Source organism: Ailuropoda melanoleuca, chromosome 8, assembly GCF_002007445.2.
Source record: "Ailuropoda melanoleuca isolate Jingjing chromosome 8, ASM200744v2, whole genome shotgun sequence".
Taxonomy (NCBI): Eukaryota; Metazoa; Chordata; class Mammalia; order Carnivora; family Ursidae; genus Ailuropoda; species Ailuropoda melanoleuca.
This window is the reverse complement of record NC_048225.1, coordinates 64,352,252-64,422,490: the sequence shown is the minus strand read 5'-3', so window position 1 is coordinate 64,422,490 and position 70,239 is coordinate 64,352,252. Positions and strand designations below refer to the sequence as shown.

The following is a 70,239-nucleotide window of genomic DNA, read 5'->3' as shown; positions in this document are numbered from 1 at the left end:
TTTATTTATTCGACAGAGATAGAGACAGCCAGCGAGAGAGGGAACAAGCAGGGGGAATGGGAGAGGAAGAAGCAGGCTCACAGCGGAGGAGCCTGATGTGGGGCTCGATCCCATAACGCCGGGATCACACCCTGAGCCGAAGGCAGACGCTTAACTGCTGTGCCACCCAGGCGCCCCTAAACCTGGTGTTTTAATCAATTATTTGAAGCATCAGCTGGGTCTGTGAGGTGTTTAAGACAACAGCAGTTTCAGCCCTTCTCTCCATTTTACCCCCACCCCCCATTCTCCTGAAAGAGTAAAAACCAGGTTTAACCCTTCTAGTGGATTCTTTTTATATTTGTGTATTTACGTTTGTTTCTTTTTTTCCCACTCACATCTCAGGCACTGAGATGGCTGAAGACATCAATGGATACGGAAATTAGCTCTTTCTTCAACTGACGTCACTCCATGGACTCCCTTCCTCCCCCCAGCCCCAAATAGTTTTAGTGGTATCATTATTCAGTGTTTTCAGTGTTCCGAAGGCAATTCAGCGCTAATCTAGAGAACTATGATTAATTTTCTTTTCCTGTTTAACATGTTTCCCTAACATTAATATTTTGAATGTTGCATAATTTTTCCCTGTGGATCAGCCCCTACTTAAAACACCAACCCCTCAATAGTAAATTCATTCATGTTGGATTTCCTTCGAGTTCATTTTTTTAAAGTGCCTCCGGAGACTTCTGACCTGCCTCATCTGGTCTGGTTGCTCCACGCCTGGGCCACCACCGCGGCCGGGCTCCCCTTCACCCCTCCTGGGGATCCTTTCGGGGCTCTCCTGTTAGGTGTCTGCTTCCTGCACCCCCGTTCTCCAGAACTCTTCCTTGGCTCACCCCGTTAAGGTTTTGGAGGAGTGCATCCCTGATTGATTCTTGTAAAATTTGAGACATCGTGTAGGTTTCTGTTCTCAGGGATTCCTGCCTTTTGCTTGGTGACCTCCAGGGAGTGCCTCCCCGCAGATGAATGTAATCCCCCAGGTCACTGACGGGGCTTGGACATGCGGCTTGCTCCGATCATAGAATACGACAGGACATCTGAGCAGAGGCTTTGAGAGCTGTTGTGAGATTTTGCTCTTTCCTCCTCGATGCTGGAGTCAAGACACTGTGAGCAGGAGCAGGAGCGTGGAGCCACAGCTGCAATTTGAGCAAAAAAATTCAACTGTTTTCAAGGTACTGAGATTGGGGGGTTGTTACTTCAGTAAAACATAATCTAAGTGTGTCTGGAAAGCATCTTTATTCTAGGTTTCCCATTAATTAATGCAACATTCCAGAATGGAAAGAGTTTTCCTTCAGAAGTGTGATGGCCTTGTTCCGTGATCTCCTGGTTTCTAGGACCGCCACTGACAAGTCCAAAGCCATTTTTTTAAAAAGTTTATTTATTTAAGTAATCTCAGGACCCCAAGAGTAAGAGTCGCTCCGTCTTCCAAATGAGCCAGCCAGGCCCCCCAAGTCCAAAGCATTCTGATGCTAGAGCCTTTTCAAAGAACCCCTCTTTCCCTCTAGGATCTTTTCTTTGCCCGCACAGTTCTGAAATTCCAGCATCACTGGTTTTGATACTTGGTTGACTTTCACGCTCCATACAAGGCACTAGGAGGGCCCTTCCAGTCTGGACACTCACGTCCTTTAATTCCCCAAACATTTCTTGGGTCACCTTATTGATAATTTCTTTGACTTCATTTTCCGTTTTCTGGAACTCCTGTATTCCAAATCTTGAATTGCTTTTCTTATCCTTTCTCTCCCCCTCTTTTTTTCTGCCTCATTTTTTTTCTTCTTGGCTCCAATTTCTAAGATAGTTCTGTAATTTTTTCTCTTCACATTTTTGTGTTTTCATTTCAGTGATCATGTTCTTAATTTCCAAAGAGCTTTTTGTTGTTGTTCTAATCTACGCTCCCCTGGAAGCAGAGTGTAAGACAAGGGTTTGCATGTAAGGAACTTATTCGGGACATCATCCCAGGGACAGGAGTAAGGACGGGGAGGTGAAAATGTAAAGGAGGGGGGCGCCTGGGTGGCACAGCGGTTAAGCGTCTGCCTTCGGCTCAGGGCGTGATCCCAGCGTTCTGGGANAAATCATGTTCTTAATTTCCAAAGAGCTTTTTGTTGTTGTTCTAATCTATGCTCCCCTGGAAGCAGAGTGTAAGACAAGGGTTTGCGTGTAAGGAACTTATTCGGGACATCATCCCAGGGACAGGAGTAAGGACGGGGAGGTGAAAATGTAAAGGAGTAAAAGACGATATGAGGGCGTTTTTTCTTTTCTGGGGGGAGGAGAGTGCAGAAGGAGAGGGAAAGAGAGAATCTCAAGCAGACTCCCTGTTGAATGTAGAGCCTGATAATGGTGTTCAATCCCACAACACTGAGATCATGACCTGAGCTGAAATCAAGAGTAGGACGCTCAACCGACTGAGCCACCCAGGCGCCCCACGAGGATGTTTTCGACTTGGCCACTGCTCTGGGCGGCCGGTGCTTGCTCCTGTGGAACCTTCTGAGGAGCTTTCTAAAACCAGTCCCAGAGCTGTCCACCCAGGGGACAAAAAGTGGGAGCGAGAGCTCCCATCCCTCACTGGCCCAGGGTGACCTCACAGGCTTTGGCTCCCCAGTACTTGTGAGTCGTGTGTGCATGGATGCCAAGAAGAGTGATGTCAGACCCCATCCATAAAGGGGTGGAGTAGGAGGGTGAGTGGCTATCATCCAAATTTGAAACTTGTGTCTGATAAAAGCTTATCTGGAGCAGGCTGAGTAATGGCTCCCCCAAAGATACCCATGCCCTAACCCCCAGAACCTGTGAATTTGCTGCCTTATGTGGCAAAAGCGACTCTCCAAATATGATTGACCTGGAGACACGATCCCGGGCTAGGTGGGTGGGCATTAGTCACAGTGTCTTCACAAGAGGGAGGCAAGGAGGTCAGAGGAGGCAGAGGTGACGGGGCAGAAACAAGGTAGGAAGGTGATGTAACGTGGAGCCATGAGGCAGGGAAGGAGGCCAGCCCCCCTGGGGACCGGCAAAGGCAGAGAAATGGATTTTCCCCCAGAGGCTCCCAAAGGAACAAACCCTACTGACACCTTCACTTCCGCTCTTGAAGATCTGTTCCAGACTTCTGATCCCGTAAGAGAATACGTTCGTGTTGTCTTAAGCCACTGAACTTGTGGCTTCCTCACGTTTCACTGCAATCCCTTCTGTTCATGGGCCCCTTGTCCCCAAGGAAAGCACTCATCTACCTGCAGTCACTTAGAGATTATTTTGCAGTTTTTGCAGCTGGAAATTCACCAAAGTTAAATCATTCAGTATGTGCTCAGAGGCCTGGCTCCTTGCACTGAGCATATTTTGAGATTCGCCCACTTTGTCGTATGTATTGGTAGTTATTCCTCCTTTTCATCACTGAGCAGTATTGCTATGTATGGATATACCACAATTTGTTCATCCAAACACTTGACTTACTGATGGACTACTGAGTTGTTCCCAGTTCAGGGCTATTAATGAATAAAGCCACTATTAACATCCATGTACAAGTGGAGGCACCTGGGGGGCTCATTCAGTAAAGCGTGCAACTCTCGATCTCAAGGTTGTGAGTTTGAGCCCCAGGTTGGGTGTAGAGATTACCTTAAAAAAGTATCTTTTAAAAAATTTATTTATTTGAGAGAGAGCATGAGTGGGGGGGCGGGGGGCAGGGCAGAGGGAGAGAGAAAAGCAGACTCCCTGCTGAGCAGGATCCGGCTGCAGGGCTCAATCCCAGGACCCTGAGATCATGAACTCAGCCTAGGACATCTTCTTAACCAACGGCTTAACCCAGGTGCCCTAAAAATAGTATCTTTAAAAAAAATTCATGTGCAGGTCTTTGTGTGGACGGTAGATGTATGCACAATTTTTAAAGAAACTGCCTGTTTTCCCAATGGTTGTACCAGTTCACATTCCTACCAGCGGTTCATGAGAGGTCTGGTTGCACCTCATCCCTGTCAGCTTTTGGTAGAGTCAAGGTTTTAAATTTTAGTCGTTCTAATAGGTGCATAGTGGTATCTCATGATTTTAAATTGCATCTCCTTAACAACTAATAATGTTGAACATCTTTTCATGTGCTTATTGGCCACATGTACTTCTTCTTCAGGGAAGTGTCTTCTGTGTACTTTTTTGGGGGAGAGGGTTTATTGAGTTTTGAGAGTCCTTTAAATGAGAGTTCTTATAAATGTATTACATATATATGCTTTACAAATAATTTTTGATATGTGGCTTGTCATTGTCTTAACGGTGTTTCTGGAAGAACAAAAGATTTTAATTTTGAAGTCCAATCTTTTTTATAGATCGCATACAGATTAAGAAATATTTGCCTAACCAAGGTCATGATTCCCTCCTCTTTTCTTCCAGAAGTTTCGTACTTTAGGGGAGCCTGGGTGGCTTAGTTGGTTAAGCATCTGACTCTTGATTTCTGCTCGGGTCATGATTTCGGGATCCTGGGATCAAGCCCCACATGGGGCTCTGTGCCTAGCGGGGAGTCTGCTTGGATTCTCTCTCTCCTTCTCCCTTTGCCCCTCCCCCTTCTCTCTCTAAAACGAATAATCTTTATTTTTTATTTTTTTTTTAAAGATTTTATTTATTTATTTGGCAGAGAGAGACAGCCAGCGAGAGAGGGAACACAAGCAGGGGGAGTGGGAGAGGAAGGCAGGCTTCTAGCGGAGAAGCCTAATGTGGGGCTCGATCCCAGAATGCCGGGATCACGCCCTGAGCCGAAGGCAGATGCTTAATGACTGTGCCACCCAGGCGCCCCTAAAACAAATAATCCTCAAAAAAGTTTTGTGGTTTTATATTTAGGTCCATGGTTCATCTTTTAAATTAATATTTGCATATGGTGCAAGGTAGAAGTTTGAATTTTTTAAACATAGGAATATCGAATCATCCCAGCACCATTTGCTAAATAGACTGTCCTTTCTCCATGACTTGCTTTTATAACTTTGTAAATTAATAGTTACCCACATACATGTGGGTCTGTTTCTGGACTCTATTCTGTCCCACTGATCTTACGTTGGTGTGGTCTTGAAGAACTGTGGCTTTACAAGACATGAAAGAAGGTGGTTTTAGTTCTGTACTTCAGCTCATCTTTTGCAAAGATCTTTTAGCTCTTCCCGCCCAGGTCTTTCGCTTTCCCATGTGAATTTCAGAATCAGAATATCAGTTTCTACAAAAAAGCATGCTGGGATTTTAACTGGGGATACATTGAATCTATATATCAATTTCAGGGAAAATGATATTTTAATAATACTGATTCTTCTGACCTGTGAATAAGATCACTCACTTAAGTCTTAATTTCTCTCAGCAATGTTTTCTAGCTTTCAGTATGTATCTTTTAATATTAAAAATGTATTTGTCAATTTAACTTCCATGTTTGTTGCAAGTATATAGAAATAAAGTTGTATATATTATATACATTAATCTTGTAACCTGCAACCTTATTAGTTTCAGTAGCTTTTTTTGTAGATTCCATAGGATTCTCTATGTAGGCCATCACGTTGTCTACAAAGAGTTACTTCTTTCTCTTCAGTTTGGATGCCTTTTCTTTCTTTTTCTTGCCTTACTGCACTGGTTAGTTTCCTGTATGACATCAGTGAATGTTTTACTAAGAGATTGTAAAGAATTTTTCTGGTCTCTGTTCCAGGAAACCAGGGTTCCTGGGAATTAACCTCCAAATCTTTGAAATCTCCTGAGTGATAGAAGTACCTTTGTTATTCATGGTGGGTCCCTGGGACCACCTCTGAGTTTATGCTAATGAGGTAACTCAGGAAGGGGCTAGCCATGCCAGAAAGACCAACCATGTGATTAGAGGGTTGGGGCTTTAAGGAGGGTTTTAGCCCATCCTCTGGGGAGGGGAAGGGTGGCTGAAGACTGAGCTCTAGTGCATGGCCAGTGATTCAATCATTCCTACGTAATGGAACATAACGGACAGCCAAAGCTTGGGTCAGTGTCCCTGGTGGGTAATCATTCATGAATGCACCAGGAGGGTAATTTGTCCTAAGGACATGGAAGCTTTACGCTTTGTCTTATCCTATGTCTTTTCCTTTGACCAATTCTGATTTATATCTTTTATAATACAATTGTTACATATAGTTGGTTCTAGTTTTTTTTTTTTTTTCATTTTGACAATTTCTGTGTGTTTAGACTATTGGTATTTAATGTAAGTATTGATGTGTTTGCATTTAGGTCCATTGTTTTATGTTTGTTTCCTGTTTTGTTGTTGTTATTCCTGACCCCTTTCTTGCCTTTTTTGGGGTCATTTAAATTTTTTCCCAGTATTTCATTTATCTATCTACTAAAAGAACTATTTGTAGCTCTTTTGGTGGTTGCTTCAGAGATGAGAATACACACGTTTTTCAGTCCACTTGGAATCAAGATTTCACCACTTTGAGTGGACTGTCGAAACTTTACTATCATATAGGTTCCGTCATCCCTCTCCTTTGTTCTGATGCCTTACATATTCCATCAGTGAAAACACCATCGGTGCCATATTTTATTTCTATCATCAAATGTATTTTAAGAACTCAAGAGAATTGTTTAATTCTTTTAACCCAGATCATGACTATTTCCGTTGCCCTTCCTTCTTTCCTGATTTTCTTATGACATCATCTCCTTTTGGTCTGAAGAACTTCCTTTAATGATTTTAGACAGGCCTGCTGGGAATGAATTTTCTGTTTTTCTTCAACCAAGAGTGACTTTTCATTTAGTGCCTGAAGGCTATTTTCATTGGATATAGAATTCTGGGTTGTCCGTTCTTTCCTTTTAGCCTTTTAGAAATGCTATGCTCCTTCCTCCTGGCTTCCACTTCTGATGTGAGATCTAGTCATCCAAATCATTATTTCCCATAGATCATTGCTGTTTTTCACCAGCTGCTTTCAAGAGTGTAGTCCAGTTTTCATTATGATTTGTGTTGGGTGTGGGTATCTTGGGAGTTTCCTGAATCCATAGGTTTCAGTTTTTCACCAAATTGGGAAGTTTCTAGCCAGTATTTCTTCAAGGTAGAAGAAAGTAGATAGATAAATGAAATACTTTTAGTAGATAGATAAATGAAATACTCTTTTTTTCCAGCAGCATGCTTTCTCCTCTCCTTCTGGGATTCTGATGGCACAAATGTTAGACCTTTTATCATTGTCCTGCAGATCTCTGGAGCTCTGCTCGTGGTTTTGCTTTCTTGTTTCTCAACCTTTTTCTCTAGTCTTCAGATTAAATTCCCTTGGTTTGGTTCATTTTCAAGTTCACTGTTTCCTCCATTATGCTAGACTATTCAGGGAATTTTAGTTTTGGTTACTGTGTATTTCAGTTCTAAAATTTCCATTTCATTCTTTTTATATACATATCTTCTTCTTCTTTGAAGAGACACCCCCCCCCATTGGCTGCAAGAGTGTTCTTGATGATTTGCTGGAGCACTTTTACAATAGTTGCTTTTTTTTTTTTTTTAATAGATTTTATTTATTCGACAGAGATAGAGCCAGCCAGCGAGACAGGGAACACAAGCAGGGGGAGCGGGAGAGGAAGAAGCAGGCTCATAGCAGAGGAGCCTGATGTGGGGCTCGATCCCACAACGCTGGGATCACGCCCTGAGCCGAAGGCAGATGCTTAACTGCTGTGCCACCCAGGCACCCCTACAATAGTTGCTTTAACGTCTTTATCAGATGATTCCAACATCTGGTATCTCAGTGCTGGGATCGCTTGCCTGTCTTTTTCTAGGAGTTGAGATTTTCCCCATTTCCTGGTGTGCCAGGTAATTCTGGATCATATCCTTGACATTCTGAATGTTGTCATTAAACTCTAACTCTTGTTTATTAAAATTCTGACCAAATAGACATAAAACATTGCATGAGTTTCAGGTGTGTAAGATCAGGCAAAGGTTTTGAAAGCTAAACTGACACTGGAATGATAGCCTTCAGAAGGCAGTTTGGGACGTCAGTTCAACTTTCAAAATCATTGCCACGCATGTGAATGCCTCCCAATTGCCAGGCTAGGATTTGGGCAGTGGTCTCCTTATTAAGAGTCTTCGGTCTGCTGAAACGGATCAGATGTACACATACATACAGCTTGGCAGTGGACTCAGGGGTTCATCAACTTAATGAGGTCCCTTCCTGAATTCCTTCCTTTCTGTGATCTCTTTGGTACTTTCTGGTTCCTTCTATTTTCAGTTCTCTGGCCAGAAGACTAGTTTTGCCACTGTGTCTGCATCCAGGGCCAAGTGGATGGAGGGCAGAGAGAAAAATGCAATGAGGATTGGTTCTACCCTCTTGGAGACAAAGCTATATGGGAGAGGGTCATCTCCCCAAGTTTTGACTCCTGCAGGCTCCCACTTCCAGTAGTGGATGCTGTCACCATGATGGGATTGCTGGGGTGGGAGTGGGGGGGGGCCAGGTAAGAGAACACAAAAGAGTAAAATAAACAAAGGATTTCTACACTCTCTTGGGTGTATTAGAAGTTCCCCCTCCTTGAGCCAGATTAAAAGGGCTTGTGGCCTGTCTGCACCCCAGTATCTAATTCTAGTTTTCCAACGTGCTGAGTTCACGCTGGGGGATACCAGAGGGGGAAAATGGTGGACTCATCGCTGGTTCAGTGGTATTTCAACTTCTCTACCTCTTTCCTAATCTACCTGCTGTTTTCTTCCGGCGCTCCACGCACTCACAGCTGTCCCTGGTGGAATAGCCATGGGGGCACGTGCTTGCTCCACCTTATCTGGAACCAGTCCAACTGATGCTTTTAAAGTTTATTCTCTACACCCAATGTGGGCCTCAAACTCACGACTCTGAAATCCAAGAGCCACACACTCCTCCAACTGAGCCAGCCAGGTGCCCCCCAACTAGTGCTTTTAATGTAAGAAAGAGGAATGAAATCATTTGACTTTCTTCTCACATTATCATACATTTCAACTGCAGTACTAAAGGAACATTTTCCCTGTTTGAAGAGAAATACTACTAAATACGATGATACTGCCATTCCCACAAGGCATTTTTGACTAAGAGGAACAATAGGAGTGCGATAAAGGTAGGGACCTGGCTTTCAGTTTCATTTTCAGTAGGCAGAAAGGATAGGACCTCTTACTGTTCTTGGGCAATTAATTTCACATTTCGCTCATTCTGAATTTGTTTTAGAATACTTTGAAGACTATTACCATCATACAATTGTTAATGTTAGATTTTCGGGGCGCCTGGGTGGCTCAGTGGTTAAGCATCTGCCTTCGGCTCAGGGCGTGATCCCGGCGTTATGGGATCGAGCCCCACATCAGGCTCCTCCGCTAGGAGCCTGCTTCTTCCTCTCCCACTCCCCCTGCTTGTGTTCCCTCTCTCGCTGACTGTCTCTATCTCTGTCAAATAATAAATAAATTTAAAAAAAAATAAAAATCTTTAAAAAAAACAAAACAAAACAAAAAAAAACAATTGTTAATGTTAGATTTTCAAGGGTAACAGAAGAATCAACTATAAAATGCTGCCAACACTGCCTCTAATCAATGACTTAAAGCTGTGGCTGAGAAAGAGACTTTATATATATATATTATACACACAGACACACACTTTTTTTTTTTTTTTTTTGGGNNNNTTTTTTTTTTTTTTTTTGGTGAGCAACCCGGGTGGGGGGGGGCACAAAGAGAGGAAGAGAATCTTAAGCAGGTTCCAAGTTCAGCACGGAGCCCAAAGCAGGGCTCAATCTGAGGACCGAGATCATGACCTGAGCTGAAATCAAGAGTGGTACACTTAACCAACTGAGCAACCCAGGTGCCACGAGACTTTAGATTTTTAAGACAGAAAGTTGGCAGAGTAGGTACCCCAAGAGAGAAAAATCCAACCTTTTACAGTAGAGAACATATATAGCCTAATAGCAATGTTTAATGAACTCTGTGTTCCAAGGAGAGTGGGTCCTTGTAAGAGAAGAACAAAATGAAATTATTTTAGCTGCTAACTATACCTAGAATCTCAATTACTACAGTGACTTCACGTGGATGACCTTAGAGTCAGCAGTGTTTGATCAAAAACATCACAAACATGTTTGTTAAAAATTAACCCAGGGAAGTGTGATTATGGTGTCTAGAAATACTTCATGATTAAAAAAAACTGGGAGGGGCGCCTGGGTGGCTCAGTTGTTAAGCGTCTGCCTTCCACTCAGGGCGTGATCCCAAGATCCTGGGTTCGAGCCCCACATTGGGCTCCTTGCTCTGCTGGGAGCCTGCTTCTTCCTCTCCCACTCCCCCTGCTTGTGTTCCCTCTCACAGGCTGTCTCTCTCTCTGTCAAATAAATAAATACCATCTTTAAAATAAATAAATAAAATTGGGAGTACACAGCACTGCAATTTTAAGAATATATAATGATTTGGTGTTTTGTTATTTATATGGTCTTTAAGAAATTCGATACATTTACCAATTAATTATCTTAATAATTTTATTTTGTGCAGACACATACAGAAGTGTTAGATTTAAGGATTTCAGTTTCTTCCCACACTCTCTCTGGGGACAGTCTTGTTCTGCTCTCCCACTGCCAAAAATGGCATTTAATAAAGACACAGCTGTCAGCAGAAAAGGCAGACGTTACCTCTAAATAATACTTCAATTAAAGTTATGAAATAAACTTTAAGAGCCAGGTATACCTTTTTCCCTAAAAAATACAACCAGGTATTTTTCCCTAAAAAAGTACTTTCCCTAAAAGTACTGCCAGCAGCTACCATTTATTGAGCTTTATTATGTTCCGAGCACCGTACTAAGGGCTAACAATAGGTTCCACCATTTGATCCTCCTCAAGTCCTAGGAGTACTGGTGTCAGCCCAACTTCCAGAGAAGGAAACAGGGGCTCAGAGAAGTATCCTAAGACCACAGAGTGAGGAAGCAGTGGAGACCAAGTACCCAGGCCATCTGCCTTGCAACCTCCGCTCTCCACTCTCTGCTATAAGCTACAAGGACCCAAGGAACCCAAATCCCAGTCCTTCCCTTCCAGGTTATTTTTATAAAGCAGTGTTAAAAAGCAGAAGGTGTAAATGAGAAAGAAAAAGGCCAAAAAAATCCTCCAGTGATCCCACTGATCAGGGGAGGGGGGACCCCAAACCCTAAACACCCTTTACTATTTGATGTTACTTTTCTTTTCTTTTTTTTTTTTTTTTTTTTAATTTTTTTTTTTTTTTTTGAAAGANGAGACAGCCAGCGAGAGAGGGAACACAAGCAGGGGGAGTGGGAGAGGAAGAAGCAGGCTCATAGCAGAGGAGCCTGATGTGGGGCTCGATTCCCATAACGCCGGGATCACGCCCTGAGCCGAAGGCAGACGCTTAACCGCTGTGCCACCCAGGCGCCCCTGATGTTACTTTTCTTAATCAAGAAAACAACCTTGCCACCAACATAAATCTTCAGAGAAGGTCCTGTGATAAAAAGTACTGGCGACAAACAAAATTTACTACGGCCTCATCAGGCTCATTTTAGACTAAATGAATACAGTATATCCCAGTCAAGAAATCAGTAATTCGTGAGATGTTAAAAACTTCAAGAGAAACAATACATATTTATATAATATTTTACTTACTTCTCTGAAACATGCAAAAATTCATATGGCTAATGGAATTTTCCATGTTAAAATGTTGCTCAACACGACAAATTCCTAACAAAAAAATATTTTAATGTAGGAAGCAACAAGTGAACATTACATTTAGGTGATAAAATTCAGGTTATAATAATATGATAAGTATCAAATAATATTCCTTCTGGCCTAATGGAAAACATAACAGTCGTGACAGTCACGCTTAACACCTTAGTTAAATACAGAGAGAAACGGGCAGGGGTGGCAAAGACATATGCAAAGATTTAACAGTTTGAATAATCTCTAGCCCTTCTGAGAAAATATAGATGGGAAATCGGTGGCAAACACTTGTGTAATATGGTGGTTTCAGTCCACCAGCAATCATTCTGTTGGTGCACTTAAAGCAACTGCAGTCGTTCTGAGACTGAAAACTAGATTCCAAGCAAATCTCTGCTCCACAAGCTAATGATACTACAAACCCCTTACATTCAAAAATACAGTTTAAATTTGGGAAGTTTTAGGTAAAGTAAAGCATACCTGTTTCCACGATGCCGTGCCGACAACTGAGACTACACTACTGTATCACACGCAGTCAGGCACCTGCTGCTTACAGGTAATTCCAGTTACCGTGTTTTACGTTTGTTGGTCAACAGCACAAATTTTATGCTCCAAAAGAAATACACCAATCCAGCAAAATGGTTACATTTAATTTTCTTTTAAAGACAGAGTAACTAAATTTAAGGAAGAATTGCCTTTTACTGGTATCTCATTTTCAAATTACTGATAGAAACTTACCGTAGAATAATTACGTATTTTACCCCATAGCAACCCACAAAAGGTTTCCCAACATATGCATTTGTTCAATTTCCAAAAATAAATAAAGGTTTTTCTACCTGAAAGCATTTACATTCCTGGCTCTCTAAAGTAAACATTAAAAAACAAAGTACAAAAAATGATCTCCCCACTTCGGAAGAGCCCACTTAATTACATAAAGTAGTTCCTTTCCCAACACTTTTTCAGATTCAAAAGAGATTTACTTCCTAAGAACATGACAGATCTTCATTTCAAACCATTCAGTCCGTTTCCATGGCAACACTGCGGGATTCCTTGGCTACCATAAGTCGCATTAGTTGACTGTGGAATTTCTCAATCTTCTTCACGTCTTGGGCTTGGTCTGTTCTATACACCAAACACTGTCAGAAATTTTAAAAGTACACATTAACTACGTAAAACTAGGCTATCAACAACATAGCAAATATAGGACTGGGTACAAATACAAGTCTTTCCTACCCCGTTTTGCTCTATTCCCTCTGGAGGTCATACTAAGGCTCTTACGCTCAAGTTTCTAAGCCCCCAGTAATTACATTCCTTTACTATCTTGTAGTATTTCCAACTTCACTGCTGTAAGCAAAAAACTAAATGAACTCTAACAGAACACCCTCAAAATTGACCAATTAAGTAATATGCTAATTCCTGCTGTGGGGTCTAATGAGAACTCCAGGCTTGGAACCAGATTATTTTCTCCCTGGGATCTGGTCATGACTAATTGAGTTATATTGGGAAAAGCACAGCAATATTAGGATTGCTTCCCCCACTTGTGAAATTGGGAGATGGGGAGGGGACAGTAATAATAATTTAAAGAAAAAAATCCACCATCCTTTGCTCACACCTGGTCACAGTCTAAATTAAACCAGATAAATCTGTCTAACCTTGATTTTCTGAAGGTATTCACAATTTTTAATTCAAACCAAATTCTTCCATGCTGTAAGTTAAATTCTTCATTAGATAGATACTTAAGATCCGCTTACGGTTTCTCAAAAACCATTTGTTCTAGGGTCTTCAAAAAATATCAAATTTAAGCTGGCAGTTCTTTCCCTCATTTTGTAATAAAAGGTCCATTTTTCTTTAGCCCATTTTAAGGGTTCACATGAGTCTTAAAGGGAACAAATGATCCTGCAATAATAGTCATCAACATAAGTAATCTATAGGTCAATCTTATCACCCCCAACTGGTCATTCTGCCTTAAAAAACCACTCGCTTAAATTACCCACATATTGTAGAAATTTGTGTAATAATCTTGTAAAGAGGCCATAATAATCTCCAACATGTCAACTTCAGTACACGTGCTGTGGGAGAATCTATCTACCTTGTCACTACAGTTTGACAGAAAAGATTTCAGATTCATAGAAAATATTATAAATCAGTCCAGGACCAAAAAAAATGATGCATAAATGGGACTATAAAAAAGTCAAAGACACATGGTGATAATAAAAATGTAGCTTAAGACTGAGTTTTTGAAGGAATTAGTAACTCTTAAAATGAATTAGCAAGGGCAGTATACACACTTTAAAAGAGTCATTAGAAAACAGATTTTGTCAGAGCGTTGATTCATATATTTACTATTTAGGAGGATGGGTCTGACTGTGTCTTTGGCCCTTTCCAAGTAAGGACTAATTTGCAGCAGTTTTAAGGAAGAACACATAAGGCATTTTTCATATTTCGATCTTATCACAGGAATCACCAGTGCAACATTGAAGTTCCTGCCAATATGTGTATGTTTAATCATTACCAGGGGGCAAAAAGTCATCATTTTGAGGTAAAGCCTTTGATTAAAATCAGTTCTGCATTTTTTCCTATCTTAAAAACAGGACAAGCCAAGTCGTCTTCCGCAGATACACCTCTCCACTCTGTGCCCATCACAACGGAAATGATTCTCAGTGTGAACGCCCCAGACTCAAGCACATGCGTGCAGGTACTAAGAAACAAGCACTAATGCTATAATACTAGGTACTTTCACATGTGTAGTTTACGTCCCACACCCCGGTCAGGGGAGCCGACCACTGCTATGGCACTTTACGGATAAGGAAACAGAGGCCCAGAAAGCCAAACTTCTGGTCTGAACTTTTCCAAGGCTGGGACGCTGGTTAACGGCTGAACTCGGATTCAAACCTCTTGACTCTAAGTCTAGCACACTACACCATTTTTCACGTTTTCAGTTACTTCAAACTTAACTGGTTCCTGGAAGACATCGTAATCATTAAAAGTCTGAATTCATGCAACCTCACAATGGAACCTTGGACACAAATATATAAAAAGCTAATATACGAGCAAAGACAGAAAGTGATTTTTAGTCACTCTGAAATTTTTTTGAAGACCTGTTTACTAATTATGAAAAACCTGTTTACTAAGTACCCTCCGGGTCAGGACATCATGCTAATCCCTGGAAATACAGGTAAGAACTTTACTGCTATTGTGCTGAAGTTCATAATCTACTGAAAAGACAGTTATGCTAAAACAACTGTGACGCAGCACAAAAAGAGCCAAAAAGCAAAGTGAGAGATGAAGCAAAGCGAGATGAAGCCGGGTTTTGAAAGATAAGCACCCGTCTCACCACACTGGGCGGTGGTGGGATTCAAGGCCGCAAAGATGGAAAGAGGACATTCAGAGGCACAGAGACCTAAGACAGCCCGCCACGTCTCTGGAGACCCTCTGTAACACAGAAAAGACAGAGGGTGGGAGGCACGTGAGGCTGCAGTTACACTAGGAGTGACGAGGAGCCACTAAGGTTTTTAAGCAGGGTCATTAACGACCAAACCTGCATTTTTAGAAATCTCTTCAGACAACTAAAGGATGAACTGGAAGCAGGGACACCTTTGGGAGACTAGCCTAGCAGTCCAGCCAAGTGAGGACGACACCCTAAACTTAGGGGAGGCACAGTGAACACAGAGCACTCGTGACAGGAACGAGACCAGGATGCCTGAGCCAGTAATTCCCAAATGCCTGGGAAAGCACGTGAGGCTATCAGAGGATCGCATACAGCTCTTCAAGTGAAGGGCCAGCGGATGTGAGGACGGGCAAGGAAGGACCCTGATGCGCGAGGGAACAGGAGGTGGCAGCTTGAGAAGAGACGAGGAGTCCCATTCTAGACAGGCTAACTTTTAGGAGCACCGAGGCAAGGATGCTTAACAGACAGCTAGTCAGAAGTCAGAAGAAAAATGTGAGCTAAATATACAAATGTGGAGACAGACCTAGATTCCAGCAGTCCGGGGCACCGCGGCTGCGGCTGAATGGACTGGTCCAGAAGCAGTATGAAGGCTGACCCAGGACAGAATCCTGGAGACACCAATATTTATTAGCAAAGAGCAATAAGACAGAAACACAGAAAAAGAAAAAGATGATAAAATGGAGCCACAGATGCCAAAATAGTTTCCACCAGCGTGGTTTTGTGTATCAGAAGCAGCCAGGGGGTCCAGTAAGACATGAACGGATGAACCCATCAGGTCTGGAAGCGAGGGGCTGCTGCCGGGCTCCCCGTGAGAGTAGTTCAGTGGGTGACTGCTGCATGTGGAGATCAGGTGGCAGAGGGTCCTGGAAGGAATGCGGGGTGTGGAAGTGACAAGACTGAGCAGGGAGAGAAGGAGGGAGAGCGCTATAAAGCCCATAACTTGTGTTCAAACACCATCATTTCCTTCCCGCACGCTCATAGGGAGACCTCTATTCCCTCATATCCAGTTTAAGTCTCTATACTGCGTTTGCTTAAGGTCTGAAGAAAGTAATTATTAAACAACACTTGACATACTACATTGATGAAATAAGTTATTTCCCCAAGGGTCTGTAAAAGTAGCTTCCAGAATGAGGTTTTTGACTTTGGAATGAAATGCAAAATAAGCATCCTAATGGGCAATCTGCACTACGTAATTAATTTCAAACAAGTGATTAACTCAAACAAATCTGGACATATGCAACAAATAAAAATGTATACTTACAACTAAATCATCTGTTACTTTAATACACAAACTCCCATCAGAATGCCTATATTTGAGAACCACACGGGCCTGAAATAAAAATACACATTGAGAAACAGTGAAGTCAGAAGACATTTCTCATAAATAATTTAGTCTTCAAGTATGCTGAAGAGGATCCCTCTAGAAGAGCCAAAACATCTAAACACATCTTTACCGTAAACATCATTGAGAGGTAGAAAATAGTATTTTAATTCATTTCTATTGCTGTAATTCGTTTTTTAAAAAAGATTAAGAAGTTGGATGCTTATGTGCAGCCAGTTTGAAGAGATAGACTGAAAATTCCCAACACACACACCCACATTCAGGGAAAGTCCATGAGACCCTTAAGGTGGTTTGGCATTAAGAATATACAGATCTTGGGGTGCCTGGGTGGCTCAGTCGGTTAAGCATCTGACTCTTGATTTAGGCTCAGGTCATGATCTCAGGGTTGTGAGATCGAGACCCACGTCAGACTCCATGCTGGGCGTGGAGCCTGCTTGAGATTCTCTCCCTCCACCTGCCCCCCAAGAATATACAGATCTTCCTCAACTTACGATGGGGTTATGTCCCCTATAAGCCCAGTGTCAGTTGAAAATATCATAAATTGAAATTATCATGGATGCCTGGCCAGCTCAGTCAGTAGAGCATCTGACTCTTGATCTTGGGGTCATGAGTTCAAGCCCCTTACTGGCTGTAGAAATTACTTTGTGGCCAGTGCCATGAGAGTTTTGTCCACGTATCACTAGCCTGAGAAAAGATCAAAATTCAAATTCGTAGTATGATTTCTACTGAATTTATATTGCATTTGCAGTACCCAAAGTCAAAAAACGGAAGTCCAAGCATCATAAGTGGGGAACCTTCTATATACTGAAGGGGATCACCACATGCCTCCTCAAAACACGTCACTTTGGCATAAGGACTGTTTTGAGCAGAGACCAATTAGCTCTCTGTCCTTTCTGGCTAAACGCAGGACATATATTAACCTTTGTAAAGGTGACATCAATTTCTAATACTGAAGGAGCTCCCTTCTCCCTTACTGGGAAAAGGAGGGCTCTTATCTGCACAAAAATCCTTACTGATCACCTTCCCACAACTTACCTTCCTCCGCCGAAGCCCTAAACCCCCTTTCCTTAGCCCACCCTCTTTCCCACACTTTATCAGCCTTGTTAAGAGGGTACACAGGCCCCCATTCTAACAGCCTCCTCAAGTCAAATGCTTTGTGAGCTCCATGCATACCGTACATCGCGTTTTCTCTCTTGTTAATCTGTCTTTTGCCACTTTAATTTGCAGGGCCCCAGCTATTAAACCTAAGAGGGTAAAGGAGAAAGTTCTTTCTTCCCTACGATACCAACCCGGCCACAGAGGGATGATAGGAAAAGCAGGGGGAGAAACAGCAGACAAGGCTACGCAAGTCCAAATCCGTGTGGCAGGAAGGACGGCAGTCACGGTTCATGCAGTCCCCTCCCCATGGCTCTCCGAGGTAGATTCGGACTGAAGCATTCAGAGAAACCATGTCTTTATCATGATGGCACCACACAGTGCCAGAAAAGAAGAATTCTGTCATGAAAAGAAGTCTCAATCGATAACTCTTCCACAGTAATTCCTGCGTTGAGCACCATGCTACACAATACCTTTGTTGTTTGGCATTCTACAGTTAGGGACCCAAGAAAATGATTTATCTAGAAGAAAACATCTCCCAATAGAGTTCACAACTTCTGGGAACATCAATTTTATTTTCCTAAATGATGGATTCAAAACAGTCCATTTTTGGCTGACCAACATAAATGGCTATCCGTTTTAAAAAGTGCCAGGTATCTACAAGCCAAAACAGGAACATAATTTTAAAATGGTCACAATGTAGAACCAGAAGCCTCAAGACAATTCTGGAAACTAAAGAAAAAGGGCTATGAAGAGCTGTAACCTACAGCTTCTCCCATTATGTCTCTGCTCTCCTGAGACTGGGGGGTGGGGGGGGCACACCACTGAGATTTGTTTTAGTGAAGGAGAAAAGGGAACTCACCAAGCACTTATATAAATTACAACCAGATTATCTTTAGATGCCCGATTCTATATATTGGGTTATTTAATTCAATTCTACATGCTTTAAAAAAATTCAGTTCTCCAGAAACAAAATGAAACTTTAAAATGTGCTAAGCGTGGGGATGCCTGGGTGGCTCAGCCGGTTAAGCATCTGCCTTAGGCTCAGGTCATGATCTCGGGGTTTTGAGATGGAGCCTGTCCAGGACAGCTGCTCCCCTGCTCAGCGGGGAGTCTGCTTCTCCCTCTGCCTCCCTCCACTTGTGCTCTCACTTACTCCCTTTCTCAGATAAATAAAATCTTTTAAAAAAAATGTACTAAGCATGACAACTATAGAAAGTGTTAACTCTCAGTTGAAAAAAAAATGGCTGGCTTCATGAGAAGTGCGAATTAAAGCTCTACGGTTCTGTAAGAGGGTCTATTTTGTAACTGAAGGGGCATCTAAGTTACCAGCTCAGATGCCACAAAGGGAGAAAAAGCAATCAAGATTCTTGCTCTCTTAGGAACTTTGAATTCAACCAACCAAAATAACCAAACACAAGACACATGAATTAAGTCCTTTTATAAAGGCACACACAGGCAAAATGCTAGAAGAGAAAACAAGTCATTTAAACTGGGGGAAAGAGAAGTGTAAAAAAGATTCCTAAAGGTAGCTTTTTTTTTTTTTTAAAGATTTTATTTATTTATTTGACAGAGCTAGAGACAGCTAGCGAGAGGGAACACAAGCAGGGGGAGTGGGAGAGGAAGAAGCAGGCTCATAGTAGAGGAGCCTGATGTGGGGCTCGATCCCGTAACGCCGGGATCACGCCCTGAGCCGAAGGCAGACGCTTAACCTCTGTGCCACCCAGGCGCCCCCTTAAAGGTAGCTTTGCCCATGTATGCTTTTCTCTTTTAGGGAAGAGGGCAGGAGAGAAGCTGAAGGAGCAGTGTGTATGAAGATCTAAGTTCTGTAACTTCATCAGACTAGAGCTTAGGATGTGGATATGGTGGGAAGATAAAGCCAGAAAGACTGGAGAGGGTCAGACTATGGACTGGGAGTCTGGACTTGACCCTAATCAACGAAAAACCAGTATTTAAGTAGGAACCTGAGAAAATCCAGTTTTTGTCTTAGAGTTGTGGCATGAGTGAAGAGGGACTAAAAAGGCAGACAGGCTGACTGACAGGTTATCACGTGGTCCAGCAGGAACACCATCTTCAGTGAGAGCAATGCAAGAGCGAACGGTAAAAGGTGCCAGGCGTACTCGACAGGCTCGGGAGGGTGGGAAAGAAGACAGAGAATTCTGTAGAACAGCTTCCGAGGAGTCTTGACAAAACTTCTCTTCTTCTTTAGTTCTGGCAGAGACAGCACAGACTTTGGGTTTAGAGAACGGGGTTCAAATTTTAGCTTTATCTCTCAGAGACCAGGCAATCCACTTAATGTATCAAGGACTGTTTATTCACTTACCTCAGATTGTCTTGCTTGTTCACATGAATTATACATGTAAGGATATGTAGTTTAAAATGCCTATCACAAAGAAGGCACTCCACAAAACTGTTAGTCAAGAGCCCCTCCCCTATCAAAACATAAGTCTAAAACCAGTAGAAGTTTTCAGGCCCTGGAATTTTCTGTGGGGTGAAGAGAGGAAAGGCTCTCTCTCCATCCTGCATATTCTAGACCAGCTCTGTTCACAGCAATATGCTGTAATTACCATCTTGTGTTTATTTCCCTATTATTATTTTTTTAAGATTTTATTTATTTGACAGCGAGAGACAGAGAGGGAACACAGCAGGGGGAGTTGGGAGAGGAAGAAGCAGGTCCTCACGGAGCAGGGAGCCAGATGTGGGACTCCATCCCAGGACGCTGGGATTGTGACCTGAGCCGAAGGCAGACGCTTAACGACTGAGCCACACAGGCACCCCCATTTCCCTATTAAATTAATTAAAATATGATTACTCTTGATGTGAATTTCTACACTCTTTACTATGTTTTCAGATATTTTGTGTACCGTGTGAGTGATTCTGGACAAAAATCCCCTATCGTTCGTACAGTACATTGCCGGAGAAACCAATGTCCCTACAAACACAGGAGGTCAACCAAATGGAGGAGTTAGAAATCGTGTCATAAACAAAACGCTCGATTTCAAAAATACCTAACTCAGGTCATCATCTATTATTATATCATTTTATTGTAAGGAATGGACAAACACTGTTTCATAGCTCCTTGTTACTTATCTAGGTCTAAAAACCTACCGAGACTTTTAATTAGCAAAAAGATTTAAACAGCCTTTGGATAGGACAACAAAATTAATAAAAACTCGAGAGGAAGAAAAATCAAGACCTGAATGATGCTTCCATTCCCGTCATTTGGACTTCTTTGCTCTTCAATAAGGAGCTAACCCCTGGCATCTACTTATCATAATTTTTGTGGGGGCCATGAATGACCCCCTAAACGGTCTACCAACATTTGCGTTTAAGAGCATTTCCTGAGGAAAGGGTGCAAGCTTTCTCACATACGCCGCAGAAGGACGGGAAAAGGGCAGCGAGACCACTCAGGGTCAGGAGGCCGCAGCCGCAGGGGGAGGAGCCCTGCCCTTAGTGACACGTAAACCAACCGCGGCAACAGGGAAGTTCTGGGCTGGGGGCGGGGAAGGCAGGGCAGGGCCGCTTCGGGCCCTGCGATGACCCGGTTTCCGGGCCTCGTCCGGCCGCTCCCCGGGAGGCAGCGGGAACCAGGACACCCGGCGGGGTACGTCTCCGCTCACGTCCAGCACCTCCTGCCCGGGCTGGAGAAGCTCCAGAGGCCGGGCGGACCGCAGGGAAAACATCCTGACCCGGGGCAGAGGCAGCGGCGCCGCGGGGATTTACCTTCATAGGGTCGGCGAGGTAGAGTTTCTCGGCCGCGCGACTGAACTCCTCCCAGGTCTGGTACTGCGGCATCGTGGGTCCGCAGCGGAGCGCGAGGGGGCGAGGCCGGGGACCGCAGGCGGCGCGACCCGGCCCACCTACCACCTACCTCTGGTGGCCGGAGACCAGTGCAGGGGCCCAGCGGCCCGAAGATGGCGGCGCCTCCTCGCACCAACGCCTCGTCCCATTGGACGGCCCGGCCCGCCCTCGCCCAATGGGAAGGAGGGATGCTGCCAGGAGGGGGCAGAGCCCCGAGCGAGCGGCTCTGGGAGCTCGCCGGGAGAAGTCGAGAGCAGGGAGACAGGTGCGAGGTTGCCACAGCGCCCCCTGCAGGACTGGAGGAGCGGGCGGCGGTGTCGGCCCGCTGTCCTTCCAGCCGGACTGCGTGGTCAAGGCCCGGGTCTTGAGGCCACGACGCAGCGGCTGGGTGGGAAGCGCTGGAGACACAAGTCTGGGGCAGCAGGGTCCAGCTGACACGCCCGCAGCCTAGCAAAGGAGGGAGGGACAGAAACGCAGGAGCGCAACCGANGTGGTCAAGGCCCGGGTCTTGAGGCCACGACGCAGCGGCTGGGTGGGAAGCGCTGGAGACACAAGTCTGGGGGCAGCAGCGTCCAGCTGACACGCCCGCAGCCTAGCAAAGGAGGGAGGGACAGAAACGCAGGAGCGCAACCGGAAAGTTTGTGCAATGGGCATTTATGTCTGTTCGCTGAACCCTAAAGGAAGCACGGTCGCTTGCGGGTCGCGGGCGCGCAAGCCGAGTGTCTGGGGACGCGGCGGCTGTACCGCGGGAGGGCCGGGACGGCTAGGCTCCTTCCAGATCTCGGCAGTAGGCAATGTGCGCGTGTTTAGGGGATGGGGAAGAGGTCCTATCATTACCTGTGCCGGGGTAAGAAATTGGAACTTGGCTCTCCAGGCAGTGGGGTGACATGGAAGGGAGTCTGTCTTTAATCAAGTTTATTCAGGTATATTTTACGTACAATAAAACACACCGGTTTTAAACGTACAGCCTGATGCATTTTGACAAGCGTGTGTGTATACCCATTGGTCACATACCAATATGCCCAATACTAATCAGGATCCGAAGCATTTCTTCATCTCCAAAAAGGTCCCTTATGCTACTTTATATTTAATCCCCCCACGCCCACCCAGCCCCCAGATGATCACCCATCTGCTTTCTGTGACTCTAGATGAGTTTTTCCTGTCCACTGCATGTTATGGGGCTCCAGCTGCACACCGGGACAGGGAAATAGTGCAAATCCGAAGACAGGGAGGCCCCACTTAACATGCTTGTGCAGTAGTGCAGGCCTAAGAGCCAGGGATCTAAGTTAGGGCACTAGCCTAGGAGTGGAGAGGAGCGTACAGATTAGAGATGGACCTGGTGAGTCCCGTGGGGTACGCAGGAGAGAGTGGAGGGATGCCCAGGCCAGTGGAGGTTATGGTGCCAGCATAGGAGAAAGAAAACGAACAGCCTTGGGGAAGGCTGGGGAAGGCCGTTTGGGTAGAGCTGTCTGTCTCCACAGAAAACTCCAGAAGTGGTGAGAAATAGGAGTCGTCAGCAGATAGGGCGTCATGGCAGCCTTCCTCTGGGGAGGACAGCGCGTGAGAAAAGGAGACTAACACAATCCCCGGGAAACAGCCACGTGAACAAAGGATGAGAGAGGGAGCAGAGCCCACAGAAGAAGCGGAGGAGAAGTTATCAGAGAGGTAAAAGGCCAGGAGGGTCTGCGATGGGAGGGGAGGAGAAGGTTAGTGATCTCAGGGGGCAGATGGGGACACAAGTACAAAGAACTGAAAGGAGTCGGTGGATTGTAGCCATTGGTGACCTTGGCCAGAGGAGCCTCAGTCAGGTTGGGGTCTGGTTGGGACTGACGAGAAAGAGCGGGAGGGGCAGAAAAATGGAGGCAGCTGCTTTATACTCTTAATAGAGCTCAGCCATAAACAGAAGAGATTAGAACATGGGCTGAAGACACTGGTGAAGGAAGAGTATTATTTTTCTTTTTATTTTTTGGCTCCATGCCCAGTGTAGAACCCAATAAGAGGCTTGAACTCATGAGCGTGAGATCATGACCTGAGCTGAGATCAAAAGTCAGACGCTTACCCAACTGAGCCACCCAGACGCCCCGAGAGAGAGGGTTTTTTTGTTTTAAGATTTTATTTCTTTTGACAGAGAGAACACAAGCAGGGGTAGGGACAGGGGCAGAAATAGAAGCTGGCTCCCCAAGGAGCAGGGAGCCCGATGTGGGGGCTCGATCCCATAACGCCGGGATCACGCCCTGAGCCGAAGGCAGACGCTTAACCGCTGTGCCACCCAGGCGCCCCAAGAGTGTTATTTTTTAAGAGGGAAAGACTTTGTGCCTGTTTGTTACTTTCAGAGAAGGAATCGTAAGAGCTGGAGGGATTAAAAATGCAAGGAAGGAGGAAAGCAAGATCTCAGGGAGAACGTGGAGGGGACGGCAAAAGGCACAGGAGCGTGCACAGGAGGAGGCTTCAGGCTGCCCAGGAGGTGGTGGGGAAGGAGGAAAATGTGAGTGACGCGTAGGTGAGAATGTACGTAGGACGGCAAGCGTGGATTCGCAGCCTTGAGGAGAGGATTTGGAAAAGCCAGAGTGAGAAATGAGCAAGGAAGCAGACCAGAAACTTAAAGACAGCTTGTCAGCAGAGCCGAAGGCCCAGTTGAAGTTGGAGCTCCTACTCCCAGAAGAGCCCTAATCTGCACATTTTGGGGTCTGTTTCCAGCACCTTCCAGAGGCCTGGGTCTTGTAGTGGAACAGACAGGCAGTAGGGATTTGTAGGGTACATGCAGCAGAAGGACAAGGGGACAGAAATGTTGAAGGCACTGGCAAGAGCGTGGTTGAAGGGATAAATCACGGGATCCAGGCTAGATAGGTGGGTATTTAATTGGGTTAAGAGAGGTTAAGGGAGCAGGTGTCGAGGACGTCTGAAGCTTGTATACTAGGGAGGAGGACCTGAAGTTACGGTTGGGGATTTCAGAGGAGCTATGGTTCCCGGTGAAGCTGACTTGCCCAGGCTTTATTAACGTCACTTACGAGTAAGGCAGAGGGCGGGATGAAGAGTAAGACCAGAGCCAGGGCCCGGTTAGTGAGAGTGGGGTGCAGGAGCTGTGGCGGACAGCAGTGAGGGGCCGGGAGGGAAGGGTCGGGATGAATGACCCTCTGGAAGGAGCGGTTTTTGCCCAAAGGCGAGGACAGTAGCACTTGAGACGGTGCCACATTTGCCTTCTGTCACAGTAAGGAACATCCCAGATGTTCGGTGCCTACCCAGGGCAAGTGCAAGGCCAGCCTCATCCCTGCCTCCAAGAGACCACAGCTTCGAGAGCAGGGATTGCCGTGGTGAGGGGGGTCCCTGCACCCCTGAGCTCGGCTCAGCTGCAGCCCCCGAAGACACAGAAACCAGGATGCGTGCGTGCATGCGTGCACACACACACACACACTCATTTGGGCATTAAAACAACCCTGGAAGAGTGGTCCTCAAGCCCTTATCACAATTCTGAAAATCGGAAAAGCTCACAAAAACAAAAGTATCTTAGTAACTCTGTTGGCAGAAAACTTGACCTGACCTCTTGGAAGGTGGTTTGTAGTCTTTATTTGTCCCACTGGGCGTGTTTGAGGACAGGGTGGAGCCGGGTCTCTGCAGGTGGCTTTACGTGGCATATGGCAGGTGCGCCGCCTTCCCTCTGTGGAACCCAACAAGCTGTGAATTCCCAAACACACGTAGCCGCAAGGGTTTTGGACAAGGGATTATGGATCTGCACAACTCTCCTTTCTAGGTGATGAAGACACCAAGTTTGAGGGGAGCCCGGCCGGCTTAGTTGGGAGAGCTTATGACTCTCCATGGGTGGGGGGGCTGGGTGTAGAGAAGACTTAAAAAATAAAATCTTAAAAAAACAAAACAAAACAGAAAGGAAAGACAGAAAGAAAAGAAAGAAGCCAAGTCCGAGATCAAATTATACCCTACGGATTGGCACAGGACTTTGCCTTCAATGGCCAGCAAGTGGCAAGCCAGCAGGTGTGTTAATTACTAACGGAAGCGGTATGATTAATTTTGGCTTTCAGAAATTGCAGCTGGGGGCAATAGGGGAGCTGGGTTGGTGGAGCCAAGCCTGGGCGCAAGGTTGAAACCAAAAGCCTTTAACCTTTGGCCTGCCTCGATTGCTCTCCTGTCCTCATGGTCTCCCCCACTTCCCCCATCGATCCCATTGGCAGTGGAGCTCTGGCCACCCTTCAGCCTGAGCTGGTTCCCACTGATCTTCATGTCGCCCTTCCCTCGGACAACTCTCAATCCTTTCTTGACTAGATTACTCAGCTGCACTTGAAGCCACTGGGCACCCTGTCGTCCTGAAAACTTCCCAGGCCCCTGGCTTGTCTGACCTCATTGTCCCTTGCCCTCTTCTCCCCGTGTGGCTTTACTGCTCTGGCTCAGTGCTGGCCCCCAGAGCCCCCAGCAGCAGTCAGGAGGTACCAGACTTCGAGCTCACCTCCCTGTAGTTCATCCCAGAGCCATGCTGTGCCACTCCCGGATTTCTGCTCAGGGCCACCTTCCTCCCTGAGCCTGATTCCTGTATCCAAATGCCTGCCACTCCAGTTCCATTTGGGAAGATGAATGTAACTTCTCAGCAAACCGAGGCAATGAATAAACGACACGTGTGATACCTTCTCACCCCCCTGTAGTTCATTCCAGGGCCATGCTGTGCCACTCCCGGATTTCTGCTCAGGGCCACCCTCCTCGCTGAGCCTGATTCCTGTATCCAAATGCCTGCCACTCCAGTTCCATTTGGGAAGATGAATGTAACTTCTCGGCAAACCGAAGCAATGAATAAGTGACACGTGTGATGCCTTCTATTTCACTTACAATAATACCGTTGCTATTGGCAAATTAAGCCACTCCCATCCTGTGTTTGACTGCCAGGAATTGAGTACCTGTGCCTTACAGACCAGTTGTTGGACTGGACAAAGTACTTTCAAGCTAATGGGGTCAGGGCAGAAACAGTAAGGCAAATTCACGAATCTCTGTAATTGAAGAGAGGAAGCGTGTCACGGGGAAGGAGAAAGCAGTCTGACCCACAGTGCATGTGTGTGCTTTCCCTTCCCTGATCTTTCCCCAAAGGAGAAAGTTTTTACTGTTGTTTTTAAAATAGAAATTCTCCTGCTTGAAGCCTTTTGTCCCTTGGTTTTCCTCTGGTGACTCCCAAGCGCGGTCACAAGCAGGTGGAAGTTCTTACGGAGAATCTTTTTTTTTTTTTTAAAGATTTTATTTATTTATTTGACAGAGAGAAAGAGACAGCCAGCGAGGGAGAACACAAGCAGGGGGAGTGGGAGAGGGAGAAGCAGGCTCATAGCAGAGGAGCCTGATGTGGGGCTCGATCCCATAACACCGGGATCACGCCCTGAGCCAAAGGCAGACGCCTAACCGCTGTGCCACCCAGGAGCCCCACGGAGAATCTTCTATCGATCCTCGCAGTAACAGTCCACGGTGCTGCCGGCTTGCTTGCCAGTGACTCTGGGTCGCCTCGGTTTTCAGGCAGTATTCACGGGACTCAAAGCAGCTGCTGTTCCTCGTGTACCTTCCTGGGTGACGCAGAGTCAAAGGAAAGCAGTCAGGGCGAGAAACCAGTTAGGCCGGGAGCTGTGTCCAGAACGGGGAAGGAAGGAGCCCTGGGGTGGCTGGCTTTGGATGGCCTCCGTGCCCAGCGGGGGGCAGTGGTGTGCAGACAGTCACAGGGAGACGTCCCTGCAGGGAGTTCCCCTGTCCAGGGAGCCAGCACGACTCCCAGCGTTGCGGGGAAGCGGTGGGGGCCTTCGGTTACGTGTTGCTCAAATCGGCACTTTCTTTCCGGAGACAGCCTGGGCGGGCGCTTAAGTCCTCGCCAGGAACTCCCAACCCAGTCGAATTCATTAAGGACGCACTGAGCACCTCTCCTCTGCGGGCAGTGAGCACAGAGCTGAGTGCCAGAGGCTTGCACCCTCCCGAGAGCAGAGGGATGGGGTAAGGGGAGTTGACAATCAGAGCTGAAGGCAACACGGAAGGGGCCTTTCGGGAGCACCCGCCACCACAACCACGACCAGGAGGTGCACTCGGGAGCCTGGCAGATCTAAGTGTTCCCGCCCCTCCCAGGGGTGTGGGGACTGCACGGTCAGAGGTCCAGACGGAACAATAGAAGGTGTGGCTGTATAAAATGCCAAAAGCTCATCTTCCCGACGTGTCCCTGAGAGTAGCCCAGTGCTGCTCCAGGGGCCCACATTCAGCACTCCCTGAGCCTGTGGTCCGAAGCCCTGGGAGCTGCCTGGGGACAGTAGGATTACCTGGAGGCTGGGAGGAGCAAAGGTAGAAAAGTTGCTCTATCCCAGGAGCCAGGCTGAAGGGGGGGCTCAGACCACAGAAGGTGTGAGAACCAGGATAAGGGACCCTCAGGTGCGTCTCAGACTCCTGGAGGCTGTCTCTGGCTGTCCCGGGTACATCCCATTTCAAGAATGCTGACATTGCCTTCCATTGGGCAGGTAATAATCTCTCTCTCTGTTTTTAAGTAGGCTTCACACCCAGAGTGGGGCTTGAACTCTCTACCCTGAGATCAAGGAAAGAATGCTCTGACTGAGCCAGCCAGGTGCTCCTGGGCAGGTAATGATCTCTTTCAGGTGAAACCGATTTAAGCAGAATGAAAACATCTCACAAACAACAGGGGAGAANAAAACCCCCCCCCCCCCCCGGGGAGTTGAGAGGCAATGATTGAGCCTTGGGGGTGAGAAAGACCACCCTCAATGTTGCCTTCTCTGGGGGAGGCTGGGTCAGGCCAGGTCAGACCTGCCCAAGCCCTGTGCAGGCTGTTCTAGAGACCAGAGGCCAAAGGGCGGGGGTCCTCAAATCCCCAGGCTCCTGGCTTGTCAGTTGCATCTGAAATTGGTTGGAATGAAATGTAAACCCAAGTAGCCAAGAAGAAAAGTTCAGAACTTTACCCCTGTGTGCTCCCCTCCCTGGCCCGGGTCCCACCACGGCTTAGGTTCCCCTGAACTGCCCACAGGCCCCAGAGAATGGCCCCATTGTCCAGGAGACAAACCGAAATAGCAGCATCTTCTGTTCTCTGCCTTAGGGAGATTCACTTGAAACCCCGAAGTCCCAGATGTGGGGGACAATGGAGGTTGTTGTTGCAAATTAGTGAGCCTGGAACAGATGAGAGGCAGGTATTGGGAAAGCAGCCAGTGTGGTGGGCTGGGCTGCTGGGAGAGCCAGTGCATTAACCCAATTAGCAAGCACTGGCAGGAGTTCTGTTCATCACCAAAGAAGTGCGGTGGGTAAAGGGGACAACCAGCTGGTGGGGGGTGGGGGACCCTGGGAGGCCAGGAGGGGAACCGGCGCTGGGAAGAAAGGACGGGAGTTATTTCTAGGCTGGTAAATGTTATTTTTATCATTTTTTAAATGTTCTGGTTTTTTTTTTTTCTAACCATGCCCTGGAGCATTTGGATGAACTGTGTTTGCATTAATTAATAAATCAGATGACATCTCCACTCGGCTGCGGGCTGTGCCTCTGTCCTCAGTCATTCAGTCGGGTCAAGCCACACTCCTGAGCACCTACCTGGTATTTGCTTGGGGTTTGTGAGGTGGGGGGTGGGCCCAGCATGGAAACTGCAGCATCTCGGCACAGGGCTCACTGTAATGAGCAGGGTGTGCCATCAAGTCACACAGTTCTGCTGAGCCGGCACGGCACGGGTTCACGGGGCGGGGGGGGTCAGGAAAAGCCACACAGGGGCGCTGGATTTGGAGGACAAAGGTCAGATTATGATAGACGGAAGGGCCAGGCTTTTGGATGCAGAGGGTGTGAGCAAAGGCACAGAGACAAGCTTTCGGGGAGCAGGTGCAGCCGGGTAGCTGGAGTTTGGTGAGCTCAGTAGCAGAGTCGCCTAGAATGGCCACTTGGGAGAGAGTGTGCCGAAGGGGGCAGAGATCACCAGAGTCGTGGGGGGGGGGCAACGTGCTCCCATCCCACCCCACCCCTTCTTGACTCTTTTTTAGAGGAGCTTTGTGTGGGGCTGCGGGAAGGCAGGGCGCTGATAACCCAGCCTTCACCGCAGTGAGGAAGGGAGAAAGGGACACCTGCTGAGGCCAGAGCTCTGGAGGGACAGCTGGAGAAGATAAGCCCAGGCCCAGGGGATGTCATGACTGCCCTGTCCCCTTCCCCATGCAGACCCGGGAGCCTCGTCCCACAGCCCCCTGCTCTCCCTCCAGCGCGCTCGGCTCCTCCTTAGACACTCTCCCCGCTTCCCACCTCTCCCAGCCTTCCAGTCACCGCCAAAGAGGAAAGGAATAAAGTGTGCAAAATGGGCGTTGTGTGTCCTCTGCGTGTGACCGGGTGCAAGGCGGGGGTGTCCGGTCGCTCAGGCTCCTGTTAAGCTTGGCTGGCCTTGATGGTCTGTCTTCAGGATGCAGGGGCTGGCCTTTGTAACCAAATACCTGAGACAGCCCTGCACAGTCGGTGTTTGCCGCTGACCAGCATGATGACATATGGGGAAATTACCCCCCCACCACAGTTTGTAGGAAGACATTCTTTTCTAATCACTGGCCAGTGGGATTTCTGTATCCCCAGAGACCTCTCGGGCATGCGTGCCGAGACAGGTGAGCTGTTACCTGCATGGGTCGGGGCTGGGAAGCATGTCCGTCTTGGCTTCTAGACCTCCTTTCTTCTGGGGATGAGTCACCAGCACCTCCCGGGCGTAGCCTCCCTCCTTTCATTGGGGTTTGAAGGCTCCCAGTCTGCTGGCGGGACCTGTGTCCCTCCACACAGGGCCGGGATGGCATCTGCATGGAAGTGGCAGGTCCCCTAGGGCTGTTGGACCCAAGTGCACGATACCCCCTGTTCTCCAGGCCGCAGCCATAAGTCACTCCTGCTTCTTGTCTGGTTTCAGAACTGCCCAGCGATGGGCAACTGGTCCAGGTCCCCTAGGCTGCAGGTCTGGGTGCTGAGGGGACAGCCACCTTCTCCCCCACTCCCTGCTCTCACAAGCCTCCCCGTGGCCCCTGAGGCCACTGGGTTGGAGGCTGACTCATTGTTGTGCCAGTCGTTAGAGGTGGGACAACTGCTTCGGAAGGGCAAGGAAATGTGGCCAGGCCCGGAGAGCTTCCCAGCATCTCCTCGGGAGCCCTGGCCCATCTCCCAACCGTGCTGGGCCCTGAGGCCCAGGCAGGCCCTAGGCAAGCCCTGACCAGGGCAAGCACAAACAGGCCTCTGAAAGCCTCCTCCCTTCCTGGGCCAGGGGTGCCGCTGGGGCAAGTGGCCATCATCGCTGCTGTGTCATTTTCTGCCGTGGTCCCTGGCGGCCGGCACCCCCACCTCTCCTGAGGCCAGACGCAGAGGCCACGGGGCTCCAGGGAGCGGGCTGCTCTGAAGCCGGCGGCGCCAAAGCCCTCTGGCCTGTCCTGGTGTCGGGGAAACCTCACAGCTGCTCTGGGCCGGCAGGGCCTTCTCCTGCTGACTTGGGGCCTTTTGGATCAGGGTGTTGGTGAAGCAGTTTTGGCAAGAGCCTTGGCGGCTGCTGCCAGGAGAAGGCTGAAGGGAGATAATTAGACCTCGTAATTGGTTGGCTTTTTGCTTTCTTAGAGGCAGTGGTGACTGTGGTGGAGAGGGGAACACACAGAAGAAAGTTGTTCTCCGGGACCAAGGCTGAGCCGTCCCGGTCCGGGCCCGCCGTCCTCTCCCGTCTTGCCTGGCGCGTCTGTCTGGCTGTCTGTCTCTTCTGCACCCCGTGCCACCACCCCCCCCCCGGTCCGTGCTCACCGTGTCCTGGCCAAACCTGGGACCAGATGGCTGAGCACCTGGAAGCCGAGGGTGCTCTTTAGCTGGACTTCCCAGACTCGGGCTCCTCCAAGAGGAGCTTCGGCAGCTCCTGCGACAGAGGCCTTCGGTGCCGGCTTTTGTTTCTGGGCAGAGCTGACTCATCATTTCCCGCAGAGAAGTTGGCTTGCTGGGCTGTTTCCAGGCGCTCGTCCCTCCAGACCAGATGGCTCATATTAGATCTCAGTGTGCAACTTGCTGCCCTTCGTGGGCACACGTTCTGGACTTGTCCCAACCTGAACAACTCATTCATGAGAACGTTCTGGGAAGTCCTCACCATTTGATTCCACCTCATCACGTCAGCACAGAAGCTGCGAGTCCCATTTCCAGCTTTTGGGGGGAGCCCATCGATTCTAGGCCCAGACACCGAAGTGTGTAGTCCTGGGGACCGAAGTCGGACCTCGGGCTGGGGTGCCAGGAACTGGTACTGCCTTTAGAGGAGCTGGTCCCTCAAAGTCCTTCAGAGGATGGACCGTTTGGGTTTTTTTTAAAGACTCCATGCTGAGCGTGGAGCCCTGTGCAGGGCTCCATCTCACGAGCCCCAAATCACGACCTGAGCCGAAACCAAAAGTCGGAGGCTTAGCTGACTGCGCCACTCAGGCTCCAGAGGATGGACTGTATTGTGGCTGTTTAGTGTCTTGGGAAAAGCAGAGCAAGGAGTTCCTGCCCAGCTACAGGCTTCCTGTGGCCTCCCTCCTTCCCAGCTGCCTGGGGCTGACTCCGTAGACAGTTGTTGAGCACATGCTGGGTGCTGGACGCAGTGCCTTCGAGGGACTCCCTGACTGGTATCTGAGGCCGGGGGCCACTCAGGACCACAGCACCCACCCAGCGGACCTGGGAGCTGGACGGCCCCTGTGCCCTTTGGAGAAATCACGTGGCCCCCACGAGCATCCGTTTCCGCCTGCGTAGAATGAGAGCAGGCTACCTTCCTTCGTGCTTCGTGAGGACTGGGCTGGCTCACCAACCCGAAGTGGCCCCAGCAGGGCCAGGAGCTGCAAGGACGGTGCACAGTTGAGAAGTTTAGGAGGACGGATGGGATGAAGGGCTTGAGAGGCGTCCCAGAATCCCGGGCCTGGACGTGCGTGGCCAGGAGCACTGTGTCTGAGTCTAGGGTCCCCTCTGTGCATACGACAGCCTCGGCTGGTTCCTTTGTCAAGTGGGGATCGTATTTTCCCTTCCAACCTCATCGGGAGAAAGGAAGAGAAAGCAACACTTGCATCTGCTGTGTTCCAGACACAGCTGTGGTCTGAGGATTAGGAAAGAACATATGTAAAAAGTGTTCATATTAAAAAAAATCACTGGTCACCTGCGCAGCACAACCCCCGGCTACCTGTGACTTTCGGCTCTGCCATGTGCCCCTGGCCGCCACCAGCCGAGCAGGGATGATGGAGGCGGGTGCTCTGGTCTGAGCTTCAGGCTCGCAGGTGCCCCTGGGGAGCTGCTCTGCCTCCGTGGGTTCATCCCATTTCCATGCTATTTCGGTCCAGATTACTAAAGCCTCTTGCCCCCATGGGAGGCTGGCGATTTCCTCAGAGGAGGGTCTGGGAGCCCCAAGGAGCATGGGGAGTCCTGCTGAGCCTTTTGGGGGAGGGGACTCAGGAAGGAGGTGCTCGGAGGGATTGAGCGAGCGCTCCGCAGGGCAGCTTCCAGTCCTGGCAGCCCCTCGGTGTTGCAGCCCCCCTGCACACTGCGGCCTGTAGGAGGTTCCCACGGGGCGGGGTGGCCCCAGCGTCAGCTGGTGCTTTTTCACCCTCACGGGCTGCTTTTGCACGTCCCGGAGGCACTTCTTGGCACCGTCTGGAGCTTGCCACCGAGATTCCAGGCCAGGAGGCCTGGCAACGGTGTGGGGGAGGAGGAAGTCTGCTGCCGAGCCTGTTCAGGAGACGGGCCAGCGCTAACGGGTTTACCATCCGCCGCCCTGAGGACGGCCGAGACGTTGTGAAATGACATTTCAAGGACCCCACCGCAGAGGGTCAGAGAGTGTGTGGGTGGACTTGGCGGCGAGCGAGGACCCTTGGGGAAGTCGATCCATTGCGCTGGCGCTGGGTTAGTCTCCTTGTACAACAGAAGCTCTGGCCAGCCCGGCCCTGGGCAGTGTGGACAGGACAGAGGGTCCCTTGGCAGGACGGCGGGGGTGGTGCGGGCTTGGACCCACCCCTGGGGCCAGAAAGTGATTCCCTGCTCTCTTGCCAGCCTCTCCCAGGCCTCTAAACCCCCTCCAATGGGTGCAGGCAAACAACCGTGGCCTTGGGGTCCACACTCCCCATTTAGAGGCCCTGCCTGGCACTTGAACCAATCTGAGCCTCACTATTCTCTGCTCCTCTTGCAAAGTTCTTGTGGGTTGAAACAATGCATGTGGAATTCTTTGTAAGCGGCAAAGTGGTGGGGCGCCGGGATGGCTCAGTCGGTTAAGCGTCTGCCTTCAGCTCAGGTCATCATCCCAGAGTCCTGGGATCGAGCCCCTCAGGCTTCCTGCTCTGCGGGTAGCCTGCTTCTCCCTCCGCCTGCTTCTCCCTCCGCCTGCTTCTCCCTCCGCCTGCTCTGCCTGCCGCTCCCCTGCTTGTGCTGTCTCTCTCTCTGTCAAATAAAGAAATACAATCTTAAAAAAAAACAAACAAAAAACTGTGAAGTGCTTTTTAAATGGAAGGAATTGCTCCCAGGCCCAGGACTGAAGGCCCAGAGGGTAAGAGCTGCTGCCTGCAGCCTTTGGAGCCTGACTCCAGCACCGGAGACTAGCACGTCCCCTGCACTCGGAGAGGAGACCGGAGAGGAGACCGTGTGGGAAACGAGCATCCCCCTTCTCCTTGGTGGCCTGGGGTCCCAGGGAAAAGGAGCTTGCAAAGGTCACAGAGCCAACTGGTTTTCCTGTCAGGAGGGTTAACCTGTGGTCTTAGGACAGCCCTGAGGCTTCCCAGTGCAGGTCCGGGGGAGGGGGGGCCTGTTTTCCGCAGGGTTTGTGTTTATAACACGATAGTGTCTTTACCTTTTACCTAGCAAGAGTGAGTAATCTATTTGGGATATTTAACCAAAACCAGACATTACCTCACTGGTGTCTTATCCAAAGCTGCTTCAGAGATCTGGGGTCTTTCCCGTGTTAGGCAGTATAGGGAGAACTGCACAGACTTTCTCCGAGTCAAGGGAATCACAGAACACACAGATTTGAGAAGCCCTATTCTAGTATTTGGATTCAAGCCCTTTTTCCCCCTGCAGTAAACATCTGTTTTCTTCATTGTGAAAACCCAGCAGAGGGATTGAGCCCAGCCCACCCCACAGAGCTTGCAGAATCTCATCGGCTTCTCTGGCTCCCCTCTTCCCAGAGGGGTATGAAGAGTTTCCTGCCTGAGCTCGCACCGGCCTCCCGCACAGGCGTGGGAAAATACTAGCAGCAGGCAGACCCTCTCCAAGGTCGATGGCTACGTTCTTTTTTAAAGGATTTATTTTTTTGAGAGAGACAGAGAGAGAGCATGAGCAGGGTGAGAGGCAGAGAAAGAGGGAGAAGCAGACTCCCCGTTGAGCAGGGAGCCTGATGCGGGACTCGATTGCAGGACCCAGAGATCGTGACCTGAGCTGAAGGCAGATGCCTCACCGACTGAGCCACCCAGGTGCTCCTGATGGCTACTTTCTAACAGAAGTGTCAGAGAAGTAGTGACTCCAGTGGGATACAGGTGGCTCACGTGTCCCCCCAGGTGTAGAAAGGCTGCCGCTTCCTGGAAAAGGAGCACCTGATGGGTCAGAGGTGGAATCACCCCCAGTTGTCCTCACCTAGAAGGACAGCTCTCATCACCCCAGGCCAGGCAATGGGACATCTGTGTCTGGCAACAAAAAATTTGAAACCCAGAAACTTCCATGTATCCACAATCACCACGTACATAGTAGGTGATATGAGGAGTAAGCGTGAATTTTTATAGGTGTCATTGTGGCATAACTACAAAGTATCCGCTGAGCTACTGAGGGTTACTGAAGTATGTGGGAGGGACATGACCTACAGTCTGCGATGGGCTTTAAAATACCTTAGCAGTGGGGGTGCCCAGCCAGCCCAGTCGGAGGAGTGGGCAGCTCTTGATCTTGGGGTCGTGAGTTCAAGCCCCACATTGAGTGTAGAGATGACTTAAAAATAAAATCTTTAAAAATAATAAAATATGTTAGAAATATAAGAAAGAAAAAAGAAGTAAAGCACGTGAGACAAAACCTTTTAACATTTGAGTCTGGGTAATGGATAATATGGTTTCATTTTACTGTTTTCTCAACTTGTGTGGTTGATTGAACATTTTCATAATTAGAAGAAAAATTAAAGACACTGTGAATAGTGTTAAAAGACAAGCCGCAGACGGGAGAAGATATTTAGAGCACTTGTAACTGACAAGGGATTTCTACCCAAAATGTATAAACAACTCCCACAAATCAGTTAAAAAAGAAAAAAAATTAAAACCCTACCAACCACATAGGCAAAAAAGGCATAGATTAAAAGAAGCAATTTCAGGGACCCGTGGGTGGCTCAGTTGGTTAAGCATCTGACTCTTGATTTTGGCTCCGGTCCTGATCTCAGGATTGTGAGATCGAGCCACACCTCGGGCTCCGTGCTGGGCGTGGAGCCTGCTTAAGATTCTCCCTCTCCCACTCCCCCTCAGCCTACCACTCTTTATTTCTCTCTCTCTCTCTCACTCAAAAAGTAAACAAATAAATAAATAAAATTTTAAAATAAATAAATAAACCAATTTCATTCCCAGAAGGAGAAGCTTGAATGGCCAATGTCTACACTCCCAAGTGATCAGGAAAATGCAAAGTGGAGATTAAGACAGTTATGCCCATCAGACCGGCAAGCATTTGAAAGTCCGCACATATCAAGTATTGGGGGAGACGTAGAGTTTAAAACATATTCTCAGAAAGCAATTTGGCAATATCTGTTGGAAACACGTATCCCTACAACCCAGGAGTCTACTTCTGAGCTGATATCCCTCAAAAAGTCTTGGGCAGGGGCACCTGGCTGGCTCAGTCGGGGGAGCATGCAACTCTTGATCTCTGGGTTGTGAGTTCGAGCCCCACGTTGGGTGTAGAGATTACTAAACATAAATAAATAAAGTCTTGGGCTGGTATACAGCATAGATTTGGGCTTCACAAGCAGAAGCCCATTACTGTGTTGTTGATCATAGCTGAAACCCCCCAAATGGGGAAATAACTAATGACATGTTCATATAAGGACGTACTATATAGAAGTTAAAGTAATTACAATACATATTAATATATATATGTATAATTATGGATGAATTTCCAAAACATAATATGAATATTGAATGAAATAAAGGAAAATTGCAAAGGGATATGTATGTTATTATACCATGTATATAAACAATTTAAAATCCCTACGTAATATTTTTGGGCCTCTCTGTATGTCGTCAGAGTACAAAAATAATGAGAAGGGTCACAGAGTAACAGGAAGATAGAGCTTATCTCCAGGGAAGGAGAGGAGGGAATGGGAATGGCCTCAGTTTTATCTGTAATGTTTGTTCTTTCTTGAGGCAAAATGTTTTTGAAAGTATTGGAGGCAAATATATGGAAAGAGTGACATTTGAATATCTGGGTGTTTATTATCAGACGTACCTTATATTGTGCTTTGTGGATATTGCGTTTTTTACAAACTGAAGACTCAAGACTTCAGGGTAGGAAGTCGCTACAGATGGAAAGAGCAGGAGAAGTAGAATCAGGAGCGGAGCCCAAAGATGGAACTGACGGGCTGCAATCTCATGATGAAACCTGAACGGAGGAGCAATGAAAGTGTTTCCTGAGATTGCATGTACTCCTGGTGAAGATCAATGAAATGACAACAAAGGATTTAGAATATTCCAGAAACTGAGCTGATAAGGCAGCAGCAGGGTTTGAGAGGACTGACTCCAATTCTAGAAATTCTACCACGGGTCCAATGCTGTCAAACAGCATCGCCTGCTACAGAGAAATCCTCCATGAAAGAGAGTCCACCGATGCCGCAAACTTCATTGTTATTATTTTAAGAAATTGCCACGGCCACCCTACCTTCAGCACCCACCACCCTGACCAGTCAGTGGCCACCAGCGTGGAGGCAAGACCCTCCAGCAGCAAAAAAGATTACGTCTCGGATGATGGCTACCATCTGTAAGCAATAAGGTATTTTTTAAGGGATGTCCATTGTTTTTTATTTTTAAATTTTTTTGGTACATTGTTCTTTAGACGTAATGCTATTGCACACGTACCAGACTACAGGACCCTGTGGACGACCTTTATGTGCACAAGGAAACCAGTGCATCCGAGGGACTGGCTCTGCTGATCCCCCTTTGTTCTCTGTACCACTTGGCACGCTTCAAATACTCGCTAACTTAGAAAACAATTACTTCACTCGTGAAGTTGCTCTTTTCTGCTCCTCACCTTTTCCCATGGACTCCAGAACCCTGACTCTGCTTTCTCCTCTCTGCCACCCAGGCGCCCCGTTTTCACATTTTAATGTCTCTGGAATCAGGATGCATTTTACAATCCATGCAAGTTTTTCTTTTATCCCCCTGGATGGTTTACAGTGCTTCTTATATTGATGGTATCTATAATTGGACGAAAAAGGTACAGGGGAAGGTCATTTAAAATAGATACGGGGCGCCTGGTTGGTGCCGTCGGTTAAGCATCTGACTCTCGGTTTCAGCTCAGGTCGTGATCTCAGGGTCATGCTCTCTCTCTCTAAAAATGATTCCCCAATCCAGTTTCCCACCCGTGCCCTCCCCAGTGTCACGACTGTCCCCGTCCACCCGAAGGCTGATTCTCCTGCTGGCTCACATTTGTTCTCCAAGTCAGGGACCTCTACCACCACTGTCCCCAAACTGCTCTCTTTCTGACGGTTGCGCCTCCAATAAATGTTGGGTTGTATTTGCCTGAATCCTTTCAACTTCCATCTTTTCCCACTGAGTTCACACACAGTTTGTCCTCTTGAAATTCTCTTGGCTTTTTTTCTTTCCCCTGAAATGCTGTTTCTTTCCCCCTGAAATATCAATATCACATCAATTATTCCTGAGCTCAAACACCTGATGGTGGCCGATGCCAGCCTAAGACGGTCCGAAACCTTGAGCCATTTGCCTACGACCTTGAAGGTCGTCTGGCTAAATGCGCGGCCGTGCCATCTGACCCTGGTGCCCGTTTCCCTGTCTCCCTGCACTCGAAGAACGGAGACGCCTTACCTTCAAGCTCGGATCCGGTGCCTTCGCTAGGCCGGGACCCTCCCGCAGCACAGCCCTCACACTGTCTTGGGTATAGACGATGCTCTTTCCGTACAAACAGCTGCCAAGCCCGGGGTCCCATTCCATTACTCCTGAGCTCAGTTATTTGGCAGAGCCAGGAAGCAGAGGGGGGATGACTAGACTTGCTTATTCACGTGGTACCTTGTCTTTACAGATGCTATATCCATCGTTCCCCCACCTTTCCTTTCTCCCAGCGACATCCACTCTGACCCAGGCAGCCTTGAGAAGAGGGCGGGTGCAGTAGCCTGACGCGGATGAAAACGAGATTCTTCTACGTGTAATATTGTATCAGCTCTAAGAGGCACTTTTTTTCCCCACATTTTATTTATTTTTTTATGCTTTAAAGATTTTTTTCTATTTGAGAGAGGGAGAGTGATCGAGAGAGAGAGAGAGAGAGAGCACGAGCGGCGGGAGGGGCAGGAGGAGAGAGAGAAGCAGCCTTCCCGAGGAGCAGGGAGCCCCATGTAGGGATTGATCAACCCCAGGACCCTGGGATCATGACCTGAGGCGAAGGCAGATGCTTCACTGACGGAGCCAACCAGGCTCCCCTATTTCCTCATTTTAATGTCTCTGAAATCACGATGCGTTTTATAATCCATGCAAGTTTTTTCCCTTGGTGGCTTACAAAAATAAAGTGCTTCTTATACTGATGGTATCTATAATTGGATGAAATAAGGTACAGGGGAAGGTCATTTAAGATACATATGGAGCACCTGGGTGGCGCAGTCAGTTAAGCATCTGACTGTTGGGTTCAGCTCAGGTCGTGATCTCAGGATCGTGATCTCAGGGTTGTGAGATCGAGCCCTCCCTGTGTGGGGTTCAGTGCTCAGCGGAGTGTCTGCTTGAGATTCTCTCTCTCTCTAAAATAAATCTTAGAAAAATACATAAAAAATGCAAGTAAATAGCTCTTATTATTTGATATGAATATTAAGTACCAGTGTTAAAAATGAGATTTTAGAACACTCAGCAGGCACACTTTGATTTCTTGTCTGTTCTTTTTTTAATTAAGCTCAGCGCCCAGCGTGGGGCTTGAATTTATGGCCTTGAGATCGAGTCACTCGCCCTACTGACAGAGGCAGCCAGGCGGCCGTAGGCAGGCACACTTTGAGAGAAGTGTTCCAGCACATTCCCTCCCAGAAGCAGCACCATGTACTTGTCTTATCTGTCCTGCCACATTTTGTCAACTAGTAGAGGGCAGAGACCCAGAGGAAGATGTAGCTTGGTATTCTCTGCCTAGAGAGCAATAAAGAGCAGACAGCAAGCCCTGCGAGCAGAAATTGTGAACCAGGGGTTTTTCTAAGGATGCAGCGGCCGACGGACAGCGCAGAGAGAATGCGTGATTGCTCAGGAGTTGAGCCTCGGGCTCCTCGCCTCGGTCCTAGCTAGACGGCTGGCCTCTGATCTCACCTCCCATGCCTCTCGCCACGAGGAGAGCGACTAGACAGTCACTCTAGACGTGTGTTGTGACAACAGGAGTCGCCTGACAGCTTGGTCAGGAATTCATTGTTTATCCTTTTGTCCTTTCCTGATCTGCTTCCCACCTGCTTCTGCACCTCTCCAGGCGGGGTCAACCTGGCAGCTCACGGTGCGGGGGGAGGTGTCCTGGATGCAACATGCTACTCCATAAACAATTAGCTGTGATCATTGTAAAAGCAAGGAGCTCTGTAACCAGAAAGGCAGAGCAGAGGGGTCTGAACACACACACACACACACACACACACACACACACACACACACACACACAATGCGTTTTCTCAGCATCCTTAGATGGTTTTCTCCTGCTGGGAGCTTTCGCAGTCACACACAGGGCGGTGGCCAGCTCGGTCCCTGGACTTGAGCAAGGGGCTGGCGGCGGAGGACTTTTCCTGCTTACGGAAGCGGCAAGGGACTTGTGGATTCCTTCCCAGGAGCTGGCGTGCAGTGTGGGCGATGAGAAGCGCGTTGGTGCAGGAAGGGCCGAGGTGGGAGCCGTGCTGGGCTCGCGAGCCCTCCCCCGCAGCCGGCCCGGCGTGCCCTGTCTCCTCTCCCTCCAGCAGCCTGGTGAATGCAGGTCAGGGAATACTATTTTGAGCGCTCGGAGAGGGACAGGAGGCTGCTGGAGATATCAGACTGCCCGTGGGAGGCCGAGGGGACAAAAGCACCGTCAAGGCTGTTCTGAATGCGGAGCCTGCTCCTTGCCACTGCGCTCGCTGCATCACTCCGGGTGCTCTGTCTGCCAAAACCACACCAAGAGGAAGCTGCTGAGACAAAGAGGGGACCATGGAGCCAACTTCTATTTCCAGCCTGTGCTTGACCCTGGCGAGTGACCTTGAGCTGGTCACTAACCCTTCCAGGGTAATTATATCGGATTCCATCCTAGGTCCAGGAACTCCTGTGAAAATGGATAAGTTGAGATTTTAAAAGGCCCTGAGATCTCAGAAGAGATAAATGAACAATGTTTAGGGCCAGTGTTCTGGGCTGCCCTTGAAGTCTGGCCCTTCACGCACCGGCCATGTTCTCTCCTCACCGGTGACCAAGCATAGAACACACTGAAGATCAGTGATGGGGGTGCCTGGGGGGCTCAGTCGGTGATGCGTCTGCCTTCGGCTCAGGTCATGGTCCTGGGGTCCTTGGATCGAGTCCTGCATTGGGCTCCCTGCTCGGAGGGGAGCCTGCTTCTCCCTCTCCCTCTGCCCCTCCTCCCCACCCCTTGCTTGTGCTCTCTGTCTCAAATAAATAAAGAAAATCTTTAAAAAAAAGATTAGAGTTGAAAATAGCTAACATTGATTAAATATTGACTACGTGCTGGGCACTTTAATACTCAACCTTATGAGGGACAGTTGAAGAAATGGAAGTCCAGAGAGTTTAAGTAACTTTCCTAAGGTCACACAGTCAATACACCACAGCCAGTGTCTGAACTCTGGCTTCCTGAGCCCAGGGTCTGCCCTTAACCACGACACTGGAGCGTATTTAACAACCAGGCAATTTGTCGTTAGTGAGCACGTGGCAGTACGCTCTGCACTGAGCTGGGTGATGTGAGATTCAGAGCTGTAAAAATAGGAGACACGCAAAGGCTGGGTTCTAAACTGGGGATAGCGAGGGGCGCCTGGCTGGCTCCAGTCGGTGGAACATGTGACTCTTGATCCCAGGGTTGGGAATTCAAGTCCCAGAAATGTGTGTAGAGATTACTTAAATTTAAAACCTTATAGATAGATAAATAAATAAATTGAATGAATGAATGAATGAATAGGGTGATACCAAAGTGCTTGCTTTTGGAGAACTGAGGAAAGAGGGTTGAGTATGGGCTGGGCTCTTGGAGGAAACTCCATGGAGAGAAGGAGGCTCGAGCATTTTCATTTTCTGCCATGTGAACGGAGTGAGAACACTTAAGCTCTCTGGAATCACCATGTCTAGAAAGATGCTAATTCATCTTGGTTGTAGGAAAAGGGGCACGGAGGAGGGGCTCTTTCAAGGTCAAGTGTGGGGGCCGCTGCCTGTACCGTCTTGGAGTGCTTGGACTGGTCGGCAAGGCACTCTGGCTCTTGGAAGCCTCTGTGACCTTCCGCACTACAGAAACCCTCTCAGGTTGTCTGCGTTAGAATCACACAAGCTGTATGTCAATTATATCTCAATGACAGATGTATATATATGCCACCTGCGTGTCTCCCAAATGGTTTCGGCCATAGAACACTTCTTTCATAGAACTCGTGTCGGTCATTCCTAGACGTCCAAAATTTGGGAACCACTGACATAAAGGAGAGCACGCCACTGGAAATAGAAGTGGTTTACGACCCCCAAGCAACTTAAAACCACACTCCCTGCACATCCAGGTGTAATGGTCGCCCTTCCCAGAGCCAGCAAGGCATGACTTCCCACTCTTTTGACCCTTGGGTTTTTTCCCGTGTTACTCCCCGAGCAAGAATGCCAATATCTCAAATGCAAGTACTTGGCTGGTGTATCTTTTTGGGCACCATGGCTCCTAGTCCACACCTTGTCTAAAGAAGGTCAATAAATATATGTTGGTTTAAAATCAAAGACGGCTGTCGAGGCGCCTGGCTGGCTCAGTTGGTGGGGCATGCGACTCTTGATCTCGGGGTCCTGAGCTCAAGCCCCACTTTGGGCGCAGAGCTTACTTAAAAAAAAAATCAGAGACAGAGCAGGGAGAAGAAAAGGAAGAGGAAGGGGAAAAAAGCACCCTTGAAATGACAGCAATTATTGGCAATTTGCAACTGATTACTTCGTTGTTAATTGCTACGCGTCAATCAGTACTCTTTGGGAGACTAATAAATTGTTTAATATGCAAAATAATGTAAATTTTCATCTTGGTGCGAGCTGGATATGCAATTAGAGGGAACCCGCTTGGGGGCATGATGTCTAAAATCCCCTTCCCTTTATTAGCTTGGACTGCTTTCTAGCGTGAGGGGCTCTGGCCACCGGAGGTTTGATGCCCGGACCTGGGGTTTGATGAAGCCCGAGGACCCCTGGGTCGTGACTGCAGATGCCCAACGACATGGCTGCTTGTGGAGAGAGCACCATCTGGGACGTGTGACTTCTTTTTTTTTTTTCTTTTTAAGGTTTTATTTATTTATGTGCCAGAGAGACAGCCAGCGAGAGAGGGAACACAGCAGGGGGAGTGGGAGAGGAAGAAGCAGGCTCCCAGGGAAGGAGCCCGACGTGGGACTAGATCCCGGAACGCCGGGATCACGCCCTGAGCCGAAGGCAGACGCTTAACGACTGTGCTACCCAGCCGCCCCGGGACGTGTGACTTCTAGGCTCTAAACAGCCTAACTCCCAATGATGTAGGAGAGACGTCAGGGTTCGAAGCTGAAGGGCAAGAAAGACTTCTTGAGGCGTCTTCGGTGCAGAAAGATGATTTCATTAAAGCTCAGGGACGGGACCTGTGGGCAGAAAGAGCTGCCCTGCGGTCATGAGGAGCGGGCCGATCATAGACTTTCAGGTTGGGAGGGGGTCAGCGATAGCCTCAGTCTCTAGGATTTTGGAAGCAAGGTTTCCAGGATCTTGCGGGGCTCGCTGTTAGGCAAAGGTCATNAGGTCATTTTTTTTTTTTCTGTCTAGTAAAACCCTACTCATGAGACCCTTCAGATCTATATTGGAGGACCTTGTGCTTGGGGATGATTGCCAACATGTACCTTGTGGGGCAGAGATAAAGTCTCCAGGGGAATTTTTGTATGTTACATAGACTGCCTTTCGCCCTTAGCAAAGAATTAACATCGAGGCAGCTGAGCTCCTAGAGGAAGTCACTCTGCCTGTTTCAAGGACTTGTTAGTGTGCTGTAGGTAGTAAGGAAATTTAAGTTTTCTTCTGCCTTTGTTTCCCACGTCATAACCCACCCGGAGTTGGGAAGCTAACCCACTCTGGGAGAGATAACTTGTAAGCCGTTAGCTGCTGACACTTCGCAGGGGTCCCAGTGTGAGTGGGCAGGGACGTCACTCCTGTGGCTCCCGGGGCTCCTGAAGAGGGTGGGGTCCCTGCACAGGATGAAAGTATCTCTGAAGATCAGTAGCTTTGGGTTTAGAAAATTCTGGCTCCGGAGGGGGCGGGTAATTGATCTGGCTTGTTCTTTTGTTCTTCTTGGTTGAGATCCCAATGTGGATCCTCCGTGTCCGGACCACCAGGGCTTGGTCCTCGCTGGGCCAGGGGTCGCCTGCAGAGCCCAGGGGTCGCCTGCGGAGCCCCAGCCCCGTCTCGTCTCCACCCATGTAAGCCGCACACGCTGCTGGAGGTGGCCTGGGGGCTTCGAGGTTCCTGCAGAGCCCTGCTGGCAGCCACCAGCCTCCGCCCCTCTGGGGGGTTCCAGTTCCCGCAGCTCTTTAGAAAGGACTGGAAGGAGGGGGTGGAGAGACTCTGAGCCTTGAAATCCGATCTGTGGTTGTTTTTCCTCTAAAACCGAATGGATCCCCGCCCAGCATCTGCCCTGGGCGCCCTTCCAGTCCCGCAGTGACCCGGGAGGAGCGGCTGCGGGGTGGGGCTGGGTGCGCACCTCCAGGACCTGGTCTGGAGCCAGCCCTGGCCTCGTGACCTTCCCCCCTGGCCCCCACCGGCTCCTGTCATGCAGCCATGTGAGCCCGGCCACGGCCATGGCTGAGCCCCTGTCTTCGGTTTCCCAGTTCACTTCCCGTGGATTCCCACTGGGCTGAGCACACAGGGCGGCTCTGATAAATGCGGCTGACAGGGCACGGGGCGGGGTGGGGAGGCTGTTTTAAACCCAGCGTTATGAGGCGAGTGTCGGAATCTGCATCCGGATCCCGAATTTCACTGATGCCTGCTAAGGAGCCCGGGTGTGCACCGCCATCCGCCTGATCCCTGGCCCCGTTGCCACGGGTCACATCCCTTGGAACAAAGACACAAGGTGTGTGTGGGTGCCTTGGTGTGAGGCTTTGGTTTCACCCAGCTTACCACGGGCTCTCTCTCTTGTGACCCCCTCATCCCTTGCCCCTCCTGACCATCTGGTCACCCACCCCTTCTATCTGGTGGGGGCAGCCTCTCCCCTGCATTAAAGCCTGCCACCCAGGGCCAGGGTTCAAACAGCACCATGGGTTAGCTTGGGGGGCCCCCACCCCGGAATCCCACCCAGGAGCCCCAGGGCGAGGGGACCAGACCACTTCCAATCAGCTCTTGTATTTCCAAGCTGAGCTAAAATGTTTGACCACGACCTCATCTTGGGATTCCAATGGCTTCAATCTTGACAGTGTAGTGAACCGGATGTCTTTCTCAGAATTCCTCTTTCCTGACAAGCATAGAGGCCAACATTTACTGTGGTCTTCCCATGTGCCACACGCGAGCCAAGTGGTTCCTGCATATTCTCTCATTTAATCCTCACTATGACTCCAGAGGGAAGGTTCAGTTATCACCCTAATTTTACTGATGAGCTGAGAACAGAGAGGGTGAGTAACTTGTCTAAGATTGCACAGCCAGTATGCGGCAGAGCTAAAAGTCCGACTAAGGGACGAGTCCTAACAGCCTCCCTGAGGCTGGGTCTGGAGGGTTTACCATCTCTTGTATGCGATGACCTTCCTTTGTCCTGGATAAAAGCCTTTACATTTGACCAAATCTGGGTTTTATGTTCATTGATCTAGCACAGAGGTCAGGAAATGGCGGCATATGGGCCAAATCTAGTCCTAGCCTGTTTTCGTAAGGCCTGCTTTTTCATATTTTTTTTAAAAAGCCTTTTTATTTATTCACTTGAGAGAGAGAGAGAGAGAGCAGGCACAAGCTGGAGCCTAGAGCCTGAACAGGGGTTGGGGGAGAGGAAGGAGGAGAAGCAGACTCCCTGTGGATCAGGGAACCTGATGGGGGACTCGATCCTGGGACCCTGGGATCATGACCTGAGCAAAAGGCAGACACTTATGACCGAGTCACCCAAGCGCCCCATGGCTTTTTACACTTTTAAAGGGTTGTTAACACACACACACATGCACTGAATGGTACACTTAAAATGGTTCAGATGGTAACGGAGTTTTTTCTAGCTGGGCCTTTGAATGCTTTAAAAAAATTGGAGTGGAAACATAATATAGAATCTACCATCTTAACCATTGTTAAGCGTGCGTTTCAGTAGAGCGGTGTTTTCACATTGTTATAAATGGGTCTCCAGGATTGTTTTGTCTTACGAAACTGAAACTCTATGCCCGTTACACAACAATTCTCGATCTCTCTCCAGGCCCAGGCAACCACCGTTCTACCTTCTGTTTCTAGAAATCTACTTCAGAGACCTCACTCGTATGAGCGGAATCCACTGTGTTTGCCTTTTTGTGGCAGGCTTCTATACCGGAGCACGATGTCCTCGTGTTTCTCCCCGGTTCCCACACACGTAACAACACGTGACAAGACAGGACTGTCTTCCTTTCGAGGCCGGAGGAAGATTCCGTTGTGTGTAGATAGTACACTGTGGCTGTCAATCCACTGATGGACACGTGGCTTGTTTCTACCTCTTGGCTACTGTGGATAATGCTGCTCTGAATATGGGTGTGCGGATACCTCTCTGAGATCACGCTCCAGTTCTTTTGGATGTAAGTGGATCCATTTTTAACTTTTTGAAGAACCGCCATACTGTTTTCCACAGTGGCTGCACCCATTTTAGAGTCCCACCTACACTGCACGAGATTCCAACGTCTCCACATCCTCGCCAACACTCGTAGTTTACTGTTGTTGTTTGTTTCCTTTGGAGTGTGGTCCTCTTGGCGGGCATGAGGTGCTTCCTCACTGTGGTTTTGATTTCAGTTTCTCTGATAGTTAGTGATGTTGAGCACATGCGTGTTGGCCGTGTATATCACCCCAGGAGAGATGTCTATACAAGCCCTTTGCCTATTTTTTAATTGGGTTATTTGATTTTTTATGTTGTTGAGTTGCAGGAGCTCTTTACATAGTCTGGACCCTAACCCCTTATCAGACAAGTGACTTGCAAATATGCTCTTTCATGTCAAAGGTTGCCTTTTAAATCTGTCGATGGTGTCCTTTGATGCACAAAGGTCTTCAAGCTTGACGTCATCCCATCTGTTTACTTCTGTTCTTGTCGCCGTGCTTTCGGTGTCATATCCAAGAAATCATTGCAAATCCAACATCATGAAGCTTTTCGCTGTGTTTTCTTCCAGGGGCTTTATAGTTTGGGTTGTTATGTTTAGGTTTTAAATCCATTTTGAGTTAATTTTTGTATATGGTGTAAGGTAAGGGTCCACTTTAATTCTTTTGCAGGTGGCTATCCAGGGACTGGGGACTGTCCTTTCCTTCGGGGGGAAGATGGTAAATTTTATGTTTTGTGTACTTTAACACAATTTTTTTAAAGAGAGAAGAGGAAGAAGACGAGGGAGGAGAAGGAGGAGGAGGGGCAACAGAGATAATGTTTGGCCCACAAATCCTAAACTATTTGCTACTTAGGAACTGGCCTTTTCCAAGAAGACTGTTGACCCCCAAGCTGGCACCCGGCAGCATCCTACTGAGTCCCCCCAACGTGGGTTTACGTTATTACTGTGTCCACAGCGAGCCCCAGCATGCTGTCTCTGATTCTCTTTGGACTGTGCCTCACAAGAGTGCACTTCTCGATTAAAAACTCCATGAATTCATCCTGTGCATGAAGACGGAGGTGCCTGTGGGGGTTGGAAAGGCCTTGGCTGAACCTTCAGGTCTGGGTAGACCTTGGGCTGGTTGCCTGGCAGGCAGGCCCGTGGCCTGCTTCCTCACTTTCCTGGCTGTGAAGGAAGGATGAGAAATTTTGGCCTCGGAATGGAGAAAAACGGAAGAAGGGAATCTGACCAAGGTTTCCTGAGACGTTGGCAGGGAGCCCTGAGGCCTCTTAGAAGGAACATACGAGTCCCAGGCAACATGACCATCTTAGCAAGCCTCGGAGCGCCTGGTCTCAAGCTCAGGGAAATACCCCTTCCGTCGTCACACCGGACGTGTGAAGGCATGGCCAACATCTAATCTAACGTCTCTCTGTGTCTCAGCTCTCTACCCAGGTAGTGAATTCCCTGAGGCCGGGTCAGGAGCTCCTGTTTTTCTGGAGCCTTCTCTGAGCGTCTGGCAGCACCTGGCGGCTCTTTGTATTTGCTTACTGTCTGACTCGCGTGTTAAGAAAAGACCCTGAAAGGAAAGAGGCCTCTGGAAGAGTCTCCTAGGGAGTAAGGGCCTTCTCTCTGCCTCCCAGAACTATCTTGAGGCCCCCGCTAGCTGGGAGGGCTGCACTGCCTCAGGTGGGGTGCGGGGGGCCCAGGCCTGACCACCCAGGTGTTCCCTCCCCTCCTTCCAGAAGCCAAACACTTCAGCACCCCTGCACACGTTCAGCACCTGACCCGACCCGGTTCCTTCTGGGCGATTTCTGTCAGCCAACCTGTCTTGCCATTTCCTGTGAGGGAGGCCTTGGAAGTGCTCGCTCCGGGAGGCAGCCCCAGGCGGCAGGGAGGCCCAGAGCCCTGCAGCTTGGACCTGACGCTGGAGGGGCCGGGGCTGGGGGTAGGGTTGGCTCTGCGTGAGAAGCGAGCCCTAGAACACTCTCGCCATCAAGCTGCCTTTGAGCCAGTCCCCTGGGGCCACCCCTCCGCCGACTTTCATTTTGTTGATTGGAGATTGTGTCCCTGAATAGAGCTTAATGTCCTTTGGAAATTATCTGTTCTTTTTTTTCTCTTTAAAAAAATGTCTCCTGCTTTCTCCATTTGGTTTAGGTTGTCACTGTGTCCCTGCCTGCTGAAGGTGGATGGTGGGCCCCCAGAGGATGGGAGCGATCACCATCACCCGTGGTATGCTCTGAGGCCAAACTGGGGCTGGGTGGGTGGGAGGGAGGGAGAGTCTCTGGGGGATGAGTCCTGGGAGATGTTTTCTCTCTGGTCCCCTGTTGGATGGGAACAGGGGCAGGGGAGCCTGGCTGGTGGTGGGGGCAGGGCATCCCGAGCAGAAGTGGTGGCGAGGCTGAGGGAGTGGGGGAGCTGGGAAAGGATCTGAGGCTTGGGATGACTGGGCAGTGGGGCAGGAGAAGGGTGATTCAGAGGCCCACCTGGGCCGGAGAGCCCGGGGACCAGAAGCCAGGCTGGGAGGCCTAGAGGCAGCGGGGCCCGGGGCTCGGCTGGGCGGCCACCTGCTTCAGCCCGCCCTCTGACACCGGATGACACAGGATGGCGAGACGTGCCCGGTGCAACGCCAGTGATGCGCTTTGCCTTCTTAGAGCAGTGAGCAGCCAGGCGAAGGCAGGGCTCCTGTTGTGTGAGAAAGACTCAGGATGCTGGTGAGTTCCACTCCCTCAAAGAGCCCCAGGCCGGTAGGAAGGGAAGTGACCAGCACCCTGGTCCCCCGAACCTCCTGCCAAAACAGCAGAACAGCCAACCGTGTTTCGCAAGAGTGAGTGAATATTTATGCACCTATACGAGGAAGCGTTTAACTATTATACAAGTTAATCCCAATAACCTCGAGGTCTGTGTACCGATAAGCAAACCAAGACTCACAGGGGCACGAAGGTAGCCAGGGGTCACAGGACCAGAGGGGGGCCGACAGCCCCGCGGTGCTTGGCGTCCAGGGACCGAGCCTTTGTGGAACGAAGACCAGGGCTTGTCCCTGCTCCCTAATCCCCTCTGGGGCCCAGAAACTGGGAAGGCCGGTGCCTGCAAATACGCCTCAGGAGTGTTTTCCGATTCGGCTCGTATCCCTCTCGTGTGCCCTCCCCTCCCCTGCTGCCCCCCAGCCCCCTTTCCCTCTCCAGGAAGGCATAGATTCATTATTTGATGTGCTGGGTCTCGTGGCATGAGCATTACTCTAGATGCTGGGCTTGAGACTGCACAGAGCAGACAGACTGCATGCCCGGGTAGAGCTGGTCCTGCCTCCAGCCAGGGCACGGGCGTTTGTCTGAGAGACCAGGTTCCCACTGAGCCTTGTCAGTGGTGTGGGGATCGGAGGGTCTGGGGAAGACTGCAGCGGACCCTCCCTCCCCAGCATGGCCCGCTCGTGTGCTCGTGGCTGCCTGGTGTGGGCTCCACGCTCGTCTGCTGTGGCCTCCTCCCCTGCCTGTGGCTTGCACCCCAGGAGGGGCTTCTAAGCCAAGCTGGGCCAGCTGGCATCTTTGCCCCAGGGCCTGGAATTGAGACTAAAAGTCTCCTTCTGGGCCGATCTCTTGACCACGTGAAAACCCAGGAGTTAAGGCGTTATTATCAAATGATTACTTGATTTAATTTTGCGACTCTGTGCACAGAGGGCTCAGAAAGTGCATCAGAGAGCGGGAAGAGTAGAGTGGACGTGGACGCAGAGGTGTGGAGAGACGCTTCCGATACCTTCCAGCTCCTGATTTCGTCAAGTTCCTGCGGCCTCGGCTTTGGTGACTTGTCCTTTCCTGCACGAGCTGGCTCGAGGTGGCTTCAGCCACTTTTAACCAGCCATTCTCACCTTCAATGTGAACAAAAACTTTCTGTTATGGGCAGAAGCCGCTGCCTCGAGCTGATTAGGTCTGGGAGTGACGGTCAAATGGGCTGAGAGGAGGGCTCACCTGGGGCGCTCCCCTGCCCCCACCCACCTCTCCTCCCAGGCCAAGGCCCTGGAATGAAAACTGATCGGGATACCCACAGAGAGGGTCCTTCCCCTAAATCTACTCTTTGTACTGAATCAGACTGTCTGAGCCACGCACACTTTCCCCCTTGCTCTCAGCCCTAGGAGGGAGCAAACACTGGGAAAAGCAAAAGAAGGACAACGATGAACTCCCTTCAAAACTGTGGGTCCGGGGCACCTGGGGGGCTCAGTCGGTGAAGGTGAGGCATCTGCCTTTGGCTCAGGTAGTGATCCTGGGGTCCTGAGTTGTGCTCCCTGCTCAGTGGGGAGTCTGTTTCTCCCTCTCTCTGTCCCTCCCCCTGCCTGTACACTCTCTCTCAAATAAATAAATAAATAAATAAATAAAATCTTAAAAAAAAATAAACTGTGGGTACAGCAACGGAGTGGCCGTCAGTATTGATCACCGCAAGATCATTGCAAGCTTAGCAAGAATCAGCTGCTGGGTCATGGACTTCCTGGGAAGGACAAGTGTGGTCTGCTGAAAGGGATTGCACGTCAGCCACAGAAAGCTTCTCATTTCAAGGCCTGCCTGGCTCCCACCCGCCCTCCAGGCCCCAGTGTTTGCTGGAAAGTCTTCCCTGAGGTTAGGTTGGAGAACTCCTTCCTGTTACAGAACTTTCCTCCAGTACACATCTCACTGTTTAAATGGCCTGTAAGCTTCTGGAGAGTAAGAGACCATGTACCTAGCTCAGTACTTGGCATGGTGGAAGTTTAATACATATTTATTCATCAAAGGACTGAACTTAGGCATTAATGTAGTGCTACCTACCAAGTCTTCATACCTCAACTTGCACGGGTGACCATATATTCTGTGCGTCATCACACTGTGAAACAGACTCACACATGTGTGTTTTAAAGAGAGAGAGAGCAGATAGGATTCAGGTGCCCTAGGTTAGGTAGACATTGCAGGACCTTCAGTCAAACAAGTCTCATCCTTTGGGATTAAGTTAGACTTCATACGACAGATACAAGGGCTCGTTCTCTGGTGTCAAAGGAGTCCATAGGAATGCAGTTCTGGGTAGGCACGGTGCCTCCATGAAGTTATCAGGAACCCCAAGCTGCTCTGGCTTTCTCCAACACTATCTGTAGCAAGGGCTTCCATCCCCAAGGTCGCCTCATGGTTCAAGAGGGCTGCAGCACATCAGCCATCACATCTGCATTCCAGGCAGCAGGATAGAGGCAGAATGGCAAACGGCAATAGACAGGCAACCTGCCACCTGAGTCCAAGCAGATGTCTTGAAAGTTGCACATACCACCTCTCTGCTACCTCATTGGCCAGGAAAGCTTGCCAATGTAGACTTCAGCTGGGCACAGTGCTGCCACAAATCAACTTGGAGTTTTACAATTGGGGGGAAAGGAGATCAGGCCTCATGCAGGAACCTGCAGATTCTGACCTCTAAGCAAAACTGTCAGAAAGGGCCTCTTTTTGAACAAGTTAAAAAAAATCCATAGGGGGCGCCTGGGTGGTGCAGTTGTTAAGCCTCTGCCTTTGGCTCGGGGCGTGATCCCAGGGTTCTGGGATCGAGCCCCACATCAGGCTCCTCTGCTGGGAGCCTGTTTCTTCCTATCCCACTCCCCCTTGCTTGTGTTCCCTCTCTCGCTGGCTGTCTCTGTCAAATAAATAAATTAAAAAAAAAATCTTAAAAAAAATCCACAGATGTATAGGCAGGTCCCCTTTGCTGTCCATCTCAGTGCCCTTTGATGGAGGAACTAGCAAGCCCTACTTTCATCTCCACGTGGAGAACTGCGAGAAGTGTGGAGGGGTGGCCCTGTGCTCTGCTTATGCTCAACTACGAGATGGGGCCTCGTGAAGAGCCCGTGGCAGACAAGCTGTGGAAAGGCTTTTTAGGGCATGTCTCTAGAGAGGTGAGTTGACTTAGCCCCAGTGGGTACTGACCACGGTGGCCCACGAAGCACTGTACATTCGGGGCCCTGCTGTGGGATTGGAAGCCTGGATGCTGTGTGGCGGGCCGCGAACTGGTCTCCAGGACGAGGAGGAGGACCCCTTCCCTGGCCTCATCTCCTTGGGCACGGGGTCCCCAGCAGCCACACTTCCATCATCTTCCCCCATGCCATGGGCAGAATCTCTAATCAGCACATCCTCCAGCAGCAGCTTGCTTTTCTCTGAGATTGGAAGTGTCTGGATGTAGGGCAAGCGTGGTAAGGGAAACGTGGGCCAGTCAGCATGCACTCTGCGCTGGAACCCTGGCCCTGCTCCTTGTTTTCTGGGTGGCTTTGCTAAGTTGAACACCCCCAAGTGTCCATTTCCTTGGGTGAAATGGGATCGGGGGTGACACCCACCCCGGGGGACTCAACAAGCTGGTGTTGGCGGATGTGTTTGGCAGAGTGTCCAGAGTACGATCGGCACTCCATAAAAGCTGGGTGAGTGTGCATCAGAGAAAGCAGAAGGAGGAGACGGCCACAGCCATTGTGAGCGCTCAAGCCCCGAACCAAGCTTCCTGGGACATGAGGGAAAGGTGCAACCCTGGTATCTGGGCCGGGATCCCAGGAAGGGATGGGCACTCAGGGCGGTGCAGCCAGCGGGGTCCAGAAGGCTGGCCGGGCGCAGGGAGCAGACTCACTTCTTGTCCCGGGGACGCGGTGCTCGGCACAACATTATTGATTCTGTGGTTCGAGTTGCCAAAGGGAGAGCGAGGGACCGGGCTTCATCACGGAAAGCACTTATGCTGATGGTACTTTCTATTTGGCAATTATTCTCATCGTCTCTCCTTCAAACAGTCTTGGTGCTAGCTTATGTCCAGGTCATGGGAGGACCTGGCTGGAGAGACTCCCGAATGTTCCGCTCCCTCTTACCTGAGCCGGCAGGGCCTCTCCAGGCACGGACACACAACCACCAGAGAAACGCAGGCACATTTCTCTCGGGCATGACACTGTTGTTCCTTGCAGCTCAGGGCAAGAGGTGAAAAGTGACCTTTTCCACCCAAGTCATGAGTCAATCTGCTGCCAGCAAGTTCTGGAGCAGGGATGTTGGTGCTCTTCCAGGGAGCACATCGCCCTGCAGAGTCCTGGAGATGGGCGAGGAGTGGGCAGGGGTAACATAGCCAGGGGCAGCCCCTGGGTTCAGCAGCTGAAAGAAATCACCATGGGAGCGTGGTCCCCATGGGGGGAGGAGGAAGGGAGGGGGAGGCTCAGCACAGAAGCAGATCCAGGGGTCAAAGTCAGGGCAGCCCCACTTAATTGCACCTGCTGTGTGCAGGGCCCTGGACTCATTTCTTTGCAAGGACTCTGATAGGCGGGTATGGTCTTTATCCCCTGTTACAGAGGCTGGGGCCTGAGCTGGGGCAGTCCGGCTCCCAACTCCCGGACCTTCGCTGTTCTCCGCACGCTGCCTCTCAGGATGGTACTGAGTGGGAGCCCATGGAGCTCAGCGTGGGGCCCCGGCTCAGCCGGGAAACTTGTGCCTTTGACCACAGGTGCATCACAATCCGTCCCCGATACCAGAAGAGAAACACTCTTGGCGTGGGCCCTGCCGGCCGGGTCAGTTTTCAGAGGACAGGATGTTCAGTGAGCTTCTCTTGAGCTGCACCAAGAACATGGTGAACCTTCCAGGCCTGATTGCGAGGCGAATTAGAAGGACAGGGCTGGTTGCTTTTCCTCCTTCGCTAAAGCCCATGGGCACCTGAAATCAGCCCCCAGACTCAGGCTGACCTCACGCCTTCCTTGGCCTGGGAACAGTTTATCGAGTCCAAAGAACGCATTTCGTTTCATAGAATTCCAATACCAGAGCGGCTCTCTCTGCTCGCTGGGGCAGAGCCCCTCCTCTCTTCCGGAAAAATCCCAAGGAACAAGTGTCTTGCATTAAGGAGTTGACCCAGCACGGAAGCTGTTCGTGCCGCCCCGCTCCCGACCCGGAGTGTTGGGAGGATTCCGAGGGGTCGTGCGTACGCACCTGCTCCCCGTTCACTAGCTGCTGGGTAGTCACAACCGTCTACCGTTAGCTCGCCGACAGGCCTCCACAGGCAAGCTGCTGGGGGTGGGGGGCGTCTTCAGCTGGACGGGAACGTGAACGTGCCATCCGACCTACAGAAGACACATATCACCCTCTGTCTCTGGTCCTCCCTAAGGCCTTTTCCGAACCAGGTGCTTCGTGCGATGCCGAGAGCTGGCCCTGGTGCTGCCTGCTGGCTTCCCAGCCCAGACGCAGGTGCCCACCCCTCCCATTGGGACGCTGCCAAATCTCTGGTGGTATTCTAAAGCAGCCATTGAAATGCCAGATGACAAAATTTCCCTTGGAGATGGAGACATTGCGATTCGGATGATGGCAGAATCCTGGAACCCGTGACAGATTTGCTTTCCAGGGGCTGGGAGGGGCGAGTCAGTGCTCCAGGCCCCCATCTGAGCTCAGCCAAACGACCTTTTCTCTTTTTTTGTTTCGTATTCTGACAGTGCATACAGATTTCATTTGAAAGAGAGTTTTTTTTTTTAAGATTTATTATTTACTTATTTGAGAGAGAGATAATGGGGGGTGCAGAGGGAGAAGCAGGCTCCCCGCTGAGCAGGGAGACCGACACGGGACTTGATCCCAGGACCCCGCGATCATGACCTGAGCCGAAGGCCACCCAGGCGCCTGAGAGTTCTATCTTGAAATGTCCACAGTGGCCTGACCTGCGTTATCGCTATGCCATCTATGAGCACCTATACAGAATTTTGAAAGGGGTAAACCCAGAGGGAGAGGAAGTTAACCGTTGGGTCCAAGGAAAAGCTACAAAAGTCACCAGGGCGTCAGCAGGGCCCGTGAAGGTGTCTCCACACCAGCAACACCACCTGGTGGCTTCTGGAGAAGACGGATCCTGGCCGAGAGGACCCCTCAGGCTCTCTCCTTTGGGAAATAGGAAAATTCCAATTCAAATGATTAATCCAAGGTAATCATCCTGTACAAAAGACTCCCACGTAATTCGGAGCAAAAAAAAATAAAAAGGCAAAATGAAGTCATGAATTGCTTTCAAACATAGCCCCCACCTGTCCTGAAAGACGCCACCCAGCGCTGTTCCAGGGTCGAACCCAGGCATCAACAGACGCTACCAAGTCTGACTTGCCCTTTTCCCTCTTCTCCTGGGCGGCGTGAACCTCTGACCACAGAGAGCCAGAAAGGTGAGCCATTTAGCTGGTGGCCTCTTTTAGAGGGAAACATGAGGCCAGGGCTCCAGCCTGCCGCTGTCCCGAGAGGTCCCCTCTCCCAGGTTTTGTGCCGTAACCTGGCAGCCCGTCCCGCCCCCCGGGGGTCCTGCGGCTGTCAGCGGGCAGCTAACACATCCGTCCAGTGCTTTCCACAGCCACCCGGTGAGTGCCTCGCCCTAGCTCTGCAGGGTTCATTCAGCCCCGGGCTGGGAGCTCTGCCGCAGTGTAGGAAGGTTCTGTGTTTGCAAATCAGCGTAGTAGGGGCAGAGTGACTTGGAAGCCACTTCATTTTTCAGTTCATCAAACTCCCACTCACTGGGAAACTCTAAACCAGCGATACGAAACCTTTCTGGAGTTGTGACACCCTGGTGTCACTCACTTGATTTCATCAAACACCCACCCCTCTGAAAAATGCCACGAGGCATGTATTTATTTTTAAGATTAAGGTGAATTGAAATTGGAAAATTACCTGAGAATTTTCTGGCACTCTAGCAAAAAGGAGATTTACTGGAGGTGACTGGAAGTCAGAGCTGGGGATCAGTACTCCACGCAGGGACTACGGGCATCCCAGAAAGTCCCAGGGAACTTTTCTTTGCCGTCTCCCTCCCAATGCACACGTCCTTCCCCCCCCCGGGCCCCCCCTCCCCTGGCACCCGTGACTCCTTGCTGCCCTGTACCTCCCTCCATGGTGCCTCATGCAGGACGGGCCCTTCCCAACCCCTCACCCCTGCCCCACACCTGCCTCCTTGCAATGCTGATTACCACGCACCTGACCCCAGCCCCTCCTGCAGGTGACTCCTGTAGGCCAGTCGTTAGGTCGACAGGTGCTAACAATACCTTCTGGTTAGTAGAGTTCACAATGGTGAAAATAATCCCTCCCAGGGATATTCGTAATGGAACTGGAGGTACTATCACACCCAGAAGAAATAATTTTGGCTGCAATTTCAACGGGTAACAGAAATGGCTGGTGGGGAGTTGAGAGAGGTGTCCACTCTGTCTTACTGTCCTGTGCATTCTCGATACGCAGGCCTTTGCTTTAGGGCAGCATAAAAGGCCCTGGATAAGGGTCAGGTGCCCTGAGTCTGGTTCTGAGTCAACCTAGTTCAGCCAGTATTTACTGAGCACCTGCTGTATGCCTGGCATTGGAGTCCAGTGATGATAGAGACATACCCTTTGTCCTCAGTGAGCTCCTTGTCTAGCAGGAGGCAACTGATTCCACAGAAACTTCTCCCCCAGTGGGGGGCAGAGTGCTATGGGAAGATAGAAGACAGGGTGATGAATTCTGCCTGGAGAAAGCGCCAGAGAATTCATGTTTGCACTGGGCCTGTAGGGATGAGAAGGGCTTCGGCAGATCGAGAAAGTGAGGGAGGACAGCGCGGGGCAAGGCTGGAACAGGACAGAAGGCGATTGCTGGGGTGGGGGGTCCGATCACATGAAGCACCACGAGGGAGGGAGCAGGACTGAAGCCGAAAAGCAAGCAGGGGGTTCAGATTCTGCGGGGCCGTCCACGCCTCACTCAGGAGTGGAAACGTTAGTCTGCACGCTGTGTGGAGCCATTAACCAGAGGTCAAGCCTGATGGAAACTTCTGGAAGCTCAGCTCCCCCTTGAGTACAGACCTACCTCTTCAACTGCTAGAAGTTCAGCTGCCCTCCCTCTATTTAGCTCTTCCTTTCCTTTTTTCTCAAGTACTGTGCTTGCCTGGGAAACTTATATTCTTCCAAAGAGAACTTGTGACTTCCTTCTTGCTTATTTCAGCTCAAACGCTGTTGGGCAAAAACCCATGTGCATGTGTGAATTAGATCTCTGTTGTGGAGATAAAGTAGTTTGGGAAACGTTTGGGCAGTTAGGAGTCCATCTCCAAAACCCTAGAAATGTGCACGTTCTTTGACCTGGTAGCCCACGTCTTAGAATTCATCCCAGAGCAAGAGTGCGTGAGCGCACAGATACGTGTCTACAGTAATGCCGATCTGGCGTATTGTAGTAAAACACTAAGAAAGAACCCAAAAGTCCCCAAATAAGGAATTAAGTGTAATCATGAAAATTATCCATATAATTGTGTTTTAGGAAAGTTAACTCATTAAAAATGACAACAGATCAACACTTACAATGAGAGAGCGAGAAAGATGTTCAAGGTTTATTATTGAAAATAATAGATTGCATCAATGTATTATATGAAATTTTTAATAACGGTCTCTGGAAGCCAACATCAGCAAAACGTAAATATCAATTATCTGAGAGCACAGGGGGAGGAGTGTCTGTTGGTTTAATTGTTTCTTTTTCTGTCACACCTTGCACCCGACCTCCCAGAAAATCTGTTGACTCCACACTGTCACCCTGGTCCAAGCCGCTGTCCCGCCTGCCCTGGGTCACTGACATACCCTCCCGGCCAGCCTCCTGGGAACCGTCCTCACCCCAAAGACAGCAGCCTGAACGATTCGTTTACACAGTAAGTTCGAAGGTGTTATTTTTCATACCAAAACATATGGAATGGCGCCACTGAGAGCAGAGCTGAATCCAGGGGGTGACTTTCGAGGTCCTGTGTGGTCCCAAGGGTCTGTCTGGTTTCCTGGTCCCTCTCAGCCCCTTTGCTCCCTCCTCTACAGCCACTCTGGCTTCTGCAATTCCAGCCACACGGACATTCTTGTCCCAGGGCCTTTGGACTAGCTGTCCCTTTGCCTGAACAATCTTCCTTCTTGCTCCCCTTGGACCCGCTCTGATGTCACTGTGGCAGGCGGGGTCCCTGAGGCTGCCCCAGAGCTGGTGTCAGCCCACAGGACGTTTATTGAAGAATGCTTTGTGGTCAAATCCCACAGCGGGGAGAGGAAGCAGCCCCCACGAAGCTGTCGGCCAAGCCCAAGGGGAGCTCTGACGCTGGCTGGAGTTTCAGAGCTATCCTGAGTTAGGGTGCGGGGGCAGGCCGTTCCAGGTCATGGTATGAGAGTGGTCTCAGGAAGGGACCAGACTCCTCAACAGGGAGGCTGGCGGCTGAGGCTGTGCACCGGTGGCCCCACAAGCCGTTGGGGGAACGAGGCCTTCTGTCCTTGGGAGAGCACAGCATGAGTTATAAGCCCTGCACTCAGATCTGCTCCTTCCTGGAAGTTTGGGGAGAAGCTCCCCCAGAATCCCAGGGGGCTTCTCTTGGAGAAACTTCTAAGACGAAGGTTCTGGGGAGGAGCTCCAGCCCCTGGCATTGCAGACCTTCTATCCGTTTTAGATTCCCCTCACTCACAAGTGGCATGTCTGCCGGCCCAGGTGGCTTACTTGGTGGGGGGACCTGGCCCTTCTCTCTGAGAGGTCTGTCCCCTGGCCGCCGTGCCCTCCTCAGCCAGAGCTGCTGTGTTTGTCCATTAGCTGTCAAACGGGGCGAGGAAAAACCAGGAGTCACCCAAATGGGTCACCCGTGTGCCAGACATGTTCCCTCTTGCCCCTCACATGTAAGAGCGTTCCGCCTTCTCCTGCTGATCTCGGTGCATTTTCACTGCTGACATGATGTCTGCGGGTCATTAGGCATGAGGAGCCTGGCCTAGCCCAACAGCAGCCCGAGCTCCCTGTGTCTCTGGGTGGAAGCGTTTCTTCTTTTGAACCCAGGGCCTCTGACCCTGCAGAGCCCAGAGTTCCAGGGAGAGGAAGCACAGAGCCCCTGAGTGGGTCATGGAGGGTGGTGGTGAGTGGAGTTGTTCTCATTCCCACCTCTTGGGTCCCAGATTGAAAGGGTCTATTGCTGTCCTCACAACGCCCCCATGGTGATGCTTCACTCCTCCCTCCGACGAGGTGGTCCGCTACAGGTGTCAAGGTCACGGGCTTACTCTGGTGCCTCCTTCACAGTAACGTGGGCCCCGTGGCCTGGTGCAGCGGTCTGTGGGACTCTGTGCTGAGGGCCTGAACACGGAGCCCTTGGAGGCTGGTGCCTGTGGAGGCCCCACGTGGAACAAAGGGAAAGTCATCCCTGGAGTATCTGTCTAATTCTGGCAAAATTAATTACCAAGACAGAAAAAAAGGAAAAGGGAACTTAGTTAAGTAAAATAGGGCAGTGCATCCTCGCCAGTGAAATCGGTCCCAGCCACTGATGACATGTTGTAGAACACCGTCTGTGCCGTGACGTGAGACGAGCTCCAGACAGAGTCCTCTGTACACGGAACCGTCCGTAGCGCCTGACTGGGAGTCTCCGTGGGCGGTGAATGATATTCAGGCCGTGGTGCTTGTTAGATTCGGGTTGTATGTTAGGGTCCCGGCCCTTGCGGCACACATAGGGTTGGCTGTATGTCGAAGTCCTCACACCCACGAATCATTTCTGTGTCACAAACGTAATGCAGACGTCCCCAGTCCGTGGTCTCTTCATTTGCATACAAGGGTTAAATGTTCAAATACTCAGATCTGGTCATCTTGGCCTCACTGGTTGCTTCTCTTGCTTTAAAGCCAGGAAGATAGGCATCCCTGCACAGAGCTAATAGATACTCCGTTTTCTGCTAGTCTTCTGTAAAAAGATGGAATGGCTTGCAAGGTGCTCTCGAGGGTTGAGTCCAAAGAGAGAACTCGGGGTTGGTCTCCGCTGGCAGGCTGGGCATGCAGCGTTGGTGGCTGGGTCAGTGGTGGTCAGGGGGCTGCGCTGTTGGGCCCGTGCGTGGCCTCCGTCCCGTGGCTACTCAGCTCAGGCATGCGCTATGCTGTGCCTCCTGGTTACTAGTACTATTTCTTCGGTGGGTGCTATCTCGGGGGCATTAACATGCAAACACTGGATCTTTCCATAGCTCCCCCGCTCCCATATGTCCATCCAAGTGCCTGTACCTCAGACTTCCTAGTCCCCACCGTCACATGTTTCTCTTTCAAGGCCCTTGACCAAGCCGCGCACCACTACTCATGAGTCCTTGTTCGTTCTAAACTCACCCACTTCTTTGTTCCCACGAGCTGGATGACATTCACCGCCGGAAGGCCTGGTCATTGAGAGGATCTCCGCCTCGCATTGTTTTTCAAGGTCACTCCTGAATTACACGCTGGCGTAGCTGGCATCCGTTTTCAGCGTGCACCCACGAATCGAGCCAACCCATCCACGAACCGTGCTTAGGATTTTTCCTTCTCTCTTAACTGGTCCTGACCAGCTATCCAGAGGGCCACATGGAGCCATGGGAGGGAATTGAGGGAGAGGGGCTCGGTCAGTAGCGTGGGCGTCTGGCTCGCCAGCTGGTTTAGACCATGTGTGTCCTTCCTCCCTGCTCGCCGGCAATCCTGGATTTACCAGGATTGCACGTTTCACGGTGCACCGTTTTAGGATGGCCTGACCTGACGATTCTAATGGCTTGGACAGAACCCCGCTCACGATGAGCCGTTCTGGCTTGCCTGGCCACGAGTCTGTGGTCTCTATGAGGGCCTAATAGCAGCCAGCAGCTTTCCAGAAAGGGATTGCATTCTCTGTTGCAGATGGCATGGCCTTGCTCCAGGACCCAGGGTATCTGCATTGTGATTCTCCCACGGGGACATGTCATAACTTCCGCTGATGCCTCTAGTAACACAGGGCCAGCCGGATCATATGGCCCAAGAGTCGGACCATTTGTACTACAGCCTGGATGTTCTCTGCAGGGCCCTCTTCTGCCCTTGGCCTTGTTTAAAGTGGACAGGTTTCCATGCTACCTGGCATGAAGGTTGGAAGACGCGATCTGTAGATCTCGGAGGCCAGGTGGGGGGCTTCCTTTCTCAAGGTGGGAAGTCCAAGGGCCAGTAACATATCTTTTACTTTGGGGGGATGCCTCAGCATGCCCCAGACTACCAGACCCCTACAAATGTTGCTGACACAACAGACTTCTGAATCTTCAGTGTTTTCCTCCTGTTCTTTGGAATCACGTGCTACGGAGGTCTCTAAGGCACTAGTCACTGCTTGCTCGGCTGGTCTGATGATGCATGATGTCATCAATACCCAGCCAGTCCAGGTCTCCCGGGACTGTATTATGCCAAGAGCAGGAGCGTTAAAACAGCCCTGGGGCAAGACTGTAAAGGTATATGTTGTCTGCTCTGAATGAATCAACTGTTCTGATCCTTTTTTTGGTTGGGATGGGAAAGAATACACTCATTGGCTCAGTGGCCACATATTATGTGCAATTATGGTAATTTGTTCTAGCGAAGATCACGTCCGGCACTGCAGCTGCAGATGGGGCTCCTGCCTGGTGGACCACAGTAATCTGTTGTCATTGTCCAGGGTCCGCCTGACTTGCACTGGGTGCAGACTGATGATCAATGGAGACGTGATGGGGACCACCAGCCCTGTACCCCTTAGGATCCTCAATTATTTTTGCAGTTACTTTGCATGAATTGCTGTCAAGCCTCCCCCAACTCCCCAGAAGGCACTACTGTTTTTAATTTACTAGCTTGGCTCACAGGGGCAGGTGTGGCACAAGGAAAGCAGTTTCAGGGGCGCCTGGGTGGCTTAGTCAATGAAGCGTCTGCCTTCGGCTCAGGTCATGATTCCAGGGTCCCGGGATCGAGCCCCGTGTCGGGGAGCCTGCTTCTCCCTCTCTCTCTCTCCTCTCCCCATTCATGCTCTCTCTCTCTCTCAAACAAATAAGTAAAATCTCTAAAAAAACAACGAACTGTTCTGGCCTCTGTTTCTTATCTGTCAAACAGATAACAAATACTTGAGTATTAACAGGTAATAAATACTCCTGTTAGTGACCTCATCGAAGTACTTCAAGAAGAGAAGACTCCAATGTTATCCTTACCAAATCCCAGCCGCTTTTTTGCAGAAACCAACAGCTGATCCAAATTCATACGGAAATCCCAGAAGAGTCAAAATCCCCACCGCCACCAACAAAAAAGCAGTTGGCACTCTCACACTTCCTGATTTCCAAACCTACTACAAACGTATGGTAGTCAGGACAGCGTGGGGCTGGCGTAAGGACAGACATATAGGTCAATGGCACGTAATCCAGAGTCCAGAAATACACCCTTGCATATGGTTAATGGATTTCCAAGAAGGGTGCCAAGAATTCGGCAGGGAAAAAATAGTCTTTCCAACAAATGGTATAGGGAACAACTGGACGTCCTTATGCAAGGGAATGAAGTTGACGCCCTCTATCAAACCGTATAAAAATGATCTCAAAATGGATCAGAGACCTAAATGTAAGAGCTAAACTACAAAACTCATAGAGGAAAACACAGGAACAAATCTTCAGGAGCCTGGAGCCAGCACTGGTTTCTTAAATATGCCACCACAACAAGCCCAAGTGACAAAGGAAAAAATGGATACATTGGCATCAAGATTAAAAACTTTTATGCCTCAAAGGATGCCATTAAGAAAGTGAAAAGGCAACCCACGGAATGGGAGAAAATATTTACAAATCATATGTCTGATCAGGGACTCGTACCTAGAATGTATAAGGACCTTTTCCAACTTGACAATAAAAAAAAACCACCCAATTTAAAAATGGGTACAGGTTGGGCCACCTGGGTGTCTCAGTCGATTAAAGCATCCAACTCTTGGTTTCGGCTCAGGTCATGATCTCAGGATCGTGAGATCCTCTGCGCTGGGTGTGAGGTCTTCTTAATATCCTCTCTCTCTCTGCTCTCCTTCTGCCCCTGCCCCCCTGCTCCCGCATGCTTGCTCTCTCTCTAAAAATAAAATAAAAATGAAAGTCTGAATCTTAAAAAAATGGGCATAGGCTTGCTTTGAGTAGACATTTCTCCCAAGAAGATCTCCACGTGGCCAATAAGCACATGGAAAGATACCGAGCATCGTTAGTCACAAGGGAGATGTAAATCGAGACCACAGTGAGGTACCACTTTACCCACTAGGATGGTCTGATGAAAACAAGGAATGAAAACAAGTCGGGGAGGATGTGAAGAAGGCAAACTCTTACGCGCTGCTGGTGGGACGCGAAGGGGAGTTTGGAAAGCAATGTGGCGCTGCCCGAGACGTTAAACACGGACTTTCCAGATGGCCCAGAAATGCTGCTCCTACATGAACACTTTCAGAGAACGGAAAGCCTGTATTTAAGAAGAGACTTACACATAAGTCTGCAGAGCAGCATTATTCCTAATACCCAACAGCCGAGACACCCCGGATGTCCGTCAACTGACAAAGGATAAATGAGATCCGTGTTATGGAATGTTCTTCAACTATCAAAGGGAATGGGTATATACTACAACGTGGATGAACCCCGAAAACACGCTGAGAGCAGCCAGACACGAAGGCCACATCTGTGTGACCCCATGTGTGTGAAGTGTCCAGAACAGACAGGTTTATAGAGAGAGAAAGTAGCCTGGCGGTGGCTGGAGGATGGAAGGGGGTGGGGGGATGGGAGTGGCTCTTCATGGGCTCAAGTTTCTTTTTTAAAGTGATGAAACCGTTCTAAAATTGTAGAGTGGTGATGGCGGCACCCGTCCAAATGCACTCAATCCCCTGAACTGCACACTCCTAAAAGCATGAATTTTATGGCACAGGAATTACATATAAATAAAACTGTTTTCTTAAAGGTAAATGACAAAACGAGCTGTCTCTTGAACTAAGAAGTGGAGGCTGGACTCGTTGCAAACCCCAGGGGGACAGAAAGCTGCACGGTCCCAGGGCAGCCTCCAACACCGTGTCTGTCCTGCCCGCACCCCAGGCACTCGCACCGCCATGTCCCTGGCGCGGCGCCTGCCATCGCAGCAGGTCGCTAAACGGCGTTCAGAGCCCGAGGCAGCCAGCCATGCCCAACGCCTCCCCCCCCACCCCGGCAGGGCCTGCGCTCCCCTCCCTTCAGACACCCCACCTGGTAGCTCTCCGTCCCTGGCCCGGAATGTCTCCTCCACCTGCGGCCTCGGTCCCCCTCCTCCTGCCACCACAGGACGCCCCCGTTCTTGCAGGCTCTTTATCCCCCCACTGAATCACAAAGGGCAACCACTTCACCAAATCTGGGGGATCAAAAAAACCACCGTGGGTTTTTTTTTTTTTTTTTTAAGGTGGATTCCGGAGGCTCAGCCCACTGACATTCTGAGTCCTGGGTGGGTCTGGGATTCGTGAAGCTCCCCCAGGTGATTCTCCTGATCAGCCAGATCAGAGCACCTTTGATCCAGTCCGCTCACCCTCCCACCTGGGGCTATAGCCGCCCTGCCAAGTGCTTGACTCAGCCTTTCCAGGGAGCGTTCCCTGGCTCGCCTAGGGCAAGTGGGCCGCCCCACCCACCGGCTCATCACCGCCTTCCTTAGTGCGGGTCTGGGGCTGCCATCACCTGTGTGGCTGGTCAACCCCCCCCCCAACTAGACTAAAAGCTCTTTGAAGAAAGGAACTGTGTGTTATTTAATGTTTTACCCCCAACGCCTGACTCATGGTAAGGGCTCAATATATTTGTGTAAGGAAGGAAAGGGAAGGAGGGAAGGAAGGAAGGAAGGATCTCCAGAAATCTACCAATAGTCATTATTTAAGGTGGGGTGACCGTGCTTACAATTCACTGGGCACAAAGAATTGGGCAGTGACGATATTTATCTGGATATTATATAAAGACAATTAGAATTTGATGGATGCATCAGTTCCGAAGATCTGACTGGAAGCTAGCTGCCCTTGGAGAAGTTGGTCGAGCTGTTCTCACAAGAGCAACATTTGGGAAGACGGACCATTTTCTGGAACGGTCTGATGTATGTCCGAGGACCAAGAATAAACTTTGAACCAGACTTTGCTGGCTGTAAGTGCCGGAGGACAGGAGGAGCTGACTGTTTCTCCAGGCTGGGAGGACTTAGATCCAGCCATTCATCCGGCCAAGGGCAGGTTCCTGTTTTGGGGGGCCCGAAGCTCAAACAAGTTTGGAGGCCATCTTTAAGAAAGATCTTGCTTCTCTAATGTCCACAAACTTCCAGCGCCAGGAGCCTAAGACACACTTGGTTTTGTGACCCCACACCTGACGGGCTCCTTTGTTACATAGCGGACGGCAGGAGCATCCCTGGAAGTCATTCCCCTGCCGGACGGCTGGCGACAACTCAACCACACACCTTCAAGGACGCTTCAAGGACGCCTACCGCAGAGGAAGGTCCCCACCGCCCACGCTAAGTGTAGTCCCAACGCCACTTCCTCTTAGCTGGGTCACCAAATGCCCATGGCCGCTCCAGTGTCACTTGACTTCAGGGGAAGGTGATGGGGGAAACTGGGGTAGAGACAGAGGTTTCAACTAGTTAAAATCGCTTACTTTTGAAATTTTTATAAAAACATAGAACCAGGGGCACCTGAGTGGCTCAGTCAGTGAAGAGTCTGCCTTCGGCTCAGGTCATGACCCTGGGGTCCTGGGATCGAGCCCCGCGTTGGGCTCCCTGCTCAGCAGGGAGTCTGCTTCTCCCGCTGCCCCTCCCCCCATGCTCTCTCTCTCAAATAAATAAATAGAATCTTAAAAACAAAAACGCATGTACGCATGACAGCACATAGTAGGGCCCCTCCCAGAGCCTCGAAGGGGCCGGTGCGAGCAGGGTCTCAAACTGAAAAGTGAGGGCTAAGGCTTCAACTCCCATAGCTTCTCGGTCAATGCCCTTGTGCGGCCGGCAAGCATTCGCTGGGCACCTATTACATGCCAGGCACTGTTTCAGGTGCCAGGAATGGAGCAGTGAACAAAATAATCAAGGTCTCGGACTTCGTGGTGCTTCCATTCTAGTCCAGCCAAAACAGATGTGTCCCCCCGGCTCTGGAGGGCCGGCACGGTGGGCGCATTGGCTGCCGCTGCCCGACTCTGAATAAATACTTGGTGGAATGAATAAGTGGACATTTCAGAACTGACAGCGGTCACGCTATGGAGGTTTGGGACGTCGAAGACGAACTTTAGGACAAATTACAAGGTGGATCCAAAAGCCGATGGAAGGTTCTGGGGATGGTACTGACATGGGTGTGGCCCTCCACTCTCCAGGACGCGGCAGGGCTATTGTTCTGACATGCGTTGGCACTGGCGAGTAACCAGCCAACCTCCTTCTTTCTGGAACTAAATTGGCACTCTAGCTAGGACGCCTCCACGGCGGGCCTGCCCTCAGCTCTGAGAGCTGAAAACAGACCGTCGCCACTGCGGTGTGGCTGCCTCGTGCTCTCCTTCTGGCCCCCGGAGCCGCGCCTGGGCCCTGGCAGGTGCGCGTCTGTCCCACTGCTCAGCACGCGGGCAGCGTCGCTCTCCCTGCTGACCCCTCCTCTGACCCCCCACCCCTACTTCACAGAGAGAGGACATCAGGTGACGATGCCCACCGTTGCCTGTCCCCAAACCTGCAAAATCACCTGCGTCCGAGTCCCCCGTCTGTCCCTCCACTCCTGTCAACATGGGACGGCCCCAGCTGCTCGGCTTGCTAGCTGTGACATTGAGCGACCAGGCATCTGTGTGGGCCTCAGCTGAAAACTGGCCCCCGTTTTAAAATGGTGGGAATAATGGTATCTAGTTTAGCGGGTGGTTGTGGGCATTATAGGGGATCCTGGGGATTAAAGGCTCCACCCCGTGCCTGACACAGGTCCTTTCTGTCGGGGTGAGTGGTACTGCTGTCCTACCGTCCAGGGCGGGGCGGGGGGGGCTCCTCAGTGCCCTGCGGGAGTCTCTCCTCCACCGCAGGGACGGGTGTCTGTGCGCCTGCTCTGGTCTCAGTCTGACTCTCCTCTCACTGCCCCTTGCGCCCTGCTGGTGGGGGTGCGCATTGTACCTCAGAACATGATGACTGGGATCCACCATATGGCCCAGCAATTCCACGTGTGCCTGTTTACCCAAAGGAAACAAAACCACTGTGTTCAAGAATGCCAGCACCCCCACATTCACAGCGGGCTCACCACCGCCACAACATGGAGCCAACCTGAGTGCCGAGGTCGCCGTTTCGAAGTAGGGAAGTCAGGTCTTCATGCCGCACACCTCACACTGACACGTGGCGACAGGCCCATGACACCCTGATAAAACAAAACAATCGTAGGAAGGAGAAGGAAAAAAGGGAGAGGAAACAGGATTTCCTTGTGCACGTCCTGTCTGCCCTGTTCTCACCACCCCCTTGCTCCTTCCTTCTCGCCTCCCAGGGCGAGGCCCCCCAAAAATGCCCTCTTCGGGTCACCAATGAATGACCTTCCCCAGCCCGAACTCCAGGGCCCGCCCCCGACCCCACTGACACAGGTGTGTGGGGTTTTCTGCCTCACCTTCCCCATCACCCAGCTGGGATCTACTGAGGACCCATCCTGTGGGCAGCTCTGTGCTGGGGCGGGGAGAGGGGAACGGACAGTGTCAGGGGTGGTCCGTCTGTCTGTCCATCCTGGCAGGGAAGCAGGAGAATGGTGAGGCTGGACACTCCCAAGGCAATTCTCAAGGATAAGGTAGCAGCTGAGCTGAATACGATAGGGAGGATTTGCAGGGGCAGATGGGGTTAGAGGACCGAGCGAGCAACAGGCGCCCTCAAATGTTTTCTTTATACTAAAGTGTAAATGACTGACAAGACCTTCCAATGAAACCTGTAAGTCGTCCTTGCAGTTTGCATTAAAGCCTTCAGCTAAGAAGACGCAGCCTTACTGAGAGAGTGTCAGGCCTCTACTCTGAGCTGGAGAAGAACCTCAGAGCAAAACCCAGATACTGTTGCATCCCTCCCTCTCTGACTGCAAGTTCTCCCACATAAGAACCTTGCATGAATTCACCAGCTCTGCTGTGCAAATATTTTCCTTGCTATGAGGTCAGAGCCGGGCCTCGGCCTGCCTTGGGCACACACAGCCTCCCATCCCTCCGGCGGGCTGTTTGTTCTCTGTGTCCTTTGATGTCAATCTCTGTTCACTGGGCTCTTAGAGCCCAAGTGTTATTTTAATCAAAACCATGTTTTAGTTTTTAAAAACCCTCTCTTATTTTGTACTGCCTGGCGCTCCCTTGTATCGTCGAATAATAATATCAGATACTCATATAATGTTTCAAAATGCTCTGCATGGCATCGGCCAGCTCAGTGTTTTTCATAATGGTGTCGTCATCGTCCCCAGTTACAGGTGAGGACACAGAGGTACAGTCAAATTACATAAGGGGCTGTGAAGCTGGGGAGACGGGCCTCCGTGCAGGAGGAAGGTGTGGCCTCCATCTGGCAGGCAGTGCCCGCTGACCCGGCAGCTTCTGCCGGCCGCTGGCCGGGGCTCGGGGGCTCCTGCAGCTTGAGAGATGCTTGCCTTTTATTAGTGTGATGACTGTTTCTCAAGCTATCTGTGTTGAAGGACTAATTTTATTCTTTTTTTTTTTTTAATTTTCAAACCATTGAGTGACACTTCAAAAATTGCTATAGAACTTTCTAAACACTGGCTTTCAGTGTCCGCACTTGTCACAGATGAACCGTGAACGTCTTGCAGACTGGCACCCATTTGTGGACCATATTTTGAGTAGCGCAAATGCCTATTATCAGCAAAATCAGTTTCATGCTTTTAAAATTTCATTTCATTCATCCAATAATATTTGTGAAGTGCTTACCACACGGCAGACAATAAACCAGGTAGGCGCAGGAAACCAGAACATTAGGGCCTCCGCAAAGCTAATGTTTTCACAGGGAAGCAGGCTTGAAACAATTCACTGCTAAATAGTATTTTAGTTAAGTGTTAAGAAGATTAGAGTATTTGTAGTTCACGTCAGGGTGCCCCAAGCTAGACGGACAGGTCAGGGAATGCTTCTCCAGGGAATCTTTCATCTTAGAGCTGAAGAATAAGCAGGGGGTGCCAGGCCCAGAGCGGGAAAAGAGGCTTCTGAGTAGAAGGAAGGGCAGGTGCAAAGGTCCTGAGGCCAAGAGGCATTTAAGAGGCTGCTGAATTGAACAGGGGCTGTGTCCTGCAGGTCTATAGAGGACGTGCCAAAGACTTTACTTTTGATCTTAAAAGCTTTGGAGGGTCACTTGGGTGGCTCAGTCGGTTGACCTTTGCCTTCAGCACAGGTCATGATCTGAAGGTCATGATTGTTGACATCCTGGGATTGAGTCCTGCTCAGCGGGGAGGCTGCTTCTCCCTCTCTCTCAGCCCCTCTGCCCCACTCTCTCTCTCTCAAATTAAAAACAAAAAACAAAAAACAACCATGGAAAGCTTCCAAAGTGTTTTAATGGGGGTGGGGCTGTGGGCGTGGAGTTAAAATGGTCAGATTGACCTTTTAGAAATAAGTCTTACTTTTTTTTTTTTAGAGAGATTTTAAAAAATTTATTTATTTGGCAGAGATAGAGACAGCCAGCGAGAGAGGGAACACAAGCAGGGGGAGTGGGAGAGGAAGAAGCAGGCTCATAGCGGAGGAGCCTGATGTGGGGCTCGATCCCATAACACCGGGATCACGCACTGAGCCGAAGGCAGACGCTTAAACGCTGTGCCACCCAAGCGCCCCAAGTCTTACTTTTCCATTAATTTAAATCCAGTGTGTTTGCATAAAAATTATAATGGGAATTACCAACCCGTTACAGGCATTTTCACATATGCACAGAACTCTGGGGACTGCTGTCACGTAAGCAAGGCTTCTTCGCGATGCCCACGCCTCTGAGAACACGTGTGGACAACCGCTTCCATCTGCAAGGAGCTCAGAGTGTTGCGAGTGGCCACGTGACACAGCTCTGGTCAGTGCGAGAACAGCAGACTGTGCCCCGGGTTCAGGGAAACGTTTTACTTCCCAGATGCAAGGGGAGCATCCGGCTAGCCTGGTCCTGTCCCCTTCCTCCTGCCTTAAAAGTGGGTCCCGGAGGCACAGGAGCTGTCTGGCCACCTCGAGGGGACAAGCACAAGGACAAAATCCACCACGGTAGGGTTGGTGGGATAGGACGAAAAACCTTAGTCTTGGATGGCCCAGCCTGGACCGCCCA

General features: G+C 49.9%; 1 protein-coding gene and 2 long non-coding RNA genes across 4 annotated transcripts; 1 reads left to right on the top strand and 2 right to left on the bottom strand.

Moving 5' to 3' along the window:
- Positions 1-11,525: 11,525 nt before the first annotated feature.
- Positions 11,526-21,421, bottom strand: SRP9 (signal recognition particle 9). Its single transcript, XM_002926699.4, has 3 exons — positions 21,210-21,421; positions 16,311-16,379; positions 11,526-12,737 (listed from the first exon to the last, which is right to left on the bottom strand). Exons 1-3 carry the CDS (start codon positions 21,279-21,281, stop codon positions 12,618-12,620), a joined length of 261 nt encoding a protein of 86 aa, XP_002926745.1. The 5' UTR covers positions 21,282-21,421; the 3' UTR covers positions 11,526-12,617.
- Positions 21,422-26,591: 5,170 nt separating this feature from the next.
- Positions 26,592-38,572, bottom strand: LOC109490759. Of its 2 annotated transcripts, none has more exons than XR_002144147.2 (4): positions 38,277-38,572; positions 37,483-37,649; positions 36,685-36,837; positions 26,592-26,833 (listed from the first exon to the last, which is right to left on the bottom strand). It is a non-coding gene; the product is annotated as an uncharacterized LOC109490759 (long non-coding RNA). The 2 variants fall into 2 exon arrangements; XR_002144146.2 differs by lacking the exon at positions 26,592-26,833 and adding an exon at positions 33,633-33,663 and having other exon boundaries at positions 38,277-38,569.
- Positions 38,573-43,394: 4,822 nt separating this feature from the next.
- LOC117803390 lies at positions 43,395-50,638 on the top strand. The gene is made up of 4 exons (XR_004627210.1): positions 43,395-44,685; positions 45,994-46,342; positions 48,488-48,562; positions 50,002-50,638. It is a non-coding gene; the product is annotated as an uncharacterized LOC117803390 (long non-coding RNA).
- Positions 50,639-70,239: the final 19,601 nt, after the last annotated feature.

Coding starts and splice junctions, on each gene's coding strand:
- SRP9 (XM_002926699.4), bottom strand. CDS start 21,281: ATGCCGCAGTACCAGACCTGGGAGGAGTTCAGTCGCGCGGCCGAGAAA. Junction 16,380..21,209: donor ACCTCGCCGACCCTATGAAG/GTAAATCCCCGC, acceptor TTTTTATTTCAG/GCCCGTGTGGTTCTCAAATA. Junction 12,738..16,310: donor AAGTAACAGATGATTTAGTT/GTAAGTATACAT, acceptor AATTTCTGACAG/TGTTTGGTGTATAGAACAGA.